Here is a 72,089-nt window from a genome sequence, read left to right as displayed (position 1 = left end):
TCTGTAAAATTCTCGGTCCCGTTTAGCGGTTTCGAGCAATCGCGGAACGGATCCCTTGCGGGGCCCAGGGGCAGCGCCCCCCCGCGATCTAACCATCGCGAGGGTTCGCTTGCGATCCAACAGCGCCTAAACCCGTTGTCCCAAAACGATTTGGGCGAGACATTGCCGTTTCGGAAAAATCTTCCGGCGGGTTCGTTTTAGCGATTTCGGGTGCAATCATGGACAAATCCTTGCGGGGTTAGGGGCAGTACGCCTACCCACTATCTAACCATTGTGAGTTGCTCCTTTGCGATCTAATGGCACCCAAGCCCGCTGTCCCAAACGGATTTGGGGCAAAACGAAGCCGTTTTGGAAAAATCTTTCCGGTAGCCGAAGCCTACAAGTGCCGAGACACTTGTGCTTCGCTTCTACGGAAAAATTACCCATAAAAACTATAAAATCATAATTTTACAGAAAATTACAGAAACTTTAGTTTTCATAAAACCAAAAACAAACTCGTATGCCTTGCACGTGGCTCGATACCACTGTTGGGTTTTTCGGGCTTTTCGCGTCGCGGAAACCCCGAATCACCCAAAGCCGTAGATCCGTGCAAGGAAAAATTTCGAAAACACAAATACGAGTTTTATACTACGATCTACAGTAGATCTACAAAGGAAAAACCATTTTACCTTCGATGCGTGCCCTTGCAAAATCCCGCTCGTCCAAGGTACTTGTCGGATCTCCAAAGTATCAAGGTAGATACTTCTCTAGTGATATCCACACGAACAAGGAGTGTCTCTCACACTCAAAGGATGGAGAAGAGAGCCCCAAGTGTGCTAGCACTTTCTAGAGCTCTCGGATAGGATTTAAATGGAGGGAAAAAGAAAGAAGAAAGGAAACTCTTACACTCAAGAAGTAGTCTCCTCTTTTGTGACCTTCACCCTTTCTTTCTTCTCTTGGAATACAACTCAACCACCTTCTCTCCCTTCATGGAACCCACGACCAAAAGAGAGGAGAAAGCAAGAGAGAGCTAAGGAGGAAGAAGATGGAATGAATGAGAATGAATTGCATTCACTCTCCTTCATGTGTGTGTAACCCCCTTCCCATTTAATGTGGCCATTAAAGAGGGGATTTGTAACCTCCATGAGGTGTCATACACATGTGCAACCATGATGATGTGGAGCATCATCAATGGTCCACCTTATGCCAACTCACAAATGAGGTGGCAAATGGTCAATTCAAAATTGACCTTTGATCTTCCTTCTCAAATCAAGTCAAACTTGACCAAATCTCTCTCATGGTTGATCTAATCTAACCATTTGATTCAAGCCAACTTAATATAATGAATCTAATTCATTTAATTAAATTAATTCAATGAGTCATAATCCAAATTAGACTCATTGAACACATGAATCAACTTGAGTCTAACTCAATTAGCCCAATTTGGATTACTCTTAATCCAATTTGGTTCATCACATGAACCTAATCCAATTGGTTCATCATATGAACCTAATCTCCATCCACTTGTTCTTTGTGTGTGACCCAATAGGTTCTTGTAACGTTGGCAATGTTTCTAAACTCCTTTAGAAACATAAGCAATGAGCGGCATCTAGCAATACATCATTGCTACCCAAGTTACAAGAATGTTGAGATCCAACATCACCTTGTGACTACTAATTGTGACTCCTCACAATATGTGACAAGTGTCCTTCTATCCTAGACATCTAGATTGATTAATGTGAGGCATAGACCGTGTCATCCTCTAATCAATCTAAATCTTGAACTCCAAGTAGACTCACTCGATCAAATGAGCTCAACATCTAATGTTGACTCATTTGGGCATGGCCATGCACTTCGTGGTCTCACTCTATCAAGAATAGCGATGTCACTCCCGTCATATGGGAGGGATAGATCCCATCTACATCACTCACATCCCTCTGCATAATTCGTTACATACCCAGTAATCGCCTTTATAGTCCACCCAGTTACGGGTGACGTTTGATGAAACTAAAGTACATAACTCCTTATGTAGGGATCCATGGTGACTTCAGGTCTAAGGACTAATAGTCATACTAATAGCCACATGAGAAAGTATATGACACTCATATAACGATCCATGATACTTTCTCATGGCGGGTCATTCAGTATACATTCTCCAATGTATACCCATGTGTCAGCATGATATCTCTATATCCATGACTTGTGAGATCAAGTCATCGAGCTGACCTACATGCTAGTCTTATTGCATTAACATTGTCCCTGAATGTTAATACTCGACTAGGAATGATTTAGAGTAGTGTTCCCTATATCATCTCACTATCGATTCAACTAATCGATTGATATAAGTATTAACCTTCTACTCAAGGACGCTATTATACTTAGTCTATTTGGCACTAATACAAATAAGTATAATAACCAAACAAATGCCTTTATTAATATACAAGAATATGATACAATGAGTCCATACAATCATCAAATGATTGGCTCTAGGGCTCTAACTAACAATTCTGAATTCCCTTCATGGAATCGGGCAGAAGATAGAAAACAGAGACATAATAAGGTATGCTCTTAACTCGTTTCCAAGGAGTACATTGTGGGCATCAATGGTAGATGCCTACAAGGTCTCCAAAGACTTATCTTCTTTAAAGTTAGACGAGTTATTTTTTGAATTTGAACTTCATGAGCAAACTAATGCACAGCCATCCGAGAAGGGTATCGCTTTGGTTGCAGGTACGAGTCGAACACGGGAATCAAGAGTACGGCGAAAAATTGAATCGGAATCAGAAGATGAATCCGACTCAGAAGATTTAGAGGATGAACTAACCAGCGAACTCGTGAACCTAGTGAAGAAGCTCTACAAGAAGAAGAAGGGCTTCAACAAGAAAGATCTGAAGAAGGCAGTTCAGTCCAGGGAGGCCCAACCGAACTCAAAGGTAAAATTCGAAGTCACGTGTTATGGGTGCAACCAGAAGGGGCATATCAAAGCCAACTGTCCCAACCAAAAGGAGGCCAAAAAGCAAAGAAGAAAGAAGGCCCTGAAAGCAACCTGAGACGAATCTTCTTCAGAGGACGACGACGATGAACTTGATCAAACAAGTCTACTCGCACTGATGGCCCGGGACCAGATCATCGAGAGCGAGTCAGAAGCCGAGTCCGAGCAAAGCCACGGATCCGCATCCGTTTCAGAAGGGCCAGACTCCAATGTAAGTATTCCAAGGCTTAATAATTTAGTTAATTACTTACTTCACAAACTAGCTAAATCAAACCTTAGGATTAAATCACTTCTAAAGGAAGTAGCTATCCTTAAAGAAGTGACAAACACTAATTCTTTACCTGATCAAGTTCAAACTGGAAATTCTACTCAAGTTCAAAAACTTGAGGAAGAAAACTCTAGTTTGAAAAATCAGGTAAAAGATTTAAAAAATACGTTAGAACGGTTTTCTCTGGGATCCAAGAATTTGAACCTAATTCTTGGAACACAAAGAGCCGTCTAGAACAAAACTGGACTGGGATATAGATCTTATTTATCCTTAATAAACAAACAAGCTAGTAAATTAGTCCAAGCATGGGTCCCCAAGTCTAAATTAATCAGTCAAGTTGGACTTGGCCAATACTGGGTTCCGAAGGATCAAATACACTACCTCGATAGACCAGAACGAGGCTATGATCCAGGGAAAGCTAAAAGGAAAACGATCTTAAAAACTTAAAATTTAAATTCAAAATTCAAAATACAAAATCAAAATTAAAAATTTGAAATTAAAAATTCAAAATCAAAATTAAAAATTCGAAATTCAAAATTCAAAATTCAAAATCAAAATTAAAAATTCAAAATTCAAAATTCAAAATTCAAAATCAAAATTCAAAATTCAAAATTCAAAATCAAAGTTAAAAATTCGAAATTAAATTCTAAAATAGATGATGGATCCAAACTAGCTAGCTCCTCCAACTGAACTACCCGACAGGGTAACTGAACCTAATTTACCCGAAATGGGTAAAACAAGAGTAGATTACCCGGCAGGGTAATTAAGGCTAGTTTAAAAAAGGGCTGAGTTTAACTTAAACCACAGTACCGGTGAAGTTTTTGGATGATAGTACGTTAGGGAAACTTGGGCATCGCATGTCTAGGAAGATATGGCTTCGACCTGGTGCATTTGGCCAAGTGGAACTGACCGAAGCTACCCTTAAATGGATCCTAACAAGTTAGACCAAGGATTAGTATTAAGTTCAATGGGTAGGGCTATTTGGAAAACCTCGAAGGCATGGTTACTTTAATGAGCTCCGGGTGACTCACCATAACCCAGAAGTTTATCCAAAGAATGCTTACTTGTTGAACCCAAAGCCAAACCTGAATCTAACACAAAGTTAAACCAGACCCTCAAATTCAACAATAATTCATCTCACAATAATTATAGGATTCCCTTATTGACAATCTAGATTGGGTGAGATGACTAAGAAGTTTAAATTTCAAAATTATTTAAAAACTTAAATTTCAAAATTATTTTAAAAAACTTAAATTTCAAAATTATTTTAAAAAACTTAAATTTCAAAATTATTTTTTAAAAAACTTAAATTTCAAAATTATTTTAAAAACTTAAATTTCAAAATTATTTTAAAAGACTTAAATTTCAAAATTATTTTAAAAACTTAAACTTCAAAATTATTTTAAAAAACTTAAATTTCAAAAATTATTTTAAAAAACTTAAATTTCAAAATTATATTAAAAACTTAAATTTCAAAATTATTTTTCAACTTTAAGACTATCTAATTTTTAAATTATCTTTATCAAAACTTATCTATATCATGGAAGAAATGTGTTGATTAATTCAACCAAAAAAAAAAAATCATTGGACACGTAGCATATGAAGGCGCCTCCATCTAAAAGGAGGCACCCTCAAGTAGCGGCGGGAAATTTTCCGCCGCCCACTTAAGGCGCCTTAAGGATCCCTTAAGGCGCCTCCAAAGGCGCCCTATAGAGACCTTAAGGCGCCTTAAACCTTTCTTTTTATCACGAACAGAAGCATTTTTTTTTGTTTCTGTTCGTGCTCTGCCGAAGGTGATTTCTTCGGATTCTTCTCAACCAAGGCGCCTTCTACCTATTTCCTTTCCTTTAATTCCCAGCTATGCCTCCTAGGTATAATCTAAACCCTCCTTTAATCGTTTAATTTCTATATTCTTCTATAGTTTTGCAAATTTTTCTTGTATAATGTCAACAATAGAAAACGTCGTATTGTGGATACCACACCAGCTAGGGCCCCTTCCACGGACCCGAGATTCCCCTCGGAACAGCATAGGATAGATTTCTCTAAGTTTACTTTTGAATCAATTAAACCTAGATATATTGGTCGAGAGTTTTTGTCCCAAGTCTGTCAACCCACTATCGAGATGATAAATCACTATCATCTAGATAAACTGGTTGACTGTACCACTACAGTCAACCAAGATCTGTGTGCCCAGTTCTATCACAACCTTGAAAAGGTTGATGATAGAACTTATTCCACCAAAGTTGGTGGTACTGATCTTCAGCTGACACCCTCCCTACTTCGCACCAGCCTAGAGCTTAGGGAGTCTGAGTGTACATTCTTGTGCTACCCGAGTAGGACCCTACCCTTTGGTGATCCCTATTCACACATTACATTAGACGATATCTACATGCATTTCTTTGGGGAGGAGAGACCCTTGGGCCTGACAGAGTTCAGATCCACTCTTCTTCGGGTTCAGGATTATTCTATATACAGAGTCTTGACAGCTTGTATACTACCCTTATCATCTCGAGACGTCTCGACGATGCGACCATCCCATTCGTTCTTCTTGTACGCCCTCACCCAGCGCCTTGACATAGACATAGCTCTCCATATGTTTCATAACATTATCCTTGCATCCAGCACAGTTACATCTGGAGCAGTTCATATGCCTTATTGCCACATCCTGACCCAGATATTCTCCAGCTCTGGGATAGACATTACTAGAGGGGTCCTTATCCCACTTACCATTTACGACGAGGTCGGTCAGCGTAGCCTTAGGTTAGCAGGGGCAGAGATCACCGCCGAGGGGATTCTGGCCTGGAAGGGCCGAGCACCACCAGTTGCTGCCCCTGGTGCTCCAGAGGCCTAGGACGCACCAGATGCAGATGAGGAGTGGCCCGATTTCCTGGCAGAGGATTTTTTTCACAGATCCTTCCACCTCTGCCGGACCCTCTACTTCAGCCGGGCCTTCATCTTCAGCACCACTCTCTGTTGAGGACAGACTCACTCGCCTCGAGGTCCAGACCACTCAGACGCGACGGGCTGTACTAGATAGCCATCGCTTTCTTCGATTTATGCGATCCGAGATGGTTGCTGGTTTCGCATCTATCCGAGGCGAGCTTCGGCTTCAGGAACAGCCTCAGCCACCACCCGAGCAGCCTCTAGCCGATCCTCCAGCTGACGACCCACCGGCTTGATTCTGTTTCTTAGATATTTGGGTCATGTCATTTACTTCTTGGATCTACCTCTCTTACTCGTCTTTTTGACTTGTATCCTGGATCTATTAGACTGTTTGGACATGTTATTGAGTACTTATGTGCTTTATTTGAGAGTAGGTATCTCATTTTGTTGTCTTGTTATTTTAATTTTAGGAAAAATAATTTTCAAAATTTCCAATTTCCCAGATTTTTCAAAATTCTGGATTTACTTATCATTTTTCAAATTCTAGAAAAAATAATTTTCAAAATTCCCAATTTCCTAGATTGTTCAAAAAATTGAAATAGCCTAGGCTTTCCCCCTAGAAATCATGTTTCCCTAGAATTAAGCCAGAGCATCTCACAAGCACCTAGGTATACCTTGATTGTAATTAAAAAAAAACATAGAACGGCGTGAGATGCATAGGGTATATCCTGGACTCAAGAATGCTTATATCTGTGCATCAATATGAGTCTGGGCGTTAAATACGCAACATACATTAATCAAGTTGAGTCTTCCAGCCCTAGTCAAATCTAACTGGACCAAATCAACTTGACTTGACTAACCATGTGAAAACTGTTGCCCTATAGGCAGTCAGCAAGTAACTAAAGGTTAGACAGTTGGTAAAGGATACTCAATTTTCTAGTTAAGAATGTTTTGATCCTTAGGGCTCTGATACCTAGTAAATCAATCTAGTGAACATGACTCATGCTTGGACTTAAGGACCAACTGAATTTGAATGAATAACCTTGTCCCGAACCTTAAATATTATTTAAACTTAAATATTCAAACCCTGTTGAACTTAGCTAACCTGTTGAACTTAGTAAATTCCTGTACAATTTTTTTCAAAGACTAACAAACAATTTTTCTCTTAAGTAAGAAAGATATAATCACTAACTCTTTAAATCTATCAAAGAGATACACTCCCCAACTGTTTTATAATGTTATTCAAGTGTCTATTATTGCCCTTTTTTTTGATATATGGCAAAGGGGGAGAGTAGCAAATTGTAAAATTCAAATTAATAGTTAAGGGGGAGCAATAGTTAAGGGGGAGCATATAGGTTACTTTAGCAAATTTGCTTTGGTCATTTTTGTTCATCTATACTTAGCAGATTTGCCTGTGTTAAAAATGTTTATCTAATCGTTTGTTTACTTAACTTTGAATTTGAGTTGCCATAATCAAAAAGGGGGAGATTGTTGGTGCGGGAAGCATCCGACGATCGAACTTGTGTTTTGATAATGGCGAAGGATTCAAAGTTAAGGTGTTTTGTTTTCTAACAAGTCTACTTGAGGATTTCAGGAAAGTCCTAGCTGCGGTTAGGCAAAGGGAAAAAACCCTAGGGGGTGGTAACTCTAGGTCATAGGGGGTGGTAACCCTATGCGGAAAGTCTTGGTAGGTCAATGTCTTCAGGCAAAAGTCCTAGGGGGTGGTAACCCTAGGTGGAAAGTCCTGGTGTCGCGAACCAGGTGAAAGACTGGACTAGCCGGGAAGCGGATGTCCAGCAGAAAGTCCGGAAGCATCGAGTGCTGAGCAAAAGTCCAGTCGATCTGGAGGATCGCACTGGCAACAAGTAAATCTCCTGAGTGGAGTAGGTGAGGACGCGTTCCCCGTAGAGGGAACAGTAGGCGTCGGGTCGACCTAGGGTTTTCGGACGAAAACCCGAAGTCAGGCTCGGATAGTCCGGAGACTATCATTATCACTTCTATTATGCTTTATGTGCTAACTTTGTGCTGCAGGGTATATTTGGGATTAATGTATCTTGCAGGGACCAAAGTACAAAGACTAATCTCGGATGAACAGTGCCCGAGGCGCCTCCATGGAGCTTGGAGGTGCCTCGGGTGCAAAAGCTGACCTGGCTGCGGAGCTTCAATGGAGGTGCCTTGAAGGGGGTTTAAGGCGCCTTGGAAGGCGCCTTGAGCAGGGTTTGAGGTGCCTTAAGTAGATGAAGTTCGACCAGATCAAGGTTAATCCACGCGGAAGACTCGGCAGCATGGAGGCGCCTTGAACACCCTTTATAAGGGGGTTTTGACCAGCACTTCAAGACATCAAGTTCTGAGCTTTCCCTCTTCAACGTGCTGCTAACAAAGTCATTCCGAAGTGCTGCTGCGACATTCCGACGACCCGGAGCTTCAATCTTCTTCTTTCTTAAGTTGTCGGTACAAGTTTATTTCAATACTTTCAGTGTAATTTATAAATTCTATCGTGATTATAGTTGTTGCCCACCGGAAGCGATCAAGGATCGCGGGCCTTCGAGTAGGAGTCGACGTAGGCTCCGAACGAAGTAAAAAGCTTGTCTCTTTGTGTGTTTGTTTACTTTCCGCTGCGTGTTTTAACTCCGATAATTTCACGATTTCGATAAACGTAAAATTTAGCCACGAGCGCTATTCACCCCCCCCCCCCCTCTAGCGCGGTCTCGATCCAACAGACTGGACAGATTTCCTTAAGAGGAATCGGAGACTTTAAACCATTATACAATCGATCGGGGATCTTAAGGAGTGATCGAGCATGCTTCCTTAAAGGGAATCAGAGACTTTAAACCATCATCCAGTCGATCGGGGACCTTAGGAGTGACCGGACAAGCTTCTTTAAGGGGAACTGGAGACTTTAAATCATCATCCAATCAATCGGAGACCTTAAGGAGTGACCGGACAGACTTCCTTAAAGGGAACTGGAGATTTTAAACCATCATACAGTCGATCGGGGACCTTAAGAAATGATCAAACAGGCTTCCTTAAGGGGAATCGGAGACTTTAAATCATCATACAGTCGATCAGGGACCTTAAAGAGTGACCAGACAAGCTTCCTTAAAGAGAACCGGAGACTTTAAACCATCATACAGTCGATCGGGGACCTTAAGGAGTGACCGGGCATGCTTCCTTAAGGGGAATCGAAGACTTTAAACCATCATACAGTCGATTAGGGGCCTTAAGGAGTGATCAGACAGACTTCCTTAAAGAGAACCAGAGACTTTAAACCATCATGCAATCGACTGGGGACCTTAAGGAGTGACCAGACAAGCTTCTTTAAGGGGAATTGAAAACTTTAAACCATCATATAGTCGATCGGGGACCTTAAAGAGTGATCGAACGGGCTTCCTTAAGGGAATCAGAGACTTTAAACCATTATATAGTCGATCTGGGACCTTAAGGAGTGAATAGACAGGCTTTCTTAAGGAGAACCAGAGACTTTAAACTCTCCTTAAGATCAACCATGGGTTTTAGCATCAACATTACTTATTGTGTAAAAAATTAATTTCGCTCGGGCATACAAATCCGACTGATCCATCATACAGTAGGGGAAAGCCCAACGGAGCATTTATATTATAGATGTTTAATCTCGCCCGGATACATAAATCTGACCGATCCATCATACAGTCAAGGAAAGTCCAAAGGGCCATTTATATTACAGATGTTTATGTTAGCAATTCGAGCCGCAAAAATCACTTTTTACGTTGCGAAATCCCCGAAGCTAGCCACGGATCCGTGCGAAGATATATTTAAAAATTAAATCATGTGCATGTTTCTACCCTAGATCTACCTTAGATTTACATGAAAAGATTATACCTTTGTAGCAAAGCCCTTCGCTTATCCCGCTCATCCAAGATTTGTCGGATCTCGTAGGGTGTCAAATGTACACCCCTCTATATGTATCCACACGGACAAAAGGTGGAGAAAGAACACTTAGAGTGTGCTAGCACTCTTGGTGGTCACGGCAATGGAGGAGGAGAGGGAGAGAAGAAGAAGAGAGGAAGAAGATGACCTCTTGAATGAGCACACAAATGTAACTCACTTCACTAATGTGGCCGGCCACATTTAGAGGCTCTTAAACCTCCATGTAATACCAAGAGTCATGGCTCTTGGTCTTCCTCATGAAGTGGCACTTAATGATATAGCATTGATGATGTGGAACACCATCATTGGCCGACCCCATGCCAAGTCACAATGAGATGACATTTGGTCAAGTCAAACTTGACCCTTCATCTTCCCTCTCAAGTCAAGTCAAACTTGACCTCTTATCTCCCATGGTTGATCAAATCCAACCTTTGATTCAAGTCAATTTAATTTAGTGAATCTCTATCCATTAAATTAAATTAATTCAATGAGTCATAATCTAAATTAGACTCATTCGACACATGAATCAAATTGAGTCCAACTCAATTAGTCTAATTTGGATTACTCTTAATCCAATTTGGTTAATCACATGAACCTAATCCTCTTAGTCCATCATATGAACCTATTCTCCATCTAATTGCCCTTTGTGTGTGACCTTATAGGTTCTTGTAACGTTGGCAATGCTCCTAAACCCATTTAGAAGCATAAGTAATGAGTGGTATCTAGCAACACATCATTACTACCCAAGTTATAAGAATGTTGAGATCCAACATCACCTTGTGACTACTAATTGTGACTCTCATAATATATGATAATGTCCTTCTATCCTAGACATCTAAATTGATCAACTGAGACATAGACCGTATCATCCTCTAATCAATTTATATCTCGAACTCCAAGTAGACTCACTCTAATCAAATGAGCTCAATATCTCATATTGACTCATTTGGGCATGGTCATGCACTTAGTGGTCTCACTCTATCAAGAATCATGATGTCACTCTCGTCATATAGGAGGGATAAATCCCATCTACATCACTCACATCCCTCCGCATAATTTGTTACATACCCAGTAATCGCCTTTATAGTCCACCCAATTACGGGTGACGTTTGACGAAGCCAAAGTATGCAACTCCTTATGTAGGGAACCATGGTGACTTCAGGTCCAAGGGCTCATTATACTAATAGTCACATGAGAAAGTATATGACACTCATATAATGATCCATGATACTTTCTCATGGCGGGTCATTCAGTATACATTCTCCAATGCATATACATGTGTCAACTTGATATCTCTATATCCATGACTTATGAGATCAAGTCATCGAGTTGACCTACATGCTAGTCTCAATGCATTAACATTGTCCCTGAATGTTAATACTTGACTAGGAATGATTAAGAGTAGTGTTCTCTATATCATCTCACTATCGATTCAACCAATCGATTGATATAGATAAGAACCTTCTACTCAAGGACGCTATTACACTTAGTTATTTGGCACCAATACAAGTAAGTATAATAACTATAAAGAAATGCCTTTATAAGTATATAGGAATATGATACATCGAGTTCATACAACGATCATCATATGATTGGCTCTAGGGCTCTAACTAACAATCTCCCACTAGCACTAGTGTCAATCACTATAGGCTCTAAGGCCTAATGACCTAGTGTGACCATCATGCTTTCTCTGTGCCAAAGTCTTGGTCAAGGGATCAGCGACGTTAACCTCTGTGGGTACTCTGCAAATCTTCACATCTCCTCTATCGATGATTTCTCGAATGAGTTGAAAGCGCTGTAGTATGTGTTTGGTCCGCTGGTGTGAGCGAGGTTCCTTAGCCTATGCAATTTCTCCATTGTTGTCATAATAGAGCTTTATAGGATCGACTATACTAGGAACCACCCCAAGCTCAGTAATGAACTTGCAGATTCAAACTACATTCTGATGTAGCAATATACTCGGCATCTGTTGTAGAATCAGTAACTGTGTCCTGCTTCGAACTCTTCCAGCTCACAGCACCACCATTCAAAAAAAACACGAACCCAGACTGTGATCTATAATCATCCTGGTCAGTTTGGAAGCTGGCATCACTATAACCCTTTACAGCTAGCTCGCCATCACCTCCAAATATCAAGAAATATTCTTTAGTCCTTCTCAAGTACTTAAGAATATTCTTGACCGCTATCCAGTGACACTCACCTGGATCTGACTGGTATCTGCTCATCATGCTCAAAGCATACGAAACATTAGGACGAGCACATAACATGGCGTACATGATAGATCCTATGGCTGAAGCATAAGGGATCTTATCCATGCGGTCTCTCTCCTCTCTAGAAGAGGGACTTTGAGTCTTTGAAAGACTCACACCATGTGACATTGGCAGAAATCCTTTCTTGGAATTCTGCATGGCAAACCGTAGTAATACCGTGTAAATATATGTACTTTGACTTAGGCCAAGCAATCTCTTAGATCTATCTCTATAGATCTTTATGCCTAGAATACAGGCTGCTTCACCTAAGTCCTTCATTAAGAAACAATTTCCTAGCCAAGTCTTTACAGACTGCAACAAAGGGATGTCATTTCCAATGAGTAGTATGTCATCCACATACAATACAAGGAAGACAACTGTGTTCTCAACAACCTTCTTGTAGACACAGGGTTCATCTTCATTCTTGATGAAACCAAACTGTTTGATCGCATCATCGAATCAAAGATTCCAGCTCCGAGAAGCTTGCTTTAGTCCATAAATGGACTTATGCAGCTTGCATACTCTGCCAGTATGCAGTGGATCTACAAAACCCTCAAGTTGTGTTATGTACACATCCTCGAGTAAGTTTCCATTCAGAAATGTGATTTTGACATCCATCTGCCAGATCTTATAATCGTGATATGCTACAATAGCAAGCATGATCCGAATGGACTTAAACATCGCTACTGGAGAAAAGGTTTTATCATAGTCAATACCATGAATTTGCTTGAAACCTTTAGCTACCAAACAACCCTTATAGGTATGCAAATGTCCATCCATGTTAGTCTTTCTCTTAAAGACCCACTTACACCCAATGGGTTTGACGCCTTCAGATGGATCAACCAAAGTCCATACTTGGTTAGTGTACATGGATTCCATCTTGGATCTCATGACCTCTAGTCATTTCTTAGAATCTGGTCTCATCACAGCTTCCTGATAGGAGGTATGCTCATTCTCAATAAGCATAACGTCATCATGGTCAGACAAGAGAAATGAGTATCTCTCAGGCTGATGACGTACCCTATCAGACCTGTGAAGAGGAAGGTCTACTTGAACTGGTTGTTGTTCCTCAACTCCTTGTGCAACAATCTCATCATCCACAACACTTTGCGGTTCCAGTTCAACTTGCATCAAGGCTTCAGTGCTATGGTCCATATCTTGAACTTCTTTAAGATCGAACGTACTCCCACTAGTTTTTCTAGAAATAAAGTCCTTTTCTAGAAATACCCCAGTCTTAGCCACAAACACTTTGTGTTGACTGGGAATGTAGAAGTAATATCCCTTCGTTTCCTTGGGACATCCTATAAAATAGCACTTATCGGATTTGGGTCCCAGTTTGTCCGAGACTTGATGTGGAACGTAAGCCTCACAACCCCAAATCCTCATAAAAGATATCTGGACATCTTTCCCAGTCCATATCCTATATGGTATCTTTATCATACCTTTGGATGGAACACGGTTAAGTGTGAATGCTGCTATGTCTAGAGCATATCCCCAAAAGGATACAGGAAGATCTGTGTGACTCATCATAGACCGTACCATATCTAATAGGGTACGATTCCTCCTTTCGGATACACCATTCCACTGTGATATTCCAAAAGGAGTGAGTTGGGATAGAATCTCACACTCAGCTAGATAGTCACGAAACTCATGGCTAAAGTATTCACCACCTCGATTTGATCGAAATATTTTAATACTCTTGCCTAGCTGGTTTTGTATTTCATTCTTGAATTCTTTGAACTTTTCAAAGGATTGTGACTTATGTGTCATCAGATACACATAACCATATCTACTAAAGTCATCAGTAAATGTAATGAAGTACCTATAATCATCTCTGCAGTGACATTGAAAGGACCACATACATCACTATGTATAAGTCCTAACAAGTCAGTTGCTCTTTCGTTGTGTCCACTAAAGGGAGTCTTGGTCATCTTTCCCAGTAGGCATGACTCACATGTCTCATATGATTCAAAATCAAATGAGTCCAGCAAACCATCTTTATGGAGCTGGGATAAGCGATTCTCATTTATATGACCTAAGCGACAATGCCAGAGATAGGTTCGATTCATTTCATTTGACTTGAACCTTTTGGTACTTATGTTATAGATGAGGTTCTCTAAGTCTAGAATGTAGAGTCCATTCATCAGAGGTGCACTACAATAGAACATATCATTTAAATAAACGGAACAACATTTATTTTTTATTGTAAATGAAAAACCTTTCTTGTCTAAACAAGAAACTGAAATGATGTTCTTTATAAGAGCATGCACATAACAACATTCATCTAATTTTAGTATAAGCCCAGAGGGCAGAGATAGAAAGTAAATTCCTACAGCAACAGCAACAACCTGTGCTCCATTGCCTACTCGTAGGTCCACCTCGCCCTTCGTCAATGCCTTGCTATTTCTCAGCGCCTGTACATTAGTACAAATGTGAGAAGCACATCTGATATCTACACTACAAGAAAATCCTCATTTAACAACACTCAAACGACAACGATTTTATGCCAAATCGTTGTTGTTTTGCCTTTTAACAACGGTTTTAACAAAAATCGTTATCTTTTAGCAGTTTTTTTGGCCTACAACAACGGTTTTTAAAAACCGTTGTCTATTTATACTTTTTTGGGGCTACGACAACGGTTTTTAAAGGTTACGACAATGATTTTTGAAAACTGTTGTCTATATGCTCTTTTTTTAGGATTATGTGCGACAACGAAATTTTTACTGCCGCGTTTTTTCTTTCCCTCTCCCCAAAATTTGTTTGCTGCCACATTCCCCCCTTTAGCTTCTCGATCTCTAAGCATTTCCATCCCTCTTTTCTCACAATCTCTCGCTCACCGGAGCCAAGCAGGAGCAGCAGTAGCCGAGAAGAGCGATCGCAGGGCGACAGCGAAGGTCCGGATCATGGGAGCGTGCGCGACGGAGGCCAGGACGCATGCCCCCCCCCCCCCCCGGTGGTCGGATCCTACCGCGGAGGACGGCGTCGGGGACCAAGGAGACGACCTAGGATCAGCGCTAGATGAGACTCGCTCCTGATTAACATCCTCGGAGAAGTGTTAAGGATTGGGAGAAGGTGTCCAGTTGAAGACATGAAGAAACTGTCAAAGAAGCAACATCCACTTGTCGATGCCATGATGGTTTCAGGCCAGGGTCATATTCGTGTTAAAGGTCTGATCTTTAGAGGTCCGCCCTTGTTAGTTTTATTTTTGTTATTATTATTATTTTTCGTTTGGGGCTTTTATTTTCAACGTTAGATGACTTCTCCTAACTTGATGGTTTCAGGCCTTTGGGAATTGGTGATTGCATCCCTGGTAAAGAAATGGTCAGCCAAGTTTTTAGTTTTTAGTTTTTCTATTCCTTTATCTTCTTCTAATGTCCTGGTGACATGGTGACATTAATTATCATTTGTTTGACATTCTGCCTTAAATTTTCTTCTTTGATCCATGAAGTTGTCTGACATAAGGAAATGGTTCATGAAGCAACATGACAAAGGGGCTACAACATCATCAAAGTCTGCTGTGGGTAGTCAAAAACACCTATTTCTCCAAATACAGAGAAATCGGTAATTCACCTTTATTTTTTCCCTTAACTCTTATTAATCGGCTTGGCTGCCATTGGAAGGGTTAACAAGGAAAAAAGTTCAGGTCAAAGCATCAATTTTCTTTATCTAGTTTGATGCAAGGCGCTACACCATTCGGGATTTAGAGATTTATTTTAATTTATTAATGAAATGTTTTAGGAGTAGATATAGGGTCATTGAAGTATTCCATACAAATTTACTATTTATTTATTGTTTTTAACACATAGCAAACTAGTGTAACTAATCTATATGTTTGATTTCCTTTGCCATTATGCTTATACACTGGAAGATCATTTTAGAATTTTTTACAACTGAATGAGCAATTAAATTGTTTTATTTTTGTTATTGAAGAATCTGGTCCAGGCAACTCAAGAAAATTCAAAGAGAAGAAAAACTAGCAAATATTTTGCACCTTCTTCTAAGGAAGTGAACCCTCAGACAATTATAAAAGAAGAAAAAGTAGCAGCCAAAACACCATCAAAAAGGAAGCCCCAAAAATCTAGTGAGGATATTATAGAGGACTCTAAACCTACATTGCCAAAGAGGTCTAAGACAGTTGATGATGACAATGATGACTTCATGCCATCTAGTAATGTTAAGAAATCACCTAAACCAGACAAGAAAATGAAGAATAGCTCAGTAACTAAGACGACTAAGAGTTCTCATAAAGTTGGTGATAACCTTGATGATGAGATAAATGATACGGATCCCGAAACTCCTGTTAAAGCTGGTGGAAGGGGCAAAGGTGGAAGAGGTTCTGGATCTATGGCCGCAGGGAGAGGGAGTGGAGCTGGTAGAGGTGGGTTTATGAATTTTGGAGAGAGCAATGATCCTCCACACAAAGGAGAGAAGGTAATTAGTAAATAATGATATTATTCACTTTAATAAATCTATCTAGTTTCCATGCTTTAGTCTTATTTCTCTAGTTGAGTAGGAAGTTCCAGAAGGTGCTCCTGGCTGTTTAGCTGGTCAAACATTCGTCATAAGTGCCACACTTGACAGGTAGTCTAGTATCATTGCAAAAATTTATATCTAATACGACATTGTAAGTTGCATCTCTTGCCATATTTGTTTGCTTTGGATTAAGATCCTATCTATAAATATTGTGGAGTCATAGGATCTTAAGATCCTAATGCTTAACAAAATATTTCTTGGAAAATTATATTTGGTATTTGTGATTTTATCATATGGATTATCTTTCAATATCTAGTTTTGTTAGGTAAATTTCAAACTTGACATTATTATGGCTAAGGATGACTAATATTATTCATGTAGGAGATATATGAACAATGCATTATAACTAGTAGGAGTTGCATTTTTATATGGTACTCCTCTAAGATGGATGATGATTACAAAAGTTAGTAACACTTTTTATACTCTGAAGTTAAAATTGGTTATCATATATAAAAAAATTTCTTAGGTGACATGGTACGAAATGATCTACTCTAAAGTTAGCAATACTGTAATTATATATTTTATTAAGTGGAGGGTTTCAAGACTTAGATCTTAAGTAGGATTGGTGAATGAGCATAGAGTTGGATCATAGTGATCATGAGATCTCTACTTAATTTAGTTTCTACTTTGTTTCCAGATTTGTTTGGACCATTGTGCGCTGGAGCATCAGAAATTTGTGAGACAAATTGTGATTAACAACCATGATTGAATTATATTATTCTTGTTCCAATTTTTTTATTCCTGTTCATGGATGTATTTTTTAACATGGATGTATTATTCATGGATGTTTTTTCTTTTATCTGTATTAGTATTTTAGGTTTTGCAAGCTTGCCTTACCAATTCCTATTTCCATTGCAGTGACTTTCCTTATATGCAGCTCGGTGGCATCATCTCCCTGAGCATTGGCTGGATTTGGAGGCTTCAAAGATTGTAAGCACATTTTTCTTTTAGCTCCTTTTTTTCCTACTAGAACACCTTTGAATGCATGGTGATTCTGACAAAAAAAAAAATAAACATGAAACGATGTAATATGAAATATGAAATATGAAATATGAAATCCCAAAACAAGGAGACTATGAACAAGATTTACACATCACATCTTTGATTCCATATTGCATCAGTTCTTACATGTGTGCCTTTTATTTCAATAGCCAGTGTGTGATTCTTCTCCTTTATTATGCGCCTAGGAGATCTAGACATTTTACGTTCCAACTTCCTGGATTACTCCATTTGTCTTGGTAGTCACGTTGCCATATATAGATATTTAATATTAGGTTCTCCTGATGTACTGAGTTTGAATTTTAGAAACATCAAGCTTTTGAGCTTCTGTTGCTTTCCTAGGGGCATTGCTATAAAAAAGTTCATAGGACCTTTTTGTTTTTTTATATCTCCTTGAAATCCTTTCTGAACACTTCATTGATAGTTTCTGCCTGGCTAAACTGATTGAGATGGTTGATTTGTTTTAACAATTTGTTTTTCTGAAATTCATCTATTTGCCTTGCAATCTGCAGCTATGCTGGTTGAGAATGGTAAATTCCTTTTATCAAATAAGAGAGTTCGTCGTGCAACATGTACAGAATACATAATATCTACCGATTCTACCAATATATCAAGATCAAGTAATACCTTTATTGGAAAACTGAGGTGGTAAAACTTGTTAAGTTTGTATCACGGATAACTATAATGCAAATGCAGGTGGCCAAAGCATGGTCATAACTATAGAAGAGAGGCCTCCAATATGTGACTTTGCATTTGACCTTTCAGTGTTTGTTGAATAAGTTTTATGGCATTGTCAACCTTAAAGTATCATGCTTTGATTTGAATATGCCACTGGGCTAAATTGAACTCAATGAAGAACCATATGATTTATATGATTGAGATCGTTGCAAATTGCCAAATAGCTGTGGATGTTATGCAATTTCATTTCCTTCTATACCAGTTGTTAAGTTCCAATAACATGCTACACAAATAAGACAACAGTAGTGCAAAGCTGAATTGTATCATCAATCCGTATGTGTTTCAGCAGGTTAAGATAATTCTTATTCGCTTACATGTATATTTTATCTTTTAATGTCTTTATAATTTGTTTATTTTTATCAGCTCCTACAGCTTAATTCTGCAGATTTGATTGCCAAGGGAAATTTGTATACTCGGTCATGTGAAGATGCAGCCAGTAAGTTGCCCCAAAAAAATATAAATAGACATAAATAGACATAAATTTATATACATCAACAGTCACCCTATTCTTCAGGTAAGATATATAGGTAAACTTTTGTTTTTTAAATTTTCTTGTATACCTGTGCTATCGATGTTGTTTTCTTACATGTAGAACTACAATGAACGGAAAGAAAGGTAGCAGTATTCAGATCGATATTTGCTTGCCGCCAAACGCAACAGCACAATCAGAAAGCATGAAGAACTCTACCAAGGATCATAATGGCAAAGCCACGATACCAATGAGGAATTTATTTGTTTATTTGTATTGGGATAAATTTTATTTGAACATGAGATATGTTTCTTCTTTTGTGATTGTAATTCTTGTATAACTAACATTTTGAATGATATTGATGTGGAGAATATTCTTTCTTGATTATGATTCTTTATTATATATTTAAATTGAAATCTGATATATTGGTATTAAAAGATAATAATTTAAAAAACAATGGTTTAAAACCACTATTGTTGTCTATCACCCTAAAAGACAACGGTTAAAAATCGTTGTCGTAGCCCCAAAAATGATTGTAAACTGACAGAAAAATGCTCTAAATAACAACGGTTTTAAACCGTTGTCTTTTTATTCAAAGACAACGGTTTAAAACCATTGCAAAACTGTTATCTTTTCATTCAAAGACAACGGTTTAAAACCGTTGTCGTAGCCCCCCACTTTTAACAACACTGCCAATTACAACGGTTTTAAAGGGCCTATGACAACGGTTTTTAACCGTTGTCTTTTAATGTTTTTGTTGTAGTGCTAATACCCATGATGAAGAAATGCAGAGATTGACTTCTATAACATATATACCTGAAGTAGAAACCTCATTTCTCTTCTTCTTAAGATCTTCCAGGTATACTTTACAGTTCCTCTTCCAATGGCCGGTCTGACCGCAATGGAAGCAGGTAGCATCCTTGGCAACCCCTCCTTTAGGTTTCATTACCTTGCCTTTGCCCTTGGCTTGGGACTTTCCCTTACCTTTAGGCTTGCCTTTGCCTTTATGCTTTTGCACCATCAAAATGGAGTTGGGTTTTACCTTCTTAAGGTTGAGCTCAGCAGTTCTCAACATGCTTAGCAGCTCAGGCAATGGCTTATCAATTCTGTTCATGTTGTAATTCATGACAAATTGACTGTAACTCTCTGGCAAGGATTGCAAGATCAAGTCAGTGGCCAGTTCTTGGCCAGGTGGGAATCCCAGCCTCTGTAGGTTCTCTGTGTATCCAATCATCTTGAGTGCATATGAACCTACGGGAGTCCCATCTTGCATCTTGCACTGAAATAGTGCCTTAGAGATCTCGAATCTCTCGTGCCTTGCTTGTCCTTGATATAGTTAACGAAGATGTTCAACCATATCATAAGCAGTCATCAACTCGTGTTGCTTTTGAAGCTCAGAGTTCATGGTTGCGAGCATGAGGCATGATACATCTAATGCATCATCCTGATGCTTCTTATAAGCATCTCGGTCAGCTCGCGTGGCAGTGGCAGGAGGTGCTTCCGGAATGGGCTACTCCAGGAAGTACAGTTTTCTTTCTTGTGTGAGAACGATTCTCAGATACTTGTACCGGTCCAGGAAATTTAGCTCCATTGAGCTTATCCTTGTCAAGGACAGAACGCAGGGAGAAAGTGTTCGTGTTTGTTGACATGGCAATCTACAACATAAATAAAGTAGAAAATAAATATCATATTCTATTTATCATTTAATTAGGCCTTTAACTAAATGATGCTCCTACTGAATTATAGGACTTTTGTAGAATCAAGTCATGGATGTGGTCAAACCACACTATTAGATTCATACCAATTAGCTATAATTCTCGTGGGACAAGATCCACATCATACTACGCCTTGAGTTAGCTTTGGCTAAATCGCCCAAGACTTAGTATGATCGGTAAATAATTAATTATTAATTACATCTCTATGCAACTCTTGTTTCTTCCAACCGTTGGAAAATGCCTATAGTTTTACCTTATCCAATTGAGTTAACTAGTTATACTCAATCTAATTGAGTTTGTACTCACCCAAGCTTTGATAGGCTGGACCAAGATTGTCCCTTAGCACCCTACCAAGATAATATGTGTTGCTCTACTTTGGCATATTCAACAACAACAAATGCTCGAGGTAGTGATGGGTATCAAAACATGGTAGGCATTTCGAGTTGACTTGATTAAGATCTAATCTAATCATGAATGTGTAGCATATACGCATTAAGGCACTAATTACCCTACATTAGCATGCATCACATACACACAAGCAAATAATTTTTGATGAGATCATGACCCTACTACGATCTTTTCAAGCCAATGAAAAGATCGGACGGTCAACCTAGGGTTAACGGCTTCTTCAAGCGTCTCCTTTTGATTGCCATGTGTTGAAATCACCCTTCTCGTAACTCCTTCTTGAGTGGACCTTCCACCTCTTCATTTTGTACATTACAAATATGAAACTCGAGTTACATTCGAATCTAAAGTCTATTTACAACAGGAACGTAGATAAATGAGGCACGACACGCAGGTTGCATATCATATACAACAGGCACAATACAAAAAAAATGGCGTGCATGCCATATTATGAATTACAACATAATTTTTAACCAATCATATTGGGGTTTTTGGGCCATGACCATCACAATATCATACATAATTCTAAATTATGTATTTTACATAAATTTCTATAATTTTACTACTATTTTTATCAATTTTATGAGTCATAACTCCCGGCGGTCCCGTTTAGTGATTTTCGGGCGCGATCGTGAGACAATGCCCCTTGCGGGGTTAGGGGCAGCACCCCTTCTCACAAGATGAATATCATGAGTGTCCCATCTTAATCTAACAGTGCCTTAAGCCGCTGTCCCAAAATAATTTGGGCGAGACCTTGCCGTTTCGGAAGGTTTTTCTCGGTAGTTGAAGCCTACAAGTGTCCAAGCACTTGTTGCTTCACCTCTATGAGAAAATTACTCACAAAATCCATAAAAATAGTAAACTTATAGAAACTTACAGATATGAAACATTTTCAAGAAAAAACCAAATACAAAATATGTACACGTTTCGCACGTGGCTCTGATACCACTGTTAGCAATTCGAGCCGCAAAAACTGCTTTTTGCGTTGCGGAAACCCCGAAGCTAGCCACGGATCCATGCGAAGATATATTTAAAAATTAAATCATGTACATGTTTCTACCCTAGATCTACCTTAGATCTACATGAAAAGATTATACCTTTGTAGTGAAACCCTTCGCTTATCCCGCTCGTCCAAGATTTACCGAATCTCGTAGGGTGTCAAATGTACACCCCTCTATATGTATCCACACAGACAAAAGGTGGAGAAAGAACACTTAGAGTGTGCTAGCAGTCTTGGTGGTCACGACAATGGAGGAGGAGAGGGAGAGAAGAAGAAGAAGAAGAGAGGAAGAAGATGACCTCTTGAATGAGCACACAAATGTAACTCACTTCACTAATGTGGTCGGCCACATTTAGAGGCTCTTATACCTCCATGTAATACCAAGAGTCATGACTCTTGGTCTTCTTCATGAGGTGGCACTCAATGATGTAGCCTTGATGATGTGGAACACCATCATTGGTCGGCCCCATGTCAAGTCACAATGAGGTGGCATTTGGTCAAGTCAAACTTGACCCTTCATCTTCCCTCTCAAGTCAAGTCAAACTTGACCTCTTATCTCCCATGGTTGATCAAATCCAACCTTTGATTCAAGCCAATTTAATTTAGTGAATCTCTATCCATTAAATTAAATTGATTCAATGAGTCATAATCTAAATTAGACTCATTCGACACATGAATCAAATTGAGTCCAACTCAATTAGTCTAATTTGGATTACTCTTAATCCAATTTGGTTCATCACATGAACCTAATCCTCTTGGTCCATCATATGAACCTATTCTCCATCTAATTGCCCTTTGTGTGTGACCTTATAGGTTCTTGTAACGTTGGCAATGCTCCTAAACCCATTTAGAAGCATAAGTAATGAGTGATATCTAGCAACACATCATTACTACCCAAGTTACAAGAATGTTGAGATCCAACATCACCTTGTGACTACTAATTGTGACTCTCATAATATATGATACTGCCCTTCTATCCTAGACATCTAAATTAATCAACTGAGACATAGACTATGTCATCCTCTAATCAATTTATATCTCGAACTCCAAGTAGACTCACTCTAATTAAATGAGCTCAATATCTCATATTGACTCATTTGGGCATGGTCATGCACTTAGTGGTCTCACTCTATCAAGAATTATGATGTCACTCCCGTCATATAGGAGGGATAGATCCCATCTACATCACTCACATCCCTCCGCATAATTTATTACATACCCAGTAATCGCCTTTATAGTCCACCCAGTTACGGGTGACGTTTGACGAAGCCAAAGTATGCAACTCCTAATGTATGGAACCATAGTGACTTCAGGTCCAAGGACTCATAGTTATACTAATAGTCACATGAGAAAGTATATGACACTCATATAACGATCCATGATACTTTCTCATGGCGGGTCATTCAGTATACATTCTCTAATGCATACACATGTGTCAACTTGATATCTCTATATCCATGACTTGTGAGATCAAGTCATCGAGTTGACCTACATGCTAGTCTCAGTGCATTAACATTGTCCCTAAATGTTAATACTTGACTAGGAATGATTAAGAGTAGTGTTCTCTATATCATCTCACTATCGATTCAACCAATCGATTGATATTGATAAGAACCTTCTACTCAAGGATGCTATTACACTTAGTTATTTGGCACCAATACAAGTAAGTATAATAACTATAAAGAAATACCTTTATAAGTATATAGGAATATGATACATCGAGTCCATACAACGATCATTATATGATTGACTCTAGGGCTTTAACTAACAGTTTAATCTCACCCGGGTATATACCGGTCTATTATATCGTTGGGAATAGTCCAAAGGAGCATTTATATTATAAACCCAGAGATCATCAGAAAAAGTTCATTCAGCATTATATATCACTTAAAAGGTAAATATGAGATCTACTTCCTTCTGTTGGTGCAATTTCCAGTAGGTCAAGGTTGACCTAGTTGACCTAGTTGACCAAGCGTAAACCTTGGTCATGGTTTCGATGTTTGACAATACAGAAAGACATGTAGACATGGACAATGCATGTGCAGTTGTCTATGCGGAGAGATACTGATCAGGGTCTGATCAGGTTGGATGAAGAAGAGTCAAGTAGGTCAAGGTTGACCGGATACTTGACTGGGAAGTCCTAACTGGGATGTTAGGCAGTTCGGAAAGTCCTGGTGAGTGAAGCCAGGCAGTTCGGAAAGTCCTGGTGAGTGAAGCCAGGCAGTTTGGAAGTCCTGGTGAGTGAAGCCAGGCAGTTCGGAAAGTCCTGGTGAGTGAAGCCAGGCAGTCGGGAAATCCTGGTGAGTGAAGCCAGGTGAAAATCCTAGTGAGTGAAGCTAGGTGAAAGTGAAAGTCCTGGTGAGTGAAGCCAGGCAGTTGGAGAAAGTCCTGGTGAGTGAAGCTAGGCAGTTGGGAAGACCTGGTGAGTGAAGCCAGGAAAGGGGAAGTCCTGGTGAGTGAAGCCAGGTAGTTTGGAAGTCCTGGTGAGTGGAGCCAGGCAAGGGAAATCCAGATGGGTCAAGGTTAACCAGACATCTGGTGAAAAGTCCAAGCAGGGAGCTTGGCACGGGAAAAGTCCAAGTATGGAGACTTGGCACGGAGAAGACCAAGTTGGAGACTTGGCACGGAAAGTCAGAGAGGGCTCGGTAGCTCGTTCTCTAGACCGGACGAAGTCGGAGAGGGCTCGGTAGCTCGTTCTCCGAACTAGGTCAAGAGAGGGCTCGGTAGCTCGTTCTCAGGACCATTTAGGGTTTAGGGCTGGAGCTCTAAACCTGGATCGGTCTGGTGACCGATCCAGCGATACGCCTGTGTATCTGATCGGTCTAATGACCGATCAGATAACAAACAGAAGGGTTCTGTAAGTCATCTGATCAGTCTGGAGACCGATCAGCAGGGAGTCTGATCGGTCTCCACGATTGATCAGAGACGCACCCACCTCTCTTACAGAGAGGTGGGATCGGTCCGGGGACCGATCAGACTGGGGCCTGATCGGTCCCCAGGACCGATCAGAGGTTCCCTGGACCGATCAGGCTGAAGCCTGATCGGTCCAGAACTAGCCGTTGGCTCACAACGGCTAGTCTTCTGTCTTCTGTTCTTCGCAGGTGCAGTGCAGGTTATAAAAGGAGTTCAAGGGCTTCTACAGTGGGGCTGCTCTTCTTCTTCCTACTCCTGACTGTGATCGAGCTTTGCTGAGCTCTTAGCTTACTGAGCTTCGTGTGAGCTCCTTCTTGAAGCTTCGGGTGAGCTTTCCTCGACTGATCAGCTGCTGCTGTGAGTTTCCTGAAGTTGCTGCTTCGGGTTCCAGTCGACAAGAACAGTAGGCAAGCTTTGTTTTGTACATTCATATTGTCTTATGTTTTGTGCTGTATTTTTGTACACCTTTCTTGCTATTGCAAGAAGTTTCTGTGGCGAGGTTTCTCCACCCAGAAGGAGTGTTCTTATTAGCCGATTTTCCGGGGACTCATCCACCGACGGATTGATAGGCTTCGTCCACCTTACGGACACGCCGAGGAGTAGGAGTTTCATCTCCGAACCTCGTTACATCGACGAGTTTGAGGTTTGCTATTCTCCATTGTCATTTCTATTGTTTATTTCCGCATTTGTAGAAAGAAACGAACGATTTGGGGCGGCTATTCACCCCCCCCCCCCTCTAGCCATCTAAGATCCTAACAAGTGGTATCAGAGCAAGGTTGCTCTTCGACGGATTAACACCCGAGGGAGCACAAGCTAGAGATGGATCAACTCGGAGAAGACATCACCATTCCACCTTTCTATGACCGCGACGACTTCGCATATTGGAAGGTAAGAATGAGGTATTTTCTTATGACTAACCTTGAAAATTGGAGTTGTGTTCAATTAGGTTTCAAGCCTCCAATGGATAAGAAAGGAAAACCACTCGAGAGAAGAAGAAGTGGACAAGGGAACAAATCCACCATTCCACAATCAGCGATGAGGTAATGAAAGTATTTGAATTCTCATTACCTAATGACATTCTATGTAAGATAGGTGGATACAACAATGCCAAGGAGTTGTGGAACAACTTGGCTAAGTTCCATGAGGGAAACTCCACTTCAAGCCATGAAGAGGAGTCAAGTGAGCCAAGGAGTTCACATCATGGAGGGATGGATTTAGAAGTTGAGGGCTACTCAACATCTAAAGAAGAAGAGGAGGAGATTTCTTCTTCAAGAATGGAGCAAGAGGAAGAAGCTTCTACCTCCGGAAGGGATGAAGAAGAAAGTCTTCATCCATCCTCAACCCTAGGTAACTCAAGCATTTCAATTTCAAATAAATTATACATAATGTGCTTTGAGTGTAGGGAGTATGGGCATTACAAGAGTAAGTGTCCAAAGAGGGTTAGAAAAACTCCACCGGCGCCAAAGGTCAAGGAAGCCGGAGTCCCAACACGCAAGGGCAAGGAGCACGTGGTGTGCTTCCAATGCAAGCGAAGGGGACACTATAGGAGTCAATGTCCGAGGGGGAGGCAACCTCACAAGGACAAGAAGACGAGCACATCGATAGGGGGAGCTAAGGCAAACCCTAAGGTAATCTCTAAGGCACATTATTGCAATAATAATAAGACACATGCTAGTAGCCTTATTGCTATTGTTAATAATGGTAAGCATGATAACATTAGAAATCGATACACATGCTTAGGTGCCAAACATGTGAGCCTAGATAAGGACAACACTAGAAATACCAACCCTAGGATTAATTCATCTAAGGTTAAGGAAAATCTAGGTAGAAACCCCAAGACAACTAGACACATGCCTAGGAATACCTCAAAGAAAAATGAAAAATTAAAAATTGAGGTATTAGAGAAGGAGGATCAAGTCTTGAGGTCAAGACTTGATACTTTGGAAAAGGCTCTTAAGAACTTGGAGAAGTCATCTCTAGGGTTTAAGGGTCAAAAACCAATGTCCAAGGACAAGAAAGGTTTGGGTCACAAACCTAAGTCCCAAGTGGTCAAGCCCACTTATGACAATGTTCCATTAGATTATGGAACAAAATCTAGGGCAAGGAAGATCATCACCAAGGTCACAAGGGGAGTCACCCCTAGAGTTGATCTTGATGAGTCTCAAATAACCAAGGTTTCAAAGCCTAGGAGGGTCATTAGAAGGGTCGCTAGGGAAGTCATCCCTAGTGAATACTTAGTGAACCCAATGAGCTCCAATAGGTATTGGGTTCCTAGGAGCGTGATTCCATCACACTATATGGTTTAGGGTGTGCCAACCTTACTTGAATAGGTAGTTAACCTAATCATGGCAAAAGGTGGCACCTTAGGAATTTTCAAGGTCTAATCAAGCCTTGAAAATGAAAGTGAAAATTATTCCTAAGATAATTAGGATGTGTCAACCACATTTGAGGAATTTTTCTAGAGTCAATCTAATTGACACATAGTGATCTAAAAGTCTTGAGGATATGATTTTAGGTCTACTACACTTAGGAATATAGAATTTATGGCAAAATGATCAAAATTATCAAAAATGGCAACTAAGGCTAGAATTAGGTATTTTCTATACCTTTATGTGCTATTTGCCATATATTGTTTGCCATATGTCATGTCATGACATCATATTTATCTTATGATCATTTAAAACGTCATGATAATGCTTAGGTTATTTATATGTCATACTTTATTTAAGTTTCATACTTTATGCCATGATATCATGACATTGGCACATGTTATTATGTATGATATCATTTTATGTCATGTCATCATTTCTTGCATTTATAATCAATGAAATTGATTTAAGGTTAAAAACACAATTTGATATGGAGATCGAATTGATGTTTAGAAAATGCATGAGAACTTAGCTTAAGATGACCTAAACCCCTATCTCACATCAAAATTGACTTGAATGTGTTTGATACACCTTAGATGTGTGTGAGATATTAGGATGATGAGTTAGGATCAAGGTGCATAGTTCTTGTACCTAGATGAGCCTAATTCTAAATTGGGGATCATAGGGAAAGCTTATGTACAAGTCATGTACATTTAGCCCTAAGATTGTGGTCCCAAATTAAAGGGTTTAAAATCATTTCAAAATTGATTTGAAAAACCTTGATGAAGCTTTTCTAGTGATAGCATTCATCATTGAGCAAAGTGATACAAAGATGAGTTAACTTTGAGCTATTTCAAAGACTTGTGAACTTTGTATCAAGATTGAAAAATGGAAGTTATTTTCATAGAAAACTATTTTTCCTTGATAGTATATGTTATGAGGAATGTATCCTCAAAATTTCACAATTTTAGGAATTTTCTGTAATTTTCTAGAGGTTTCTGAATTTCGTGGAGAGAAATCAGAACTTATCAGACCTTTATCAGGTTTGTGGACCGATCAGAAGGGTTTCTGATCGGTCCAGGGGAGCCTGGATCGGTCACTGTGACCGATCCAGAGGGAGCCTGATCGGTCTGGTGACCGATCAGGGCGTGCCAACCTGCTGAATTTCGACTGTTTGTCTGAAATTGCAGTTATGGAAGTGGTGTTTTAGAGTTCTAAAGGTTTGAAACTCTCCAAGACATTGTTGGTGCAATGGTCAAGGGGGAGTTGACCTTTAGGGGGAGTTTTACCTATTAGTCAAGGAGGAGTTGACTTTTAGGGGGAGTTTTTTCTCGTCGAAATTTTTGAGGATGAGTGATATGGGATTATCACTAAATTGATTGTTGAATTTAGTATCAAGGAGGAAATTAAGGGTTTCAATGAAAGGTATGGGATTTTCATTAGGGAGAAACTCTTGACCTTGATTCGCTCCTTTTTATGTGTGTCAAAAAGGGAAAGAATGTCTAGAGAATGTTCAAGGAAGAACATTGGAGTTAGTGGGAGAGTTTGTTGATCACGACGAGTGAAGTTGTGAACAACAATAACTTACTCTTCAGGGGGAGAGTTTGTTGATATGTGTCAATAGGGGGAGAATGAAGGGTTTAAGTTAGGCCTTCATTATCTAAGAAGGAGGTTGCCTTCTTAGAAGGAGAATGTAAGGTTTTAACTTATGTTTCATTACCTAGTGGCATGAAGAAAGTTGAGGCTATTGGATTAGCCTAACTTAAAGGTATTGTCAAACATCAAAAAGGGGGAGATTATTGGTGCAATTTCCAGTAGGTCAAGGTTGACCTAGTTGACCAAGCGTAAACCTTGGTCATGGTTTCAATGTTTGACAATACAGAAAGACATGTAGACATGGACAATGCAGGTGCAGTTGTCCATGCGGAGAGATACTGATCAGGGTCTGATCAGGTTGGATGAAGAAGAGTCAAGTAGGTCAAGGTTGACCGGATACTTGACTGGGAAGTCCTAACTGGGATGTTAGGCAGTTCGGAAAGTCCTGGTGAGTGAAGCCAGGTAGTTCGGAAAGTCCTGGTGAGTGAAGCCAGGCAGTTTGGAAGTCCTGGTGAGTGAAGCCAGGCAGTTGTGGTGAAGCCAGGCAGTCGAGAAATCCTGGTGAGTGAAGCCAGGTGAAAATCCTAGTGAGTGAAGCTAGGTGAAAGTGAAAGTCCTGGTGAGTGAAGCCAGGCAGTTGGAGAAAGTCCTGGTGAGTGAAGCTAGGCAGTTGGGAAGACCTGGTGAGTGAAGCCAGGCAAGGGGAAGTCCTGGTGAGTGAAGCTAAGTAGTTTGGAAGTCCTGGTGAGTGGAGCCAGGCAAGGGAAATCCAAATGGGTCAAGGTTAACCAGACATCTGGTGAAAAGTCCAAGCAGGGAGCTTGGCACGGGAAAAGTCCAAGTATGGAGACTTGGCACGGAGAAGACCAAGTTGGAGACTTGGCATGGAAAGTCGGAGAGGGCTCGGTAGCTCGTTCTCCGGACTAGGTCAAGAGAGGGCTCGGTAGCTCGTTCTCAGGACCATTTAGGGTTTAGGGCTGGAGCTCTAAACCTGGATCGGTCTGGTGACCGATCTAGCGATACGCCTGTGTATCTGATCGGTCTAATGACCGATCAGATAACAAACAGAAGGGTTCTGTAAGTCATCTGATCAGTCTGGAGACCGATCAGCAGGGAGTCTGATCGGTCTCCACGATCGATCAGAGACGCACCCACCTCTCTTACAGAGAGGTGGGATCGGTCCGGGGACCGATCAGACTGGGGCCTGATCGGTCCCCAGGACCGATCAGAGGTTCCCTGGACCGATCAGGCTGAAGCCTGATCTGTCCAGAACTAGTCGTTGGCTCACAACGGCTAGTCTTCTGTCTTCTGTTCTTCGCAGGTGCAGTGCAGGTTGAGTGCAGGTTATAAAAGGAGTTCAAGGGCTTCTACAGTGCTGCTGCTCTTCTTCTTCCTACTCCTGACTGTGATCGAGCTTTGCTGAGCTCTTAGCTTACTGAGCTTCGTGTGAGCTCCTTCTTGAAGCTTCGGGTGAGCTTTCCTCGACTGATCAGCTGCTGCTGTGAGTTTCCTGAAGTTGCTGCTTCGGGTTCCAGTCGACAAGAACAGTAGGCAAGCTTTGTTTTGTACATTCATATTGTCTTATGTTTTGTGCTGTATTTTTGTACACCTTTCTTGCTGTTGCAAGAAGTTTCTGTGGCGAGGTTTCTCCACCCAGAAGGAGTGTTCTTATTAGCCGATTTTCCGGGGACTCATCCACCGACGGATTGATAGGCTTCGTCCACCTTACGGACACGCCGAGGAGTAGGAGTTTCATCTCCGAACCTCGTTACATCGACGAGTTTGAGGTTTGCTATTCTCCGTTGTCATTTCTATTGTTTATTTCCGCATTTGTAAAAAGAAACGAACGATTTGGGGCGGCTATTCACCCCCCCCTCTAGCCATCTAAGATCCTAACACCTTCGATTATAATTTTTCTACGTATGGCGAGTATATTAAAAAAGTTGTATGTATATGAACACTGGGGTGGTTCTGAAGATAGGAAAGTTACACAAGGAAACACAGGTAAGTGCAAATTTTCATTATCATTTGATAAACAATAAGTAGTATACAGTAGTGATGAAATGATAAAAAAAAAATATATAGATACAAGATCCCAAGTTCACTCAAATTTTCTTAGAAAGTCTCTTGGAAGCTCCTAGTTGAGTCATCGGTGATCTATGAACAAGGGAAGAGGTTCTCTTGATAGGTAACCCCTTTCTCTTAACTGTTGAACTACCCCTTCAACAGAATGGGTAAGGGTTCCTACGATGCGTCGAGCATATTCTCCATTAAACTCAGGAGAATCTAAATAGGATATGCGCTTGCTCTGCTAGCGCCCTTTCTCACTTGTCTTATATGCTTGAAACTCAGATTGTAGGCTATCCTTTTCCCCCTACAAAGTAGCTTTCTCTGCCTTAGCCTCCTCTAGTTCTTTCAAAAGTAAGCTTATCTACAAGTCCTGGGCTCGTAATCCTTCCTGTTGCTGAAACAAGGCAAAATCTTTAGAAGCTAACACTGGGGCTAACTCAGGAGACTTCGAGCTATAGGATAGTTGTAATTGGTCTAGAAGAGAGGTTTTGTGAGCAGCATCCGAGAGAGTTTTATCTTTTAAGGCCTTTTCAACATCAAGCTTAGAATTAAGCCTTTGCAATTGTAGTTCTAAGTTTTTCTTTTCTTCTTCTCGAGATTGTAGTAATTGACGGTAGTCTTGTAGAGCTTTTTCTAAGCTAGCGTTGAGTTCAGTTTCTAAATGCACTTTATCCCGTAGCTGAATGAGTTCATTATTAGAGAGGTCGGAAGTAGCTTGTAACTCCTTCACTTTATCTTTCAAAGTTTGGTTAGTCCTTTCTAAATCCTCAACTAGCTTGCTCAAATGTAAGTTTGAAGCATAGAGCTGAATAGAATAACAACATGGTTATATTTTGTGGTTACCAACTAATAAAGTTTAATTAGAAACTTACCGCAGTAGCTTGACGACTATGATCATCAACACATTCAGATATTGTATTCCTTTTCATATGTGCTTGCGACTACAACCAGGACTCAGCTAATGATCCTTTCAGTTGAAGTAGCCCATATGAGGTGGGAACAAAGATTTGACCAAGTTGGGATGGTAGCCCATGAGATTGTTTGAAAATGATAGAGGAACTGGTAGGGGCAGTAAATGGTGAAGAAGAAGAAGAAGGAAGTTCAAAAGCCTGTAAAGAGGGATCAGGAGATGAAGGGCTAGCTAATGAAGGATCTTGTTCAGTAGATGTTCTAATGGGCCCGAAGGTAATTGACTTAAGGAATTTACTAAACTTTCTTACCACAAATGTCACTTAGTTTTCGTTGAGTGATGTGTTGGAATAAAGTTCGTCTAGGGATGTAAATGAACCAAACGGTTCGCGAGCTATTTGGAGCTCGATTCGGTAAAAAGCTCGTTCGAGTTCGTTCATTTAGCTTATTAAGCCAAGCTCGAGCTCGATTTCGAGCTTGACAGTTTTATCGAGCCAAACTTGAGCTTAAGGATATTCGGCTCGTGAGCTCACGAACATGTTCGTTTATAGGCTTGCGAGCTCGGGCTCGAGCTCGGCTCATTTAAAGGGCTTGAGAATATGTTCATTTATAGTCTCGTGAACTCGAGCTCGAGCTCAGCTCATTTAAAGGGCTCGAGAACATGTTCATTTATAAGTTCGTGAACTCGGGTTCGAGCACAGCTCGATTAAAGGCCTCGTGAACATGTTCAATGGTGTGTTATTTTGGAAGTTTAATGTAGTAGTTTGGGATGCTCAATGATGTGCTAATTTTATATTATTTTAGTTGTTAGGTTTGTTGAATACTTATTCAAATGAGTTTTTGAGCTTGTTTAATAAGCATGCAAAACGAGCCTTAAAATCAACTCTAAAATGAGCTTGAAAATGAGCTCGAGCTCACTTAACAAGTTAGCCTCGTTAACTATGATAATCGAGCTAATAACGAGTTGAGCTCAAACTGTTCGTGAGCTTAGTAATTCCAAAATGAGCCAAGCTCGAGCCTTGTGATAAAAGTTCGATTTGAGCTCGAGCCGAGTTTGAACCCGAATATAACTTAAATGAGCCGAGCTCGAGCTTAATACTGTTCGGCTCGGTTCGACTCGTTTACATCCCTAATTTCATCCTTGGCTTGCAAGGTTAGATTCTGACTTGACTCTGTTTCTTTTGAAACTTCTGCACTTCGAGACTCGTGTAATTCTAAACTTGAGAATAACTCTTCTAAGGTACTTACCTCTAAGTTCTTAGAGATGTAATCATGCATCTATTAAAAATGACCATTCTTGTGTTTTCGAAAAGGGTTGAGCGTGTATCAAATTGAGTCCTAATTCATTATTGACTCTCTGAGGTTGTTGAGTTGGGTGATTAATTCCTTGATCTTTGCCTAGAGTTAAGCTACCTTCTCTCCCTTGTTCATCTGGAGGTTTGTTAACTGATTCCAGAGAATATCCCCTCTCACTAGCTTGGCCTTTGAGGTGCCTTTATGGATCTCCAGGAATTTCTCCCAGAGGTCTTTGGTGGAGTTGTAGGTGCTGATTCAATTGACTTCTTATGGTGGTAGTATAGTTAGTAAATGAAATTATGCTTTTTCGTTCGCCACAAAATTGGCCTACTATTATTTGTTCCGCAAGTGTTCCTCTTTATGTTCTCCATTTTTATCCCTGGGTACTTCAAAACCATTTTTAATGTTAGAAAAATATCGAAATCGATTTTAAAATATACCTCCATTTGCGCTTCCAAAGAGCAAATTCTCCTTCGAAATTCAATGGATTAATATTCGAACCAACCATCGTCTTAGTGCTTCAGTCGGCGGTTAGTCCTTCCGAGATTGTTTGGCTCTGATACCACTTGTAGGTCTCATGCAGTTAGTAAGAGTGGGGTGAATTTTTTGAAATTATAAAACTACCCTTCTCGAAACTTTTGACTTTGATTAAGAAACACTTGTTAGAAAAATAGAAATAAATTACAAAAAATGAAATTTGAAGCTATCGAGATTTACTTGATTTGCAACCAGGAAGGTTACTAATTCAAGGAAATGTTAGCACTAGCAATGTCTCCTTCTTTAAGCTAGGTTGGTGGCGGAAAAGCCCCGTACAACGTTTAAAAGTGCAAATATGAAAGACAGAATTAAAACTGAACTACAGTAATTGTTGTGTCAAAATGAAGAGAACCAGAGTTTTATTTATAGCCTGCTCGTTAAATACATCTATTTGCTGACGTGGCATCTCCAGGTCCCTAGACTCGCTCTGGGTGCCCCCAGTTATGCATCTTATCTGCTCATAATGACTCTTCAATAGTTCAGTGATAACATTTTTTTGGATCTCGGACGCTTGGACCAGTTCGGGAGCTTGGAGTGTTGCTGACGTAGGCTATGAATAATCCATAGCAATGTTTAATGAAGGGCACTTATTCTAATCCCAGGTGGTTTGAGCGCCTGGACCCTCTCCAGGCACCCAAAGTCCGAGTGCCTAGACATGGTCCAAGTACCTAGATAAGTCAACACTGTGTTGACTCTTCTGGTCTTCTGCTTCGGTCGCTTGGGTGATTCTCCGGCCATCTAGAGTTGAGCTCACCCAAATCCAACTCCGGCCTTGTCCTTGAATAGTCTTCCGCTCTGACTTCTCGTCCCTAAAAAATGTCATGTGTATTCTTCTCGCTCCACCGACATACTCTTCCACATCTTCTCATCCCTCGGATGCACCAAGCTCATCGACTAGCTTCCTGTGTCATCCTTCTCGCCCACTGCATCTTCTGCTTGACTTTTTGTATTCCTAAGTTTCTGTATACTTAGACACAAGGATCAAAATATAACAGGACATAACTTGACTTGATTGACTATATCAAAACCAACCCAGGATACTTACATTAAGTGCAGTTCTAATTTATATCATAAATATTTTTATAGGTGAAAGACCGTAGAATATCAAATGTGCAAGATGATAGGATAATGAATCTTGCATTAGGACCCCTTTATAAAATAATGATGTACTCTGATTACTATGTCAATGGTCTCAAATTCCACATGGCACAACGAGATTCACATAAATTAACCTATAATTCTGGTGTTTATGTTAAAGGATCTATTGACAACAGTAACGCTGAGTTTGATTAGACTTGACAAAATCATAGACGTTGAATATCCTACATTACTTATAAAAAAATGTGTATTATTAAAATATTTATTGTATGATCTGACCCCAAGAACAAGTATCAGAATACATCCAAACTACAATTTAGTTAAGATTAATGCAAATAAAAGGTTTAACAAGTTTAAACTTTTCATTTTTAGAGTATAAACTGGTCACATTTTTTATTTTGAATATTCTAAGAAGATAAGAAGATCTAGTGAATGGTTGTCCATTTGTCATATGAAGTCTCGCTCGACCATAAAAATGTTGAACACCATTACTACTCAAAATGATGCATTTCAGAATGACGAAGTGGAGAGACATTCAATTGATTCATAACTCTAATCCACATCTCAATTACTTGTAGATGTTAATGTTACTTACAAGGAAATACATAATGGAGAGACATCTAGCAGTGAGGATCTTGTTGAATTAACAAAGTCTAGAGATGAGGACTTAAAAATTGTTAATGTTAATTAGTTAAATATTAATGATGATTAAATCATTTTTATTCTTCATAAAGTAAGTTATACTTCCATATTGTTTTGTACTTGTATTATCATGTTAGCAAACTTTATTATGATATATTGTAATATTATTTTACAGATATTATCATGACAAAAGAGCAGACAATACCACTCTGTAGCCATACAGTGTTTAGGGTTGTTGGGACATGTAAATATTTTTTTTATTAATAATTCAAGTTCATATATGACTTTATGTATAGCATATTTCTCATACCTTAATATTTTTCATGTAGTTTTACTCCTGATGGCCATCGAATAGCGACATATATCACTGAAAAAATTAAAGAAAAAGTTTGCGCTTCTGGTACTACATGGAGGTATGTAGACTGGAAGATGAATATTTTCTATTATAATGAATTTATTGTAAGTAACTTTAATAAATTTGGTATTGTATATTTATCTTTTAATATACTAAATTTTTAACTTATAATTGCATAAAAATATTCATGGGAGGAAGGGTACAAGGCATAATTTCAAGACACTTGGAATATATATATTGTACTAAATTGTATAGAGACCTTCTATACTATATTAGAAAGAAGGACATGAGGTCGGAGTATATTTTTGACTAGATCTGGGGGTGCATGAATGACCACCTAGGCTACAGGAAGGTGGCATTCAAATTCTGAAAAAGCTCAAGCGGATAGAAATACAAAGCCATGTGACTCAAGCACCATAACAGATCATCATACGTCAGAATCGAGATCTATTGTTAGCATGTTATGAATTTGCTTAATTTAATTTAAAGTTATATAAATAAAATTTTTATTTATTACCAAATTTGTATAATTTTGGCCAAACTTGTTTGTGTATGCAAGAATGTACTCTAGAGTGACAACCCACTTGTGTGAGGGTCTTTCTCAAGACTCACAAGAAGAAGGATAAGACATTTGTCAATTCTAGGGGTGAGCAGTCAACCCGCCAAACCGACCAACCCGCTTATACCGACCCGAACCGAATCGAAAAAAAAAAATCCACCGGATATAGGGCCGGATGTAAGGTCCTGATATTATATTATCTGATCTAGTAGGGTCGGATAGATTTTTAGCCTAATAACCGAACCAACCCGATCCGTGATCACCCCTACAATTGTAGTAACTGTTGTCGATAAGTTGTTACACGTTATAGTAGTTACTGTCGATAAGCTGCTACACGTTGTAGCAGCTGCTGGTGATTAGCTACTATAACGTGTAATGAATAATATATATTATCATTTTAAAATATTTTATTTTTTTATTATTTTATATTTATATTTTATATTTCATTGGATATAGGGTCGGATATCCAAATAACTGACAACCCGTCGGATATCTGATACATAATAATCGCCGAATATAGGATCGGATGTAGGTCCTGATATTGTATTATCTGATCTAGTAGGGCTGGATAGTTTTTTATCCTAATAACCGAACCAACCCGATCCGCGATCACCCCTAATCAATTCTCGATCCCAAGTCATCCACACAAGATTATTAACTTTATTATATTTAATCATTTCTATTTTGATTAACTTTAGGAATTATGATTCAATTGAATATTAATCATATTTTTTTCCACACGGGAAGAAATAGCAAATAGAGTGACTCAAGTATCTCAGCCGAGGAGGGAGTTACAACCTTTATCCACTGAGGCAATAAATGAGATATATTATAATATTATTGGTGGAAAGATAAAAAATTTCACCCTCTACGGCCTTGACTCCCAGGCCAAAGTGACATTTGATTGTTTGAAAACTTTTAGAAGTCGCACTAGCTCTTTTGCTATTGAGATGTAGTGTCTAAGACACGAAAATGAAGAACTACACACTCAATTGACCTCAATGGATCAGTGGATGGCCACTCAGGAGTAGAGGATAGCCGTTGAAGAGCAAAGGAGGGATGATGATGAGCAAAGGAGGGTTGTTGAGGAGCAAAGGAGGGTCGAACAGGACGTGAATCAAGATGCTCTCTTGTCCCATATGCAAGCGGGCATTGCCTCTTGGACCCTCAACACCACATGATTTTGAGTCACAAGAGACTCAAATCTCATCAGACCATGTTGATTAGCTTATTATGAGGTTTGTTCAACTTTAACTTAGTTTTTTTTATTTATCATACATAAACTATACAAAATATATTTATTCTATTTTGATAATCTAATATATTCATTTCTAAATATTATATTACATTTTTTCAGGGATCCCTATTGATATATTCATCATCATAACCAAGATATGATTTACGTATACATATGTTACAATTTTTTAATTTATATCATTCTTATCATAATATGATGAATGTGACTTTCTACACGACTTTATATTACTATATCATATTATTGCATTTTGATGTATTTGTAGTATATTTATATGATGATATGTATTTTGGATACTTTATTTTGGATATTTGGATACTATGTTATTAACTTTCATTCATGTTAATGAGATTAATTTGTTTGCGTATGATTGTAAATGTTTGTATTTTAATTGTTAGTATTAATTGTGATTGTTAGTTTGTGTATGTATTATGATTGTGATTATTAATATGGATTGTTATTTATTGGATTAGTGTGTATGTACTGTATTTGTATCATCATCGTGATGATTTATATAGATATGAAATTGTAAACATGTTACATTCCAAATATAAATACAACCTCACAATTTTTTTTATTTTACGGACGGAAATAAAATTCCATCGATAAATATCGAAACCCAGTTGGATATATCATTGGTGTTTATCGACGAAAATAATATTCTGTAGGTAAACACTAATAGAAATATTGTTTTCGTCAATAAACACCGACGGAATTCTATATTTTGTCGATGTATTTAACAACGGGCTTTGTATTCCATCGGTAAATTTCATTACGGGTCAAATTCCATTTGATAAATACTGACAGAATTTATATTCTGATAGTATAAATTTCAATGGAATTATAATTCCGTCGGTATATAACGACAGAATTGTAATTCCATCTGTAAAATCATTTCCGACACTTTTTCTGACTATCGTATTTTCATCGTAATTCTATCACTAAGCCAATATACCAACAGAATTACAATATAAATTTCCATCGATAATTAGGATTTTTTTTGTAGTGGCATAGTACGTGAAATAACAGGTGGGCTATCAAAACACGTACAACAATATACGAGTTATCAGAGTATGTGAAGCAACACATGAGTTATTATAGCATATGGAGCAGCATGATCAGCATGATCGACAAAGCATGATCTCCCATGATCTTTTACAATGCAATAAGACATGAATGGTGTAACCATCTGATAAGACGATAAGATGATGTGACACTTTTTTTTTTACTACAAGTATAAGTGTATAACATTTCATCAATCAACACCTGAAGAGATATCATTTCATACCTTGAGCAATAATATAAAAGGAGTCTCTAAAGGTATTCATATGCGCATGTATTTAACTACTCACAAATGACCACCAATATCTTTTTTTTACTTATTTTTTTACCTCTCTGAAAGACTTACTTAAACGTCATTTCGAAATGACTGAGTAGAATCTGTCAAAATATCTCTGACCTTTATTTTAACTCTCTACGTAGGCATTCAGGACAGTCCCACCTTCCCCTCAGGGTTCGACAACTTCGTCAACAACGGAGACAGCTGATAGGTGGCTCGACAGGAACGCATTCAAGTGAAAAACATTACTGGAATATAACCAAGCGTCGTCTTTTCCACGTCAACTTTTGACAAGATCCAATTTCTAATCTCTGGCCACGTTCATAACGCCTGACGCAGAGAAAAATAAGCCAAAGATCACGAGCTGCTGCCTCCCGATCGAGCGCGACGTCGGGCGCCGTTCGACGAGACAACAACCGCCATCAACGCCACGGTTAACGGAAAAAGCAAACGTTCGCTTTCAGCTAACCGCGATTCAAGGCAGTTAATGAAACCGACGCCGCAAGAAGGTCGTTGCTCCCGTCGTCGTTTTCCCAATTAAATCTCCCCATGTAACTCGCGTAATTAAGCACTCAGGGCACACCGTTATAAAAGTCAAAATTTCATGACAATCTCTTAAAATTTCAGTAATTCCCGCACAGAATTTATGGCTAAAAATACTGTAACTTCATTGACTCGATCGATCGATCATCAACTGTCACCTTCTATATAACGAGCTTAATTGCACCGTTCCGATCAGTACTTCAAGCAGCTAGCGAGTAGCGACGATCGATCGACGATGGCGCCTTCCACTACTCTCTCCCTCGTCGGTTTACTCGCGGCCTTGTGCACCCTCTTCGACCGCTCCGCTTGCTTCCACCCCAAGCGCCTCAACTTCTCCTCTTCTGCTCTCGACGCCGGCAGCTGGTCGCCGGCGGGAGCCACCTGGTACGGCGGCGCGCACGGCGCTGGGAGCGACGGCGGCGCGTGCGGATACGCAGGCGCCGTCGACTCGTCCCCGTTCTCCTCCATGATAGCGGCAGGGAGCCCCTCCATCTTCAAGTCCGGCGAGGGGTGCGGCGCTTGCTACCAGGTCCGGTGCACGGGCACCGCCGAATGCTCCGGGAACCCGGTGACGGTGGTGCTCACAGACGAGTGCCCCGGCGGGCCGTGCCTCGCTGAGCCCGTCCACTTCGACCTCAGCGGCACGGCGTTCGGGGCGATGGCGAAGCCCGGGCAGTCCGACCAGCTCCGCAACGCCGGAGTCCTCCAAATCCAGTACAATCGGTCAGTTACTTCAAAATATATATATATATATATATATATATATATATATATATATAACAATTGGTATAAACAGACTCGTAAAAAACAGGATAAAATTATATATATAACAATTGGTCTGTAAACAGACTCGTATAAAACAGGATAAAATTATATATAATAGACAACTCCTGTCCTTCTACATAGGAGGCCCGGGAAAAAAAAAAAAAAAAAAGATTCAAAATAAAAATAAATTTGAACCTTAATTACTCAAGACTTTAATTACATGTCTAAAAAAGATAAAAATAAAAAATAATATCAAAAAATTTTGAAATATGAATTTAGATTTAACTATTGAAGACTCCAATTACACGCCTATAATATATAATATAAAAAAAAAATTATGTCCTCTCAAATTATGACCCAGGTCATCGTTATCGTCGCCCTCCTCCAGCCCCCCTTCAGGGGCGCCCTGATAATAGATCAATCTCTTGGATCCCGTATACGAGACTTTATATATAACAATTAATATTAATTTTTCTGTTTCAGCGTGGAGTGCAACTACGGCAGCGTGGACATTGCGTTCCATGTGGACGTAGGCTCGAACCCTAATTACATCGCCGTGCTGATCGAGTACGAAGGAGGCGACGGGGACCTGGCGACGGTGGAGATCAAGGAGGGACAGTCGTCGTGGATACCGATGCAGCAGTCGTGGGGAGCGGTGTGGAGGCTAAACTCGGGGCCGACTCTGCAGCCGCCGTTCTCGTTCAGGCTGACGTCCGGGTTGGAGCGGAAGCAGCTGGTGGCCAATAACGTGATTCCGGCGGGGTGGCAGCCGGGCGCCACCTACAGATCCGTCGTCAACTACAGCGATTAGAAAGAGTCATATCCAAATATCTACAGTGGGAAGTACGTACGTGCGTTGTTGGTGAATAAAATTATCGCAGGCAGTGGAGATTATTAGCTGTATTTATCTCCCTCCGCGAAGTACCTTCATGTGTTTGATGATCGATATCTATTTGCATAACGTACGTTATGCAAATGATCTGATCGGTATCTATTTTGCTATAAAATTTTCAGATGTTTGATGATCCTCTAATAGCATAATTGGAATTCAATAACTTTCACTTTCTTACATGAAAAAAGAGGAACAAAAATCAAAAGAGCTTTTTATATTATTTTGTTTTAGAATCAAGCGCTATTTTTTTATTTTATAATAATAAAAAATATTTTATAGACCCTCAAAACTACTGTTCAGTATTATTATCTAGTGATACGTATTAAATTAATTATGAATCACTTAGTAATAATCGTGTGAATAGAATAAATCTACACAGTTATATAATTTTATAACTGCTAGTATAATTACAATATTTATTCATTGGGTGGTAAGGTAGGGCCCCGCCCAGTAGGAGGTCAGCGCCACGTAGAAGATCAAAGTCAAAGCGATCAATGTCCCCATGTTAGCGTCCGACCGGGCGACCCCATCAGCCGGTCGGACTAAAGAATGGTCGGTCCGACGTTATTATAGCTCGGCCTCGCACCGAGCTTCCGACGCTCTGACTATCACCAAAGCAGGCGTCAACCGGCAAGTCATGTGTTGAGCGGCTAGGCAAGTGTCGGACGAACATCCAAATCGGTCAAAGATCAGATCACGGCCAGTGAAGCGCAAACCTGACCGAGCAAACCTAGACAATGGAAGTAGCCAAACGGCCACCCCACTCAGGCCAAACAGCGGTCATCCGCTCGGCCCACTAGCAGACAAAAGCATAATCAACTGATATCCTCCTTGTGACCCGTGTCGCCGACAGGCAGCATGGTCGACGACATGATCAAGCAAAATCAGGCAGAGAATCGTACAATGGAAACTTCCATTGTCTTATCAGGATATGCTCGGGTCATTGAGGTATGACGTCAAAGGTACTTTTTCTGACATGTCCTTTCAGGGAAGACTTTGAGAAGTGTGCACGCGCGCTCTCGGGGTCATATATAAGGACCCCGAGCTTCGACGAAGGTATGCTCATTCTACTATAGCTACAGTTAAGCCGTCACTTTCATTTCTTTGCTTGCTTGCTGCTTTCACCGGAGATCTGACTTGAACGTCGGAGGGTCATCGTCGGTGAAACACTCCCTGACTCGATACTGATGCTTTTGTGCTTACAAGCTAGTCTCATCGGAAGTCTACGTACGGTCAACAAGAGTATCATATCCTTAGTGCTCGTCATCTCGACTTTCGGACAGGATCAATTATGATTTATAATTATTATAATATGAATATTATTGAATAAGATGAACATGTAATGTAAATTTTGTTGAATATATTTGCTGCGTAGGTTAGAAAATAATATAAATATTATGAAACAGGTCAAATCTATCTAACGGGACAACCATGTGATTTTATAAAAACTAATGGAGTTCGTGTCGTTTTGATAATAAAAAAACACTTTTATTTTTGTTTTTAAAAAAAGGGGTTAAATTCAAGACATTGATGTGATAACTATCGAATTGTGCACCTGAGAATGCTCCCTAGCCCCGGACAATGATGGTAGTGTACTAGAGGATATTTTCTTTCAAATGAGAAAAGGTTTAAAAATATTGACGGTACAGGCCTTTATTAGTATTTTTTTATTTATTTTAATAATCGATGAATTTTTTTTAAAATTAATAACTGGATATAAAAAAATACCAAAAAAAAATGCTCCTAGAGGTGGCAATAAAAGCTCAGTCTTAACCCACTCAGGGCTTTTATTGTCTCTGAGCGGCAAATGCAGATATATATGCATTCCATGAAACCCAATGGACAAGAACAAAAGCAGGGGGCGGTTTGTTATGGGTGAACCTCCACCCTAAAGTTCCACAGTCACAAGGGCAAATGTGAAGTCAGCACACCGCGTCCATTCTATGGTCTTGGAATGCCATCTTATTACAATTATCACAATTGAAAATGGCTCATGGATATAAATTCAAATTCTTTATAGTAGCAAAATTGATCTTCAAATAAAAGAGTTACCTAGTACCAAAGAAAAATGATTATGGAACTAGAGAATGGCCAGCTGTTTGGTTACAATAGGCGAGAAATGGGTTATACTAATGGCTATTATCGAAGAACAGGACTTCTTGATCTTTTATGGCTATGCCTGGCAGGAGATCTGGATCTGCTTCGTGCTCCAGACCTGTCTCTAAACCTGTCCCTGTTGGATTCCCTCCCGTTTCTGCGATAGTCATTCCGACGATCTGATTCTCTTCCTCGATCCCTGCTTCCTCGTCCACTCCAATCCCCCCTTGATCTTTCTCGCTCAGCGCCCCGATCTCTAAACCGATCGCGTCCATGCTCACGTTCTCTAGACCTTTCTCTCTCACCCAGATCAGTCCCTCTGACCCTACTGCCATGATCATTTTCCTTTTGTTTCCTCAGCTCTTCTGCTTCTCTCTCCCTAGCTAGTCTATCTTCTTCCTTTGCTTTTTCCTTGGCAGCCTGTCCAGTAAAAGATAAGAAGGGCATGTTATAACTCATAACCACAAAGATAATCTTAGAGTCAAACTGGATCCCCAATTCCTCACCTTGAACTCACTAAGAAAATCCCGGATCATCCCATAACCAATATGCTGCTTTCCCAAAACATGTGTTTGTGTCCGCTCAGCCGCATCATTTGCTACCAAAATTGAGCCACAAATATCACATAATGCCATTTTCTTCTCTTGTGGAAGCATCAAAACCTTATCAGTTGCTGATTGTTGGGAAAAAGCTGTCTTCTCAGCATTAAGCATATCCACCTAAACACAAAAATGTCAATTAGTCTGCACTAAGAATGATTGATTAATAACATCAAATATTTCTTCCTCACTTTTCTCATAAGTGCCTCAGCTTCATCTATCTTCCCTGCTTCACCAAGAGACTCGATTTGCTCGAGAAGTTTCTTGATCTTTTCTTCTAACACTGAGAGATGTTCAGATTTTTCAGTAGGGATTGGAGCAGGTGTTGCCTCTACCTCTTGTTCTAATCGCTCACGACCACGTCTAACTTTCCTATCTAAATCCATCACCTGTGTTGCATGCTATTGCCACTTTAACTGACAAGAATTTGCCTACTAAATAACTGATTGATAGGTAAAAGAAGTGCACCAGCTTCTCACACCATTGTGCTAGCTCTGCTTCAAACCTTGCAACATATGTACTGTGTCTAGGGGACTTCTCAAAACTGCAATGCAGGAAATTCATTATACTTGTATTACATGGATACAACCATGCTTAGGCAGTTTGCGCTCTCAGTTCAACTACCAATAATTAATAGGGCGAATTAAACTTCCAAATTAAAAATTCATCTTACTGAATCATGATAAATTAGAAGTAGATGGTTCATGAAATGGTTTGACAAAATTGCAGTAGTTTATAAACTAGAGATCAACTTTTCTTTCTCAAAGTTAGTGAATGTAAGAGATACATATCCAGTATAATTTTAATAGTGGAAGAACTTGACTACTTGAAGAACAGTCATATCTTAATAATCAAATTTTCATAGACAAATCAAAATTTGTAAATTTGTCTCCAAAGCTCTATATAATAGACATAGATTCCAAAAAGGTTACCAAGCACTGACTATATTCATGGATGTCTCATTTGCCTTGGATTTGCCAATTTATCTAAAGATCTAACAAGAGAACTTAATTTAAATGACATTCATAATCCACATCAGTCCAAAGGAGACCATGTCGCTTAAGAGCTGGTTTAACAGGGAAAGACAGCTTAGCTTATATCTCTGTTTATAATTTTGACCTGGAACCTCTTCATTTCACCAAAATTATCAGTATATTTTTTTCAGATTTTAGCATTGCATAAAACATGATCTCATATAAGGAGAGCTAAATCTAATCAGATAATACTTTATTGGCAGTATGAACATAATGATTATGTACAAAGATTACAATGCTTCAAAGTTCAAACTGCACCACCCATGACACATACAGCATCAAGTTTTATAATGTCATCAATTACTTGAAGTTTCTGCGATGTTCAGAAGCTGAGATTAACAATTCTCAAAAGGCACCTTGTGAATTAAGCGAACAGAAAAAATACAGTGCTGCCGTCAAGCGTCAAAACATACCTTCTAGCCAATCAAAGAGGGAATAAACAACTGATCTCGATGCAACTGGACTTGCTCTTGAATTACTAAGCCAAAGTTAAATTAACGGCTTCTAAGTCACAATTCAAAGCAACAATAGCACGTTGCACATATAGCTCTAAAGACGTGGTATCATCATCAAGTCTTATTTGCACCAACTAGCTGAGGTCAGTTACATCAACTTATCTCCCCATTGAGTTATGTACAAGAATAAAGTACTAGTATTATTAAAACCAACTTAAATCAATTTTAATTAAATTTTTCATCATTTTATACATATAATCAATACAATAATCTATATATTGAAGATAAATACATTTTGTTTGTACAACTAAAATTTGCATTCATATAGTTAGCTATGATCACAGTCCTCAAGTGGAGCAGCAACGGCTTTTAAGGTTCAGATTGGATTACATGTTTGAGAAATGATTAGGAAACCTGAAAGAGATAATCAGATATCCAGCCATGCTTACATGGAAATATAGATCAACGAGCTCGGGATCAGTTACCTCAAAAGAAAAACAAAGCAATATCCAGAGAACTCCAATTGTCTTATTTACCAAAGCACGCCAGATTCATTTTAAAGTTCCTCCTACATGCAAATTAAAATGGCTAGGTTCAAAGCATTCTTCCAATTATAGCTCAGAAATAAAGATGGTGGCCTAAATCGAGGAGTCTAAATGCAGAGCCGAATTGCAAGCCCCAGGACGGAATAATGCAGAAAAACGGTTTTTTTTTTAATGACAAAAAGATGCTGATAATAAACAATTGAACAAAGTAAAGCCAATTAATAAACATTGTGAAGGAGTTCGTTATAATTTTGAGTTTAAAGTTGAAATCCATAAAAAAATTGATTCATTAACCACAGTAGCTACCTCTCCTTGAGCTTCGGGTCATGTATTTTAGGGCAAACTCCTGAAAGAAGCCAGCAAAGCGTAAGAGCAGCATATTAATCAATAAACTCAAGAAATGACCAACGAAACACAGACCTAGGTCGCTTTTCGTGTTTACGAACAGATCGTGAGGGCAGAATCGAACCATGTACGCGCCGCACACCTCCTTATCGTCCCATCGAATTTCCTTGTACTGCTTTTTCTGCTCGTCAGTTAGATTTCGAGCTGCCGAATCCCAAGGGAAGAAATTTAGACGACACAACAGATAGAGACCACGAAGCGGCAGCAAACAGACTCACCTGCCCCCATAAGTTCGTCGAGGAGAGCTCTCTGTGCATCCATGGTGCCAGTGAACCCTAATCGCCAGGCAGATGGAGAAGCAGCGAGAAACGGAGATGAGGAGCTCGAGAGAACCCTAGAAAAAAGCAAGCGGGTTCCGCAAGGGTATTATTGCTATTTAATGGTTAAAAAATATATATATTTTTGGGGTCGAAGAAATTGACAAAAAAGTGTTTTAGGACCAAATTAAAAAAATAAATAAGTAAATGGCTAAAATGAAATTAATCCCCCATCTCATTTGATTTGGACGCGAGGCTTTTCCCTGACGCAACATTGCGTCGCTTGTTAGAGGAGAGAAATTCCTGGGCCCACCGCGTCCGAGTCCGAGGTGGATCAACTACGCAGATCCGCTGCCCCCTACGCCAACGTGTCGAACGTGGATTGGTAACAAATTTTTACCGACAAACTTCCCAGTCTGTGATTGGCAACAAGTTTATCAGGTGGTGCATGGTGAACTGAGCCTTGGACGGAGAGACAAAGCTGTGGATTGGGTCGATCTGATTTTCTATATTTTTTTTACTAATATGATAAAATGGGATCACAATTTTTTACTCTAACATAATTAAAAATTACTTCAAATTACATCAATAATATTATAATAATTTTAATTACAACTATTCTAAAATTATTCTAAATCACAACTACAATATTATAATAATTTTAATTAAAACTACTATAAGATATTATAATTTTAAATAAAATTAATAATATATATTGTGCCCTTTTGATATCTTTTCAAAATGGAACGTTAATGAAAATAAGAAATGTAATTTTTATCTAATAATAAAATTTGAACTTCAACGGGTATGTTTATGATTTTAAACTTTTATGGAGTATTTTGAAAAGCATGCAAAAAACCTGGAGGACAAACTGAAATTCATCCCACAGTCCCACTAATGGGCCATCACGTGGCACCAAACGAAAGGTTTGGAAACTTGTTGCTTTCTTCGTACTACAATATAGAGCAAAGTTAAAGGAGGGGGCAAGGCGTAAGTGCGCTGCTCCCATCGGAGCCGAAGTGGAGAAATCAATGGGCGTTCACTTGGCGGTGATCGGGAAGCTAAATGCCCTCCTCGCCGGCGGCGGCCACAGCAACATCCAGATCCTGGCGTCCGTCCTCTTCCCCTTCGCCCTCAAGCTCCTCTTCGCCGCCTCCGGCGCCGGCCCCCTCCTCCCCAACTCCATCGCCTCCCGCCTCGCCCTCTCCCTACGCTTCTTCCTCTTCCGCCTCCGGCGCGTCTTCCACCGCCGATACGGACGCTGGGAGAGGGCGCTGCGGCTGCTCCGCGGCCGGGCCGCCGCTCCTCCGCGGATCAGGGGGCTTGCCCCCAGCGACGAGACGCTCGCTGCCATCTCCATGCTCACGCTGTGAGTGTTAGGGCTCTCGCTGCCCCCCTCTACTGCTTCAATTTGTGTTCGATATAGGCGTGCGAGTGAAGAGATCAGGATTTCCAGTGAAACACTGTACTACTACAGACGATTAAAAAACTTTTAAAAAAAATTCGTTCTTATTTCTCAATTTTTTGTTGTTTTTTTTTTTGCTTTTCTTTAGTGGAAATAAAGGAGAGAGAGAAAAAAGTAATTGTAATTGTAGCTATAATAACTATAACAAATTATACTAAAAATAGAGCAAGTGCTTTTTAAGTTTTTAGAAATTAAATATTATTTTAAAAAAATAAAAGTGCGTTAAACTTTTCGCAATAAAATCGCCTCTTGCGGCCATGAGCGGGGATTGCCTTGTCGGCCAAAGGCTCAAAATTACGGCTTGGACTGTTACTTTGATACCCAACTCTCGATTGTTCATCTCGTAGAGAGTGATCATGGTCCCGATGCGGGTATATGTGGGTCTATGCTGAAATATTTATTCCAAATTCTAAACCAGAGGAAAGAAGTTAGCATGGTAACCGGTCGGTGCTCTGAAAGAGGCATCTAGCGATTGCCGATCGAAGGCCAGTCTTTTCGCCGAGCATCACTCGTTTCAGGCAGAGGAGGAGAAGGGGATCGATCGGATCGAATCCTTCTCCGTCGAGAAAGATTAAACAAAGGGAGTCAATCGAGAAGGAGGATGGAAAAGCGGGCAACAATATTGGCGGTGCCTAAACTAAACAGTCACTTTACGCCACATAACCCTTCGCCTTCACCGATCGCCGAACGCCGATATAGGGTTTTAGATCCCTTGGTCGATGGCCTCGCGCCGTATTCAGCGCAGGGGACGTGGTGTTGCACGGCTTCTCCTTGGGGCTCTCAGTGGTCGGTGAATCTGGGTGGCGGATTTTGCGCGGATGGCGGTTAACTATCTGTACCCCTCGGCCTTCAGCACTGCGGCCGGCTTCGTGTTCCTGCAGTGGTGGACGGTTTCCTCGCTTGAAGGGATGAAGGCATATGGGCTGATTGGTAGGGAAGCTGGGGGAGATTCCTTGGAGGTCGCAGGGCGCGCTCTGGAGTTGCTTCTGAGCTCTCATGTCATAGTGGTTCAGTTTGTGAATTTCGTAATCAATGTCTACTTTCTGGTGGTTTTACTGCTCAAGGTAGCTAATTCTTATAAGCGCCATACATTTGAAGTTGTACAGTTGTTGAATTAGACGCTTACCTCTGCATCAATTCCATTGTGTGCCTTTTTCTAGTCAGGTTGCGTCAATGTCTCTGTTAAGCTGTAGCAAAACTGGATTACGTCTGTGTAACATGTTTGCTCATTTGTTCAATATTTGAGATGAGAATAAAAACAACATCAATTAGGTATGACTGACCTCACCCTCACTAGTCACTTACAGTTTTTTTAACTCTATATTAGTTTTTTTGTTTCCATTATTAAACCTAGCTCTAGAATTGATTACAGCGCAATTCACTAGAGATCCTCAAGTTAGTAATCTGTGGGAGTTCGATGAACTTCAGGACTTTTCCTATCAAAATTGATTAAGATGGTGTAAGTTTAATAGTGAGGCAAAAATGTTGGATTAAGATGGATGAATATATTATTGAATAAAGAGATTTTGATTTTTCAACAATAGGACAATGATTCTGCGGTTTAAAGGGAGTGAAGTTTTGAAGTCTTTTGTGATCATCATGTATCTCTTAGGCTCTTGGACTTTGAAGTCAACCATCCTGGCTATCAAGTTAACCTGTCAGGCTTTAACTTGATTCTATATCCTGTCAAAGCTAATTCTGGATTTTGAGAGCCTTCTGCGATCTCTAGATCACTAATTGAGAAGCTGCTACTTACATGAATAACAGTGGCTTAAAAGAATTAATGTATTCAAGGGTTGGAAATAACTACTACACCATGGAATTTTGATGTTTTCTATTATGGAGTGTTTTTTAATTTTTATTTAAATAAAAATTGTGTTATCATTTGCAATAATCAGGAAGCAAAATATATGGAAAATGCAAGGAATTGAACAATTTCCTCTCCATCTTACGTAGAGGTGCTTGATTGCAGTTTTAAAATGTCTCGCGTCTTCAGCAATAGGATTTATTTAGTTATTCTTTCACCATTGTTTAAAGAGGAAGAATAATTGAAGTCAAATTCTCAATCTTGGTCAATGGAAAAAAATTATGATTGTCTAAATTTAACAGTCTTATAGCATCTAACTACAGGTTTACACCTTGAAGCACCAGCGTAGGCTAAAAAAAAAGTTCTCTACCTTTTTATACCTGATATCTTCGTACCTACTTATGGAAAATCTAACCCGTGATTAACCTTCAATGCATTTTTATCTAATACACCTGCTCTCAATCTCGGTCACTTTAAATAAGAAATATATATATTTATTTATTTGGTGGCTATAATATCTTATTGATAACCGAACCCTCTATATTTACATTCAATTAAGGTGTCTATTATGATTGTCATTGTGGCCTTAATACGTGGATTACTCCTTCGGTGACTCCTTTGAACTACTTCCGTGTTTACTCTGTTGGTTGGTCCTAGGAAGATCGTACCGATTCCACTGTACAAAAATTTTATACAAGTGTCGAACCTTTTCTAACAGCCTATTGTGTTTTTTAGAAATTAAATTAGGAATCGCAAACGGAACTTAACATTATTGATTCCAAATTTAACTTATCTGTTCTTAATGGTTTATACTTGGATCACAAACGATGCTTAACATTATTGATCCAAATCCACCTATGTTAAAAATTCAATTAAATATTAATTTCAGAAATCGGCTTCCAGGTTAAACATGACGAGACACTAGGCCTTCTTGGATATGGGAGCAACCACCACTTCCTAGACAAAGTCTTTCAATGAAATCTAATATTTAATTTCCTTATATAACTCTAGGTTTAACAAAAAAAAACAATCAAATCACAAAATCGAAAAACAAAGGAACACAAACTCGAAACAAATCTGAATATCTAGAATCTCTAGTCTCTTGTGTTTGGAATTCATACAAAGAAGAACTAGTATGATGCGGAAAATAATTACTAATTATACCTTTCTTTGTAAGCAATAACCTCTTGATCTTCTGTCATATTCCTCGCCTCCTCTTGAACGTCGTATGGGCGACGATCCTCCAAGATGAACACCACCCAAAAACTCCTCCTTCTCTAAGATTCGGCCACCACCACCACCAAGGAACAAAAGAGAGCAAGGGGAAAGGGAAGGGGAGAGGGTCGGCCACAAGAGAATAAGAATTGATGCGATCCCTACTTCTCCTCTTCTTCTCCTTCTCTTTGTATCCGGCCACACAAAGCAACTACAAGAGGTGGCCGGCCCTAGCATGAAGAGAAGCAAAGGTCGGCCCTTAGGAGAAGACTATAGAGAAGAGAGAAAAGAATAGAATACATTATGAGGTCTCTCCTCCCCTTCTTTTATAATACTTGCCCAAGGCAAATGAGGAAAGATTTTTACAAAAAAATAAAATCTTCCTCTTGATTTCCTTTCCCCCTTTTATTTTTCCTTTTTTCCTCTTTTATACTCTTAATGGCCGGCCTCTTGCTTGGACACCAAGTAAGGGTGGCCGGCCACATCATCATGAAGAGAAAATTTTTTTTTATAAAATTTTATAAAAGAAGGAATCCTCTTATAAAATTTTACAAGCTCTCTTTTCTTTTGTGGATGTTAAAAAATGAAAGTTTTAAAAATTAAAACCAAGTTTTAAAATTTTAAACTTCTCTTCTAAAATTTTCTTTTTTAACATGGTTACAAAAAAGGAAAATTTTAAATTTAAACTCTCTTTTTTAAAACCCATGTGGATGATTAAAAAAGGAAAGTTTTAAAACTTTTAAAACTTTCTTTTAAACCATGTGGCCTAATTCAAATAAGGAAAGTTTTGTAAATTTAAAATCCCTCTTTTAAAACTTGTAGATGTCTACAAAGAGAAGATTTTAAAAATTCAAAACACTCCCTAAACTTTGAATATAGTGGTCAGCCCCCTTCTTGCTTAGGCACCAAGCAAGGGGTCGACCCCTTTGTGGAGGAAGTGGCCGGACCCATTGCTTGGTCGGCCCCCTATTGGACACCAAGATGGGCTTTTCATGAGTGGATTTAAGGCTTCATTGAGGCTACGACAGGGACCTAGAGGAGAAATTGGTTTTGGTCTCCCGATGAAATTAAGCTTTCCGTGTTCGCCCCAAACACCCAACTTAATTTCATCAATAATAATTCATACTACTAAAGAATTATTATTGAACTACCGTACCAATCCCAAATTACATTTTGTACTCCTTATTATGAGTGTGTTAATCTCCCTGTGTTTAAGATGTCGGATGTCCACTAATTAATTGAGTTACTAACAACTCATTTTAATTAATATCTTAGTCCAAGAGTAGTACCACTCAACCTTATCGTCATGTCGGACTAAGTCCACCTGCAGGATTTAACACGACAATCCTTATAAGCTCCTCTTGGGAGCATTATCAACTAAGGGTGTCAAAAATGAACCCGACCCGACGACCCAACCCGAATTGACCAGAAAAAAATCAGGTTCGGGTTGGGCATTTTCGGGTTCGGGTCGGGTTCGGGTTGGAGGGTTGGAGAGTAAAAAAATTTCGGGTTGGGTCGGGTCGGGTTCGGGTTGACCTAGGTTGACCCAGGTTGATTTAAATATAGGGTTTTGTGGGTTTTTTTGGGATTAAATCAAATTTTATTTTAAAAATTTAGATATTTTTATGTATATTAATATCATGTTTGTATGATAATGATGACGTGTTGAGATAAAAGTGAAGAATTATAGGGAAAATAACCCAAAAAAGTCGTTTTGAATCGGATTTTCGGGTTATATGGGTCGGATTCGGGTTCGAATCCTGGAAACAGCCTCTTGCAAAAAAGCAGGGTAAGGCTGCGTATAATGGATCCTGCCCCGGGACCCCACATGGCGGGAGCTTCGTGCACCGGGCTGCCCTTTTTTTTTTTTTTTTATGGGTCGGGTTCGGGTTGATCGGGTTGGTCGGGTTCGGGTTCGGGTTGAAGTGTTTTGGGTTGAACTCGGGTTCGGGTCGGGTTCGGATTCGGGTTGGGTTAAAAAAAAAAAAAAACTCAACCTGACCCAACCCGACCCGACCCACCCGAATTGACACCCCTATTATCAACCTAGATTACTAGGACGCAATTTCCTTCTATAATCAACAACACACACTATAAGTAATATCATTTCCCAACTTATCGGGCCTATTGATTTATCGAGCTAAACCTCACCCTTTAATAAGTCAAAGAAATAAATACTAAATATATGTGTTTGTTATTATATTAAGATTAAGAGCACACACTTCCATAATAACAGAGGTATTGTTCTTTTATCTAGTCAGTATAAAAAAACTACCTCAAATGGTCCTGCTCAATACGCTCAGAGTGTACTAGTATAATTTTATAGTTAAGATAAACTAATATCAAATTACACTACGACTATTCCAATGGTTTGTTTCTATCCATCTTAGTCGTGAGCTACTGTTTATAATTTATAAAGAACTGATAACATGATCTTCTGTGTGTGACACCACACACCATGTTATCTACAATATAAATTAATTGAACAACTACACTTAGCATATAAATGTAGATATTGACCAATGTGATTCTTAAATGTTTATACAAAAAGCTAGACTTTTAGTATACACTCTAACATACTCTGCCCTCTTGCTGGTTCTTTTTGTAGATTTGATTTGGTAATTTTTCTTGGCATAATCATTAGGGGCAAAAATGCAGTTCAGTTCTCGTAAAACTTCTGTTTTGAATTCTATTTTCCCCCCATTTAGTGACTAAAGGTAGATGCTGATAGTCAATAATATTATTTCTAACTTATGCAGTTTAGACAATATTTCGATAGAAATTCCAAATTTACTTCTTTCAGTTACTATGGTTATCATTTATTCCTATGACCATCAATTTGCTTTTTGAAATGATTATAGTAATTCTTAGCACTCCATTGCTTCTGTCATTTTAGTAATGTATAAGGGAAAAATCTTGTTTCTCCACGGTTTTAAACTTTAAATATATGTGCAAGAATTTTGCATTTAATACCTTTTACCTCTCTCATGTTTCTCTTCTGAATAAAGTAATAGAAAATTTTTGTAGGATATGGTTTTGTTTTGGTTTGGTCACCTATGGGTTGAAAGGAAGGGTAATGAAACATATTTTCATCATCAGAACCTATTTTTCTAAATTTTACTGGAGCCTTTGATTGTTGGACTTTTCAGGATGAAGCTTTGTATGGTGTTGTGCAATTCATACAGTTCTAGCTTGTTTCTGCTGATGTTCTTTGAGCCTTTAAGTATAGCTTTTGATACATTGCAGGTGATCATCTCTAGCCATGCTTTATACTTGAGAATTAGTCTTCCTTGTTCATCATTTTGTGTCAAGTTCCTCTTCATGCACATGAAATAGGATAATGTTCTTTGAGCCTTTAATATGCTAAAACTAACTAGTACCTGTGCTAATACGTACAAAAGATCTATTTGACACTTGATTTATCCTTTGCTCAAATACTGATTCATGGTTAATCTAATCCCTTGACATTTTTATTAAAAGGTCATTTTCACCCATTCTCTTGTTATCATTTTTTTTTAACATGGCCTTAAATATTGTTCATAAATAGCATCATTGCTGGTTCATCATGCTTCAGGAATTAGAAGATCCCACGTTCATACAATACGGTCTAATGTACTGATTGAATTCGCAATACATATTACTATAAATGTTTTACAGATTGATGCCTCATTTCCATTGAGGAACTTGGCCTCTTAAGCCATTGTTTTAGTTCTTGTCAGTTTGATGTTGAAAATACATACTTAAACCAGAACAGATGAGTTTAAAATTGAAGTGATGCCTCGAAGGCTCTGGGAATCAAGAAATTAAGTTGGTATTATAAGCCAATTGCAACAAGTTCTGAGCTACCAACAATTGCATTTTATGGATTTTTTCTTACCACTTAGCATTGCCACAACTCATGATCTTTGTTGTATTTAAGTTGTATCTTGAAAAGGCATTGTCACATTTTTTTTTCCATTGAAGGTACAGTACTTTCAACTTTGTACATGCATGGTATTTATGGGTCTACTCTGTTAAGTAGAGGTAAACCAATGGCCTTTATCATACTCATTTGGAGTTTAATAACATCTCAGGCTGGACCAGGGTTTGACGGATGTCTACTCTTGCCCAACATGTCGGCACCCATTACTTGTTCCTACTGCGCAAGAAGGTACAATGTCTGCTTCTGGAAATGCTATAGATGGCAGCAACTTGTTGAACATCTGAATTTAGGATTGAACCAACCAAGAGTTCCTGGTCATGCACTACCCTTAGGAGCACCTCCAAACCTGCCACAGAACGCTTCTAATACAATCTGAAGGTTATTTTTCTTCGTAGTACTCTTGTTTTACAATTGTTACTCTGGAAAACCCAATTGTGGTCATAACATGCTGCTTTGTATAATACCCATAACTGTAACTACTAGATTATTTTATTAGGTTGTTAGCAGTTTTTTTTAATGTTGGGTATCCCATTCTTACCACCCGACTAATTCTGGTGTAGACAGTCCAGCTTCACATTTCACCCATCAAGTAAATCCAAGAAGCGCGGTGGCTCCTGACGTGACACCCCAGTTTCACCAGTAGTTCAATCACTTTAGATGTGCCATGTATGGGAATTAAACCTTGATTATTTGGGAAATGCACCTTGCTTCTTATCACCACACCAAGCCCTAGGTGGCTACTGTTAGTAGGTTTTTTTTGGAGCAAAAGGTGATATCGCTCACCTCAAGTAGCGCCGACCCCACGACAAGATATAGGCAAGTAAATCAGGGGAGGTGCATTTGTCCTAACATAGCGGAACGGGGAGATCAAACATCCAACAAGGTATTTTGCATCCATTGCAAATTGATCTTAAAATTTATTGGAGCAAATACTCATGCAGATACCAACTGCGCCAGCGGACAATTTTCTTAAATCATAGGGCAAAACTCTTGCTAACTTATTATTGCATCATCATACTTGGCTTTGTCTAATGGGTATCACTTTCTTCCAACTGTCCACGGCTAGTCTAATCATTAGATGGATTTATTTGATATTGGTACTAATTAGAGATATATTGGTTCCATGTTCTGTTATTTATCATTTCTAACCCATTCTTTAGCATAACTTATGTCCTTTCTGTAAAAACTATTATTTGGTAGACATATATTGAAATCAACTCAGTAATAATGAAGAAAATAAGGCATAGAATGTAGTAATAGTAGTGCAAATTTTGTCATTCCAATATATATTGAAATGCACTATTTTTTTTTTTTTTTTTGTTGTTGTCCAGAGGTGCAGCATATGACCCTAGTTTGACCCCTCCATGGATGAACCAAGGGATGGATGGTGCTAGCTCATCAAGTTCAGTAACATCAGTAGCATTTGGTGGGATTCAGATGAAGATGAGGCAGCTTGCATCTGTTAGTGAAAAGTTTTATCATGGTTCTCTACATGATTCCGCTTGGAATCAGTGGCATTCTCATACCATGGTTCCTACTTTCCCTCCATCTTCCTCCCTAAGGCTGAACAGAAATGCAGCTAAGGATGAACACAAATGCAGCTGGTTTACGAATCAGGAATATCACATCCCCTGTTAAGAGTAGTATGTCGGAGTTACTCGCTATGGCAGATAGAGTGCACGAGGTGTTGTCACATGTTCCCGACAAACTAATTGTGCAGGTACGTACAGTGTCCTTTTTATGGATCCAAATATTTTCAGTGTTGCTGTATCCAGTTCCTAGTCAAACTGGATGTTCTTTAAAATAAAATATTCTATTTTCAGGATTTACTGAGAACCAACAACATCAACAACACTGTGAATAATCTTCTTGTACAATGAGAACCCAAGTGAACTTGCAGTGTAAATATATAGTAACTATCAAGCTATGTATATTAAAGATGGCAGATATAGGTAATTAAAAGTGCTATCGACATGAACTTTGCTACAATAATTTCTTTATTTTGCTTCCCTCTTTATAGCTTGAAGTTAACAACTCATAATGTGTGAATGCAACGAACACCATCAATTGTGCGCAAGTCATTCATTGTTCAATTGAGATGCAAGAACGCAAAAGACATCTTCCATCCACTAACCAGAATGTTAATCCTTCAGGCAAATTTAACCCCCAATCCTCTTGTTTAATTGTTATTACAAATGATTTAAAAGGACATTGTATCAGAATAAATGTTGCCCCAACAAAAGACATGAAAAGATTTGGACCCAAAAAAAGGCATGAAAAGACTCTTCCTTCGCTAGAAACAAGTACTGAAAAATATGCCATTTGGTGATGAGCATGAAATAAACTAGTGGCAATAAAAGAAGCAGCGATCTCCATTGCAAATCGAGCAGAAAATAGTTGGATTTGCCATGGTGGTGGTTTTCCGCAACAACTATCGGATTCTTTTAGAGAGCATCAAGAACTACAATTGACGATGAAGGGCTTCACAGCATTAATGAATTGAGATGTCCTGACCCCAAGCTTGAGATCGACTTCTCCACCTCCTAACCAGAAGAAATTTGGTTTCAACTTTGTAATTGCTTCGTCGAGTATTACCTGAAGTATAAAGCTCATCATGAATCTCAACTAAAAGGACTCCATTGAATTCATCACACAAAAAAAGAAACAAACATGTACCAGAAGAACTACGATTTCAAATCAAAGTTGCAAGCTGGTGAATGAAAACCAGACATCTCATCTGAATTATGATATGCTTAAGCAAGAAAACTGCTGACAACTACTAGAACATTTCCAGAGTACACATCTTATATTTTCCTATGGTATGCGAATGCAATAGAACCCTAGTTTTGCCAATATGCATATTAGTTTTAAAAATAAGAAGGACAAAAGCTGCAGGAAAATATAGGATGACTTTTCATGCTTACTTCCCTACCTTCTTGGATGTGCCATCCAAGAAAGGTAAATGTTACCTTGAATAAGATGACAAATGAGTTTATAGCACGATATTTCACCCAAATTTTAGATTTTTCAGTTGAACTCAGAATGCCTATCCTAATAGTGTATGGCAATCAAAACTTGAAACTGCAAAAGAAAAGGCTAGAGAAGGACCTATAGAACTATTATTTCATTAAGACATGCTTATAAATAACAACAATAGTTACCACCTCGTACAGTTAACTGTTAGCTCACAAACAAATACAGAACAAGAAAGCATAGAAGAATATAAATTACCGGGATGTCTGTTTCCATGCCAATGCATGTTACTGCATTATGAGCAAAGCCAGTAAGTTTCAGCGATTCCTCTTCTGGTGCTAGCCTCACTAAACAAGGAATAGCCAAAAAGAACTTTGTCATATGGGCAGCCTCGTAAACAAGTATGACATTTAACTCTGCACTTTAGGATAGTTTGCTAAACCATACGAACTAGCTACAAATAAAAAAGAATCAGCTTTTGTGTAATGCTATAAGCACTTTGCTAAAACTGAGCAACTTACAAGGTTAATTGTTAGAACATGATTACAATTTCCTTTCTAAGTTAACATAAAGACGCAATCACAAAACCTTTCTTTCATTATAAGCATCATTGAATGAATGGGAAAAGAAAGACGTAGAAAAAAGTACTTCCTTCAAAATATCATTAACTTGTCACGCCATAAATGAATTGTTCAATTCTCAGAGTGCATACGTAAACAAGATATTTAATTACTAGTGCTACTCATTAGTTATATTTACACTAACAAGGATGCAGCAGTTTATCAGTGCCCAAAGCTTGTACATTTAATCCAATGAACTTGATAAACTATTATAAAATGTTTATCAATATAACATAATTTCATCAAGAAATTTATTCTACATAGAAAAATTGTATAGGCAGATGAATGCTGGGCCAACAAATTTCTAAAAGAAAAAATATATATATTTCTTTTAGATAGTCCAACCAACATTACCTGAAAGTGATATGAACTTGGTTAAAGTTAAAATAAGAAATCTTGTAATCTACTAAATATCAAAAACTGAAGGATTAAAATGAAGCGATAGAGAGGCGGGTGAATATTGCTCGTTAAAAATTTTCTTTTATCGAAACAAACAAATCAAAGTCAAGCAGCGGAAAAAGAGAGAGTAATAAGAATGACTCAGTTACTTGGTTCGGAGCCTATGTCGACTCCTACTCCAAGATCCGCGATCCTTGATCACACCGTTGGACAATCCACTATGATTCTTCTTTCTGAAATCTTCGGAGAGAAGCAATGCGTACATGTGCAAGTAGAAGGTAGTAACAAACTACTATCTTCTTTCAAATTAAATACAAGAATAGTGATGAAGATCGCAGCGGTTTGCTTGAAGTAGCAGAGAAGCACAAACGAGAACTTTTAGCACAGAGTGAATTAGAATTCAATTAACTGGCTCGGACCTCAAGCTCCCCTTTTATAAGCATTATTCGTCGACCGAAAAGTCGTTTGGTCGACTGATCCTTTTGGTCGACCGATCACCTAATCGGTTGACCGAACACGAGTCCTTCCTTCTTCGTCGAGATCCGATCTTCGTTGCATTAATTGCATTAATTGATCGGTCGACCGATCACCTTGTTTGGTAGATCGAACACTTTCCCTATTCGCCGAGATTTGAAATTAACTCGTCATTAATGCTTTTATTGTTCGGTCGACCGATCAGCCTGGCTTCCATTTTTGCTTTGGCTCGATCTGATAACTGCTCTGTGTCAACCTGGTTCGGTCAACCGATCCATGGGTTCGATCGACCAATCAGGCTAGTTCCTGCAAAATAGTGTTAAACAAATTATTCCTGCAAAACAAAGTTAGAACAGTAATATAAGATGCATGAGTAGTAAATGACAATAGAACTGTCTTGATCTCAACTTAGAAACTTTCCCAGTTTATTCAGTTGGATCAGCGACTTAGAGTTTGTTCCTTTCCGGAACACGACCTCACTGTCGCTCCTCTCCAGTTGCTTACCTCAACCTACCTGTCAAACATTGATCCTCCAGACTTATTTGGACTTTGCCACTTAGCATTAGATCAGCTCACCAAGACTTCCTCTCGATCTTCTGTCCTCCAGACCTATCGAGCTTCCCTGCCAAATATCGAATCCTCTCGACCCACTTGGGCTTCCTGCCTAGTTTCCATGATTTGCTAAGACTTTCCCGGTCAAGTAAACATCCTGTACACTTAGTTAACTTGTTAGATCACAACAAGACTTAACTTCAACCTTTGACAACATCAAAACTCAGGTTTGATTCTAGTGCATCTTGCACCAGCAATCTCCCTCATTTTTTTATTTGGCAACCAAAGTTCACAGTTACGTTTATAACATATGCAAAGATAAGTAAACAAGCATTTTAACTTAACTCTCCCCCTGAGTTTATTAACTCTCCTAAATTCACTATCTCTCCCCCTTTAACAAACATCAAAAATAGAGGTAATACAAACACCAAATTTGAAGCAATCCAAGATATATGTTTTGGAGTTAAAAAATTACTTAAAAAATATGAAAAGATATCTAAGCATATTATTTGAAAATTTCAAAGAAAATATGCCAAAATGACTTAGTTAAAAAAAAAATTTACAAGATTTCTAATGAATAAATTTTGAAAAGTAGATTTTCGAAAATATATTTAAATTTATGATTAATAGAATTGATGAAAATATTTAAAAAATTAAGAGTTTTGAAAATAAGAATATAAGTATTTAGAAAATAATATTTTGTAAACAATACATGAAATAATATTGAAAAAGTAGAACTTAAGTGGAAAAATTGAAGTTCAAAGTAAGAGAAATTTTGAAAATGATAATTAAAAGAATTTTTTTAAAAACATTTTGTATATATATAATAAAAATTAGTGTAAGTACAAATATTTGAAGATTGGAAATTTCTTAGTCTTGAAAAATTTCAAAAAATGATATTTATACTCCCCCTCAAATATATATTTCCTATACGTCCAAGCATGGTTTAAAAACTAAAAAAAATGTCCTTATGATGAAATGTCCAACCTTCATACTTAGCTGACTACCACAAGATAGCAGTTGTTGACTCAGGTTGGTCAATTTGAGCTTTTAGTTTAACTAGTTTGTTACTAGTCAAATTACTCAAATTGATTAATTTATTTTATTTAAAGCCCAGATTTATAACGATGCACTAACATAAGCATCTGAAATCTTAAGCTAAGTCCTAAGCATCTCACACCGTTCTATGTTTCAAAATACACAAGCAAGATATCCTAGTGTGCTTGTGAGATGTTGGTTGCTAAAAAATATAGTAGCATGCAATTCTATGGTAAGTCCTAGGTTACTCCATAAAAATACTTTGAAAGCTAATTTGAAAACAAATTTTTGAAAGGGGAATTTTGAAAACAAGTTTTGAAAAACTAATAATTTTGAAGGAAATTATAAAATCTATTCTATAAGACATATGTAGAAATCAAAATGGCAGATTAAAAGTCATAAATATCATAATACAACCATAGTCATAATGTCTACATAGTTAAATCCATAAGATCAAGCATCAGATGGAGGAGATGGAGGTCCGTGAGTAGCACGAAAGTAATCAAACATCTTAGTCTGCTGCGCCTCCAACGTATCTACTCGTTTAGTTATATCCAGATGGAACTCTGCTAGTTGTCCCTGAAACATAGTCTAAAGGGAGTCGAAACGACCAAAGATGTCGTCACAAAGTTGACTGAATGGATCACTAGACTATGCAGGAGCTGTAGATGATGTCCCTTGGGTTGCATCAAAATATGGAGTCTGGGGAAAGTCAATGGCTAACATCGGAACAAAGGGTTCCTCAAGAACAATAGGAACATCCTCAATATCAGTCACTTCCTCAGCAGGCTGAGCGAAACACGAATGAGTACGCTTGTAAACTAGACCCTGTGAACTAGCTTTAATCCCAGCCAAGGACATTTGACGGAGGCCAACTAGGTCAAAATCAGACAGCTCTATCAATTCCCCATGCCCAACCCCTACCCCTAAAGAAGCTATGAAAGCAGTAAGGATGTGACAATGAACCATATATACTTTAAAAGAAGTACTATAGCCAGAGTAGTAGATGATGGACTTAAAGACCCAATAACCAAAATCTAAATCCAGCTTCTGCTTAAGTGCATACATCAGAAAAAGGTGGATTGGACGTAGGACTGCCTAATCCCTCGAAGAAAGAGGATGAATGCAAGAGACGACCATTTTGTAGAGTGCATTGTCGTTCGGACTAAGTCAAACTAATGACATCTTCCTTGGTCGAGGACCTTGGAAGAAGTCGGCATACATGATATCAAGAGTCAAATGAAAAATGGAGCAGCTAAAGAGTCAGGATAAGATGGATATGGAAAAATTTAACTAGGGGATTAGAGGAGCTAGCCTCTTTTTGGGCAATTTTACGAAGTTTTTCGCTACAATAAAAAATAGAAGATATAAATATTGCTCATTAAAAACTTTTTCTTTTATCGAAATAAACAAATCAAAGTAAAGTAACAAAAAAAGAAAGAGTAATAAGAATGACTCATATGGTTACTTGATTTGAAGCCTATGTCGATTCTTACTCCAAGACCTGCGATCCTTGATCGCACCGTTAGGCAATCCACTATGATTCTTCTTTCCGAAATCTTCGAAGAGAAGCAATGCGTATAAGTGCAAGTAGAAGGTAGTAACAAATTACTATCTTCTTTCAAATTAAATACAATACAAGCTTGAATAAAATATATCAACAAGAATAGTGATGAAGATCGTCGGCACTTTGTTGCAGCAGTGGCTTACTTGAAGATCAGTAGCAGGGAAGCATGAACGAGAGCTTTTAGTACAAAGTGAATAAAAATTCGATATACTACATCAAACCTCGAGCTCCTCTTTTATAAGCCTTGTTCGGTCGACTGATCCTTTTGGTTGACTGATCACCCAATCGGTCATTTCTGAACACGCGTCCTTCCTTCTTCGTCGAGATCCGATCTTTGCTGCATTAAGTGCATTAATTGGTCGGTCGACCGATCACCTTGTTAGGTCGATCGAACAAAGCACTTTCTCTGTTCGTCGAGATTTGAAATTAACTCGCCATTAATGCTTTTATTGTTCAGTCGATCGATGACTGGGTTCGGTCGACGGATCAGCCTGGCTTCCAATTTTGCTTTGGCTCGATCTGATAACTGCTCTGTGTCAACCTTGTTCGGCCAACCGATTCATGGGTTCAATTGACCGATCAGGCTTGGTTCCTACAAACAGTGGTAAACAAAATATTCCTACAAAACAAAGTTATAACAGTAATATAAGATGCATGAATAGTAAATGACAGTAAAACTGTCTTGATCTCAACTTGGAAACCTTTTCAATTTCTTCAGTTGGATCAGCGACCTAAGGTTTGTTCCTTTCCGGAACACGACATCAGTGTCGCTCCTCTCCAATTGCTTACCTCAACCTACCTGCCAAGCATTGATCCTGCAGACCTATTTGGACTTTGCCGCTTAGCATCGGATCAGCTCACCAGTACTTCCTATCGATCTTCGATCTCCAGACCTATCGAGCTTCCCTATCAAGTATTGGGTCTTCTCGACCAACTTGGGCTTCCTGCTTGGCTTCCGCGATCTGCTAAAACTTTCCCGGTCGAGTAAACATCCTGCACACTTAGTTAACTTGTTAGATCACAACAAGACTTAACTTGAATCTTTGACAACATCAAAATTCAAGTTTGATTCTGGTGCACCCTGCACCAACATAAACTACCATTAAGTCCAAGATGTTGCAAATAAACAATGTATTAGAATGAGAAAGAAGCAAGTTTAAACAGAGAGGTTGTCATAGTCGTGTCCATCTGCTACTTCATACAAACGTCCAACATATCAACAGTTTGCATAATTTTTTCTCTAGCTTAGGAAGATATGCATCATGACCCTTGATTATTATTTATCATCAGAAAAGGTCAGAAAGAACATACTCTGTCTATTTTGGCCTCACAAGCAAAATTTCTCACCTTGGCTTTATTTACTTGAATGTGTATCTTACATTATCCTTAATTTAACACGTCATGCAGGGATTCTGGAGAATTGCCCAACTTTAACTGCGACCAATAAAATTAAGTCCCCAAATTCCACGCAGTTCGATACTGTTTATATGCTTACATCATGAAATTACTTAGCTGCAAAAATCTTTTCTATATCCGATCAAGCTTTGATGAGAAACGATTTGGAATAACAATGAGAAATTCACATTGCAAGACCAATACTAGTTTACTAGTCTCTGAAGCTACTCAAGGGGAACTTTCCTCGTCCTTAACAATATTGACATGTATATGGTGAAACTAAAGTCAAAAACAACAAATATTTGAACCTCGACAAGTTTTCATGTATACCCTATCAGAATTCAAGGAAAATAATAGTCAAAGTGCAAGCAGTAACCATGGAGGGCACGTTGAGTAATGTTCAGATGCAGTTATTCTGGTAGGTCCAAATAGGCCGGCTAAGTAGATGAATAATCCTGTAATATAAATTAAAACTCTCTCTTGCTATGGAATTTAGCAAGGACACAAATATTAATTGAACAAAAAAGATAATTAACATAAACAAAAAGTAAAGTAAGAAGATATTCCGAATTTACTTAGTTTGCAATCAGGGAAGATCTCCTTTGAAGAAGACGGAGTAGTCACTTACAATCGTTGAAAGCACAAACTTAAAAATAGAAAAGGAATTCGAGTACAGAGTGTGTTGTATTTAACTTCGAGCACAAGGCTCTATTTATAGCCCACGGATCGAAGCTAGCCGTTGGATGACGTGGCACCTCCCAGGTGCCTGGACTTGGTCGACTTGATCTACGATGCAATGGCTTCTTTCCAACGGATCTTCGCTTAAGCGCCTGGACCCAAACCGAGCGTCTAGAGTCGGTTGACGTGGACTCCGTGTTGATCCTCTTCACGGAAACCGCTCACTGTTGTGACGGAACAGTTCGGGCTCCTGAACCCGGTCCGAGCACCTAGAGTCCGAGCGCCTAAATCTGGTCCAGATCTGAGCGCCCGAGCACGGTCAACTCAGAGTTGACCATTTTCTCATTCAGTCGTTTGGGTGATACTGCGGCCATCAAGAGTTGAGAGTTCATCCGAACTTAACTCTGACCTTTTCCTCGAGCAGACTTCCTTCCCGGCTTCTCATCCCTTGAAAGCGTCACGCGCGCCCTTCTTATCCACCGGTGTACTCTTCCGCAACTCCTCTTCCCTCGGATGCACTGAGTCCATCAACTCACTTCCCATGTCATCCTTCTCGCTCGCTGTGTCTTTCGCTTAACTTCTTATGTTCCTAAGTCCCTACACGCTTAGACACAAAGAATCAAAATAACAAAACCTAACTTAACTAGGTTGACTATATCAAAACTACTCCGGAGACTTATAATCTCCCTCTTTTTTATGTGCATCAAACCGAGTTAAGTTAGAATAATCAAACAATAAAACAATTTATTTGTTTTAAAACAAATATATTAATAATTTAGTACAAGAAATAATTTTTGCAATAAGTACCAGAAAAATATATCAAATTTTGCAATCTCCCCTATAACCTTATCCCTCTAATTTCTCCCCGTTTAACCATATAAAAAAAACATTAGGAAAAAATATGAAAAAAAAAATATTTAGAAAATTGGCTAAGGGTTGTAAAAAGAATATACAAGAATATGCATTTTTACCGAATTTTTTTTTCAAGGAAACAATTAATCCTCAATTTTGCTAAAAATAATTTAAATTTTATTTTAAATTTTTGAAAAATTTTAAAATTTTTTGTCAATATTACACAAACATTTGAATCAGAATAAAAATTTTAAACGAAAAATACTATTTTCTTTATTATCAAAATAAATATTTTAAGACAGAAATATGTATTTTCCAAAATTCATGATTAAAAATATATTTTGACATTGAAAATCTATAATTTTTCTGAGTGTATAAAATAAAATACTTATCTACAAAAAAATTAAGTTCTTCAAAAATAAATCTTTGAGAATTTTTAATTTTAAAAATCTAATTTTCGTTAATAAATTCATAAAAATAATATAACCCTCAAAAAATTTTGAAAATTAGGAGAAAATATTTTTGTCTATCATAGAAAAATTAAAACCTAACTAAATTCGAACCTAAAATGTTAATAAATCAAAATAATTCAAATTTCTAGCTAACTTTATATAAAAGTTTAACATGTCAAGATGGATTTTGGAACCCAGAATAAATTTGACCCCTATGATTTCTTAAATACCAATTAAGTCCTTTATAATTTCTAAAATTTGAATATTAACAAGATTTTAACATACAGAATTCTCTTCTAATAATTCTATTTTATCTTTTAACTTTGCATTTTCAATTTTGAGATTATCAAAATGTTCTAAAGGGCATGCATTTGCTAAGTTAATTTTCAAATCAATGTTATCCTTTTTTAATTCTATATACTTAGATCTGAGTTTATACAAAGATCTAGATAATAATTTAAGACCTTCATATAATTGGTCGAGAGTAGAAGACGTACCTCACTTACCGTGTAAAACTCGTAGTTTGATGCTCCCCCTTCATCGATGCTCATCTCGAACATGCTCTCGTTGTTTTCTTTTTCTTAGTGACTTGCCATTAGTGGAAGTCCGGCGTATGCCTCAACCTTGGACTCTAATGACGATTCATCCCACGTACCTTTTAGATTCTTGTGCTTCAATCGTCTTAGCCCTTTCTTTTTCATTTTCTTTGCTCTTTAGTTTTGGACAATTATCTTTGATGTGTTCCTCCTCATCACAGTTGTAGCATCATACTTTTCTTTTGTTCCACAGAAGCTTCTTAACCTGTGACTTATCAAAATTGCTAGATAAAAACTTTTTAAATTTCCTTACCATGTACGCTTCTTTGTTTTCGTCGAGTGATGATTCTGAATCCAGTTCGATCTTCTTGGCTTTAAGTGCTAGATTCTGATTTGGCTCATTTTCCTTTCTCAGTCTCACACATCGAGTTTCGTATAATTCTAAGGTGGAAAATAAACTTTCTAAGGTACTTACGTCAAGATCCTTAGAAATATAGTATAAGTCTACTATCGATGTCCAGTCCCGGGTCCTCGGGAAGGCATTAAGTGCATATCTTAATGAGTCCCGATTTGTTACCATTTCTCTGAAATTGGTGACCCCGATGATCAACTCTTTCATCATGGCATGTAGCTGAGCAACTGTTTCTCTCTTTTCAAGCCAGAGGTTGTTGAGTTGGTTTCTAAGAATATCTCTCTTGGCCAGTTTCACTTCACTGGTGTCTTCATGTAGCTCTAGGAATTTCTCCCAGACGACTTTGGCGGAGTCGTAAGCTCCGATCCGATTGACTTCTTAAGGTGGTAGCACGCTCAAGAGGTGAAACTCAGCCTTACCGTTTGCCATGAACTCAATCTGCTATTTTTTATTTCACTGGTGTTCTTCCTTGTGTTCTCCATTCTCATCCTTAGGTACTGCAAAGTCATATTTAATAGAAAGTAAAATATCGAAATTGGTTTTAAAGAATACCTCCATTTTGCGCTTCCAAAGCGCGAACTCCGCCTCGAACTTTGACAGGTAGATGCTAGATCCGGCCATCATCTTCTTGCTTTAGTTGGTGGTTAGTCCTTCTAGAGCAGTCTGGTTTTGATACCAACTGTAGGTCCAGGTAGACTAGCTAGAGGGGGTATAAATTAAAACTTTCTCTTGCTATGGAATTTAACAAGGACACACACATTAATTAAACAAAAAAGATAATTAACATAAACAAAAAGTAAAGTAAGAAGAGACTCCGAATTTACTTGGTTTGCAACCAGAGAGGTTGCTAATCCAAAACGATGACCACTCCATAAAAGATCTCCTTTGAAGAAGATGGAGTAGCCTCTTACAATCATTGAAACTGCAGACTTAAAAACAGAAAAGGAACTCGAGTATAGAGTGTGTTGTACTTAACTTCGAGCACCAAGGCGCCTGGACTTAGTTGACTCGATCCACTCCACAACGGCTTCTTTCCAACGGATCTTTGCTTCCTTGGTGTCTGGACCCGATCTGAGCGCCTGGAGTCAGTTGATGTAGACTCCATGCTGATCTTCTTCATGACAATAGCTCGCTGTCGTGGCAGAACAGTTGGGGCACCTAGACCGAGCGCCTAGAGTTCGGCCGCCTGGATCTAGTTCCTGGACACAATCAACTCAGAGTTGACCATTTTCTCATCCGGTTGTTTGGGTGATACCGTCCAGAGTTGAGCTCACTCGAACCCAACTCCGACCTTCTCCTCAAGCATACTTCCTCCCCAGCTTCTCGTCCCTCAAAAGTGTCGCACACATCCTTCTCATCCACCAGTGTACTCTTTCGCAGCTCCTCGTCATTCGGATGCATTGAGTCCGTCGACACGCTTCCCATGTCATCCTTCTCACTCGCTGTGTCTTCCGCTCGACTTCTTGTGTTCCTAAGTCTCATACTTAGACACAAGGGATTAAAACCGCAAAATCTAACTTAAATCGATTGACCACATCAAAACTACCTCAGGTACTTACAATTCTAGTCGCAAAATGAACCAGAATATGCAATTTCTATGATTTTCAATTTTCTAATACAAATACTCTCAGTGGTAGCCTGCAAAATATATTGTCATCATTTTCTAACAAAATTTCTCATGTTTCATTCCATGCTAAGCATTATGAGCAATTTACCAATATTTTGCTGCATACGGACAAAATTTCAAAATTCTTGTAGCTTTATATCTAGTACAAGAAAAGAAAGGTAGCTTCATCTATCATTTTGCACCATAATACAAAGATAGGAACTACACAGGATTTAATTACTATGGTGGTACAATTAATCAGAAAACAGTGAGTCACTTGATCATGTGCATCTAATCAGCCTGTACATCAAGCAGGTCTTATATAAGTAAATTAAAACTCACTGTTGAACTTCTTCTTTGGAACCTTATTCTCATTGAGATTGTAAAGAAAATTCTTTATATTTTCAGCATTAAGTCGAGCAGCATACTGCAACCAAGTTAGTAATCTATTTAAAACAGAGTGGTAAAAGAAAATGTCACCATATTGATGAAATGTAAAATTACCTGAATTACAACAACATAGTATTTTGAATTGTTGGGATTGCTGCAGTCAGTAATATTAGCAGGAGCTTGGGTATTCACCTAAAGAACAATTGAATATTCTCATGTTATTACTTAAGCATCCCAACACACGGAAGCTAGTAAAAGGCCATATTTTAGCAATGAACAGCTAAATTGTGATTGAGTATCCAAAATTTAACTTTAGTGTTATGTTGGAACATAACATTTTAGGTTCTTCAGTCACAAAGGATAGATAGAGAAGGCACTAATAAGAGGATAACTTCAGCATTGGCTTTAACTCATGGAAGACTCTTTGCTGAAAAAGAATTTTTAATGAAGCATATACCTGATGAATATTGAAAAATTGTGATCTTAAAAATGCTCCTTAGATACTTTCTAGAAGCCTGAATTTAAATGCTACTTCAACTTAATTCACTCTCTAGCCAAACAGTATAGCTCAAACATTTTTTTTAGGAGTAGAGTTCATAGGGTCAACAAATTGGTCTATTCAACTAACCAGTTAGTGAAGGTCACACACTCTATCTAGGAAGAATGTCAGGACTGACATCTATGTAACCATCAAAAAGGATGGTAGTAGCTCAAGGATAGTTTTGATATGATCAACCAAGTTCAGTTAGGTCCTGTTGTGTTTGATCCTTATGTTTAAGTGTGCAGGAGCTTAGGAACACAAGAAGTCAAATAGAAGACGTGGCTAGCGAAAAGGATGGCACGAGAAGGGAGTCAACGGGCTCGATGCATACGAAGGATGAGATGCTGCGGAAAAGTACACCAACGGACGAGAAGGACGTGCGCGGCGTTCGAGAGGCGAGAAGTCGGGAAGGAAGCTTGCTCGAGGAGAAGGTCAGAGTTAAGTTCGAGTGAGCTCAATTCCGGTTAGCCGGAGAATCACCTACGCGAAGAACTACACGAAGAGATCAGCTTTGAGCTGAGTTGCCCAGTGGAAGGCGCTTTCCATGGCTAGAAGGCGTCTTCAATGAACAGTATGAAGACGCCTTCCAGCCTTTGAAGGTGCATTCGCTAGCCGTTAGCCGAGGATAAAGTTTTATCCTCGACGGATAAAACTGTATCTAATGGAAAGCGTTTTGGACCTCATTGGAGGCGCCTTGGACCTCATTGGAGGGGCCTTCAAGCTGCGGATAACTTTTTCCAGGGGCTATAAAAAGACCCCTACACCTAGGAAATAATCAAAAACTCTTGTATTCATTTCCTAACAACTTTCTGAGCATTCAACAAGTGTAAGAGGCTTCTCCGCCTTTAACGAAGAAGACTTTTTAGTATTTTTATTTGCCTTGGATTAACAACCACATAGGTTGTAACCAAGTAGTTATTTTTCCTCTTCTTTTTAGTTATTAATTTAATTTAGTAAAATTGTGCTACTAATTAGAGTTGAAAGATCGAGAAAGCTCTATTTTATTTTGCAGGCAATTCACCCCTCTCTTGCCGACCCTGTTGCACCAACAATTGGTATCAGAGCCAGAACAGAAAGACTAACCACCGACTGAAGCACCGAGACAATGGCCAGACCGAGCATCTATCTGCCAAAGTTCGAGGGAGAATTTGCGTTTTGGAAAAAAACGCAAGGAGGTATTCTTTAAAACTGACTTTGAAGTTTTATTAATAATTAAATATGATTTTGAAGCTCCAAAAGATCAAAAAGATGAACAAAAAGAAGAGTACCTTTGGACAAAGAAAGAGCAAGCGGACTTTGTGGTGAATGGACGAGCCAAATTCTACCTACTAAGCGTACTACCACCTCAAGAAATCAGTAGGATCGGCACCTACGAATCAGCAAAGGAACTTTAGGAAAAGTTCCTAGAATTATATGAAGGAACGTTTGAAGCAAAGCTCACTAGACGGAATCTTTTCTGGAACCAACTAACGAACCTCCAGCTAAAAGAAGGAGAATCCGTAGCGCAATTGCACGTCAAACTGAAGGAGCTGATCACAGACTCACGAATCTCAGAGAAAAGGTAACAAACCAAGATTCCGCATTAAATGTTTTACCAAGGACACCCGAATGGTCCTCAATTATCGACTCCTATTATATTTCTAAAAATCTAGAGGTAAGGACATTAGAAAGTTTATTTTCTACTTTAGAACTTCACGAATCTAGATGTGCAGAATTAAAGGAGCCCAGACAGAACATCGCCCTGAAGGCAAGAACGGGCGATACAGACTCCGAAGCATCAATCGATGAAGACGAAGCAACCCTAATGGTAAGAAAATTTAGCAAATTTATTAAATCTAATAAATTTAATAAAGCGCAGGCCCAGAAACATTCTCGGAGTAAAAGGAAGGTTCGATGCTACAACTGTCAAGCAAAATGGCACATCAAGGGTGACTGCCCCGAATTGAAGAAGAAGGAGAAGGACAAGGACAAGGCCAAAAGACCAACAAGATCGAAACACAAGAATCTGAAAGCCACATGGGATAAATCGTCGCCCTCCGAGTCCGAGATCGAAGCTTATGTGGGACTAGCTCTAATGACAGACCACCAAGGAGAAGATGAAAGCAACTCAAAGATGAGCATCGATAAAGGGGGAGGATCATCAGAGGAACATCAGAACACGAGCTAAGAGAGCTAAGAGAGATACGTGCACTATCTCCCAAGCAATCTTTTGAATTTATCAAAATATTATCTAAGAATATAGTACAATTAGTAAGAGAGCATGCTAAGTTAAAATTAAACTTAGCAAATTCATGCCCCTTAGATATATTTGATAATTTAAAGATAGAAAACGAAAAATTAAAAATAGAAATTGAAAAGTTGAAAAATGACTATGCATGTTCAAACAATTTTGAAAAATCAAAATTTATAAATTATGGTAGAATCAACTTGTACATTAGAATCACCAGGGGCAAATTAATAAAATTCCTTAAAATTATGTACCTCTCAAATTTTTAGTAAATCCAGTAAACAGAAACCTATATTAGATTC

The 72,089-nt window shown here is 38.8% G+C and overlaps 3 protein-coding genes across 4 annotated transcripts in view; 1 reads left to right on the top strand and 2 right to left on the bottom strand.

Annotated features, from left to right (window-relative positions):
• The first annotated feature begins 39,817 nt into the window (after nucleotides 1-39,817).
• On the top strand, nucleotides 39,818-41,437 carry LOC121994172 (expansin-B15-like). The gene is made up of 2 exons (XM_042548301.1): nucleotides 39,818-40,340; nucleotides 40,866-41,437. The coding sequence occupies exons 1-2, from the start codon at nucleotides 39,853-39,855 to the stop codon at nucleotides 41,191-41,193; spliced, it is 816 nt and encodes a 271-aa protein (XP_042404235.1). The 5' UTR covers nucleotides 39,818-39,852; the 3' UTR covers nucleotides 41,194-41,437.
• Nucleotides 41,438-43,268: 1,831 nt separating this feature from the next.
• On the bottom strand, nucleotides 43,269-46,775 carry LOC121996874 (luc7-like protein 3). 2 transcript variants are annotated; one of them, XM_042551032.1, is made up of 7 exons: nucleotides 46,628-46,775; nucleotides 46,425-46,553; nucleotides 46,311-46,350; nucleotides 44,439-44,514; nucleotides 44,162-44,371; nucleotides 43,878-44,090; nucleotides 43,269-43,791 (listed from the first exon to the last, which is right to left on the bottom strand). In XM_042551032.1, exons 1-7 carry the CDS (start codon nucleotides 46,668-46,670, stop codon nucleotides 43,414-43,416), a joined length of 1,089 nt encoding a protein of 362 aa, XP_042406966.1. In that variant the 5' UTR covers nucleotides 46,671-46,775; the 3' UTR covers nucleotides 43,269-43,413. The 2 variants fall into 2 exon arrangements, with proteins under 2 accessions (XP_042406966.1, XP_042406967.1); XM_042551033.1 differs by having other exon boundaries at nucleotides 44,162-44,359.
• Nucleotides 46,776-57,200: 10,425 nt separating this feature from the next.
• Nucleotides 57,201-72,089, bottom strand: part of LOC121996873 — a 17,239-nt gene continuing 2,350 nt past the window's right edge. The window contains exons 2-5 of the mRNA XM_042551031.1: nucleotides 69,134-69,211; nucleotides 68,972-69,056; nucleotides 58,307-58,395; nucleotides 57,201-57,670 (exon numbers count right to left, since the gene is read on the bottom strand). Coding sequence (XP_042406965.1) covers nucleotides 57,530-57,670; nucleotides 58,307-58,395; nucleotides 68,972-69,056; nucleotides 69,134-69,211 — 393 coding nt within the window. The 3' untranslated portion in view covers nucleotides 57,201-57,529. The remainder of the gene's footprint in view (nucleotides 57,671-58,306; nucleotides 58,396-68,971; nucleotides 69,057-69,133; nucleotides 69,212-72,089) is intronic.

The sequence above is a fragment of the Zingiber officinale genome, chromosome 6A, assembly GCF_018446385.1.
Source record: "Zingiber officinale cultivar Zhangliang chromosome 6A, Zo_v1.1, whole genome shotgun sequence".
NCBI classification, from domain to species: domain Eukaryota; kingdom Viridiplantae; phylum Streptophyta; class Magnoliopsida; order Zingiberales; family Zingiberaceae; genus Zingiber; species Zingiber officinale.
The sequence above is the reverse complement of the archived record's forward strand: the minus strand, read 5'-3'. Positions and strand labels throughout refer to the sequence as shown.

Bases quoted from the DNA above. Each gene is read 5' to 3' on its own strand.
- LOC121996874 (XM_042551032.1), bottom strand. From the start codon at position 46,670: ATGGATGCACAGAGAGCTCTCCTCGACGAACTTATGGGGGCAG. The intron at 46,554-46,627 runs GTGAGTCTGTTT...GGGATTCGGCAG, and splicing joins CGACGAACTTATGGGGGCAG to CTCGAAATCTAACTGACGAG. The intron at 44,091-44,161 runs GTGAGGAAGAAA...TTTTGTGTTTAG, and splicing joins CTGAGGCACTTATGAGAAAA to GTGGATATGCTTAATGCTGA.
- LOC121994172 (XM_042548301.1), top strand. From the start codon at position 39,853: ATGGCGCCTTCCACTACTCTCTCCCTCGTCGGTTTACTCGCGGCCTTG. The intron at 40,341-40,865 runs GTCAGTTACTTC...TTTCTGTTTCAG, and splicing joins CTCCAAATCCAGTACAATCG to CGTGGAGTGCAACTACGGCA.